Source organism: Cryptomeria japonica, chromosome 3 (genome assembly GCF_030272615.1).
Source record: "Cryptomeria japonica chromosome 3, Sugi_1.0, whole genome shotgun sequence".
In the NCBI taxonomy this organism is placed as follows: Eukaryota; Viridiplantae; Streptophyta; class Pinopsida; order Cupressales; family Cupressaceae; genus Cryptomeria; species Cryptomeria japonica.
The window spans coordinates 86,117,597-86,189,685 of NC_081407.1; the positions used below are offsets into that span (position 1 = coordinate 86,117,597).

General features: G+C 34.4%; 3 protein-coding genes across 3 annotated transcripts; all 3 read right to left on the reverse strand.

The window, feature by feature from the left end:
- Window positions 1–16,743: 16,743 nt before the first annotated feature.
- On the reverse strand, window positions 16,744–17,211 carry LOC131071004 (calmodulin-like protein 7). Its single transcript, XM_058006709.2, has one exon. It carries the CDS (start codon window positions 17,209–17,211, stop codon window positions 16,744–16,746), a length of 468 nt encoding a protein of 155 aa, XP_057862692.1.
- A 22,279-nt stretch (window positions 17,212–39,490) lies between these two features.
- Window positions 39,491–39,932, reverse strand: LOC131071005 (calmodulin-like protein 2). Its single transcript, XM_058006710.1, has 2 exons — window positions 39,844–39,932; window positions 39,491–39,731 (listed from the first exon to the last, which is right to left on the reverse strand). The coding sequence occupies exons 1-2, from the start codon at window positions 39,930–39,932 to the stop codon at window positions 39,491–39,493; spliced, it is 330 nt and encodes a 109-aa protein (XP_057862693.1).
- Window positions 39,933–42,928: 2,996 nt separating this feature from the next.
- On the reverse strand, window positions 42,929–43,501 carry LOC131071006 (calmodulin-like protein 2). The gene has a single exon (XM_058006711.2). The coding sequence runs from the start codon at window positions 43,499–43,501 to the stop codon at window positions 42,929–42,931; it is 573 nt and encodes a 190-aa protein (XP_057862694.2).
- Window positions 43,502–72,089: the final 28,588 nt, after the last annotated feature.

Consider the following 72,089-nt stretch of genomic DNA (forward strand, 5'->3'; position numbering starts at 1 on the left):
CACCTAAGTTTGATAAGTATAGAGGAAAAGGGGATCCTAAGGCACACATAAGACAATTTTTCACAGCTTGCATTGAGGTAGCTTCAGAAGAGACATATTTGATAAGATTATTCCCACAAAGCCTAGGTGATCAAGCTATGGAATGGTTCTCCCAACTTCCACCTGGTATTAAGTCATGGAGTGACTTAGCAGAGGCATTTATCCAATATTTCTCATACAACATAGAGACAGACATATCAGTCACTACTTTGTGCAACACCAAGCAAAGGGATGGAGAATCTTTTTCATCATTTTTACAAAGATGGAGAAATCTAGCCAGCAAATGCTCTTGTGAAATTCCACAAAAACAAATGGTAGAGATGTTCACCCAGAATGTCAACAAAGACATTGGTTATGATCTAGGGAAAGCTTGTTTGTCCACCTTCAAGGACGTCATTGAAAAAGGCTTAGTGACAGAAAAGGTCCTAATTGAACAAGGAGTCATTAAAATATTCAAGGAAAACAAAGATGACTTTAAAGGAAAAGACAAGCCAAGATTTTGGAATAAAAACAAGAACACAGTCAATGATGGTGTTGTTGATGCCAACACGGTACGACCCAAAATCATTTTTTCTGGATCAAGCTCTACAAACAATCAAGTGAATACTCAAACAACTTCAAAGTCATGAAGGAAGTACACTCCATTGGGAGAACCACTTGAATTAGTTTTCAAAAAGCTAGTGGCAAACAAGATAATCACAATTCCAAATTTTCCTCCATATGAGCCAAAGGTCAAACCAGATTGGTGGAATGATGATGAGTATTGTGAATTTCATAAGAGCAAAGGACATAAAATAGGAAATTGCCATCGACTGAAGGACACCATACATGATCTCATTGATAGAGGTGACATTGAGATTGAAGGGCATTCATCCAATCAAGAACATGAGATGTTTAAGGAACCATTCCCAAAACATGACAAGGGAAAAGTTGTAGCCACATATGACCAGACCAACTATACCAGAGCATTTTATAACTATTATTCAACTATCAATCACATCTCGATGGACAATTATGTCTCTACCATTATCATCAAGGAAAAAACACCTAAAAATTTTACCCAAAGACCCAAGATTGTCCTAAAAGGCATTGGATCTTCTTCCGAACCTACCTTTGAATGTCATGTTACAACCCATCGAGGTAAATTCACTTTGCAAGGTGCTCCAGCTAAAAACACAGCTTCCTCATCAACCAAGCCTGAGTATAACCTTGTAGAACAGTTCGGGAAGACACTTGCGCTCATCTCCATCCTTGAGCTGTTACGCATATCCCCCACACATAAAGCCATTCTTGATAAAATCTTGAGAGACACTGTTGTCCCTACTAATCTGAATGTGGACTAGTTTCAAGCCATGGTGGGATGCCTTTCCATTCCACACTCCCTTACATTCACAGAAGTCGATGACGCCTTCGTAAGTCAGCCACATAATGCACCTTTACACATTGAAGCCTTCATACACAAACATCGAATAAAATGAGTCCTGATAGATGGAGGAGCCGATCTAAACATTTGTACATTGAGAACTATTAAACAATTGGGATATTTTGATAAAGCTGTGAATTCTACAAACAAAATCACCATCAAGGCATATGATGATGAAGAACATTCATCCAAAGGTATGGTCACCTTGCCTCTCAAAGTTGGGCCAGTTACAAAAGATGTGGTTTGTCAAGTCCTAGACATGGATCTCACATACAATATATTGCTAGGACGTCCATGGATTCATGAGATGAGTGGAGTACCATCTACATATCATTGATGTATCAATTTTCCACACAATGGAGTTGAAGTGACTGTCAAAGCTGACCCAAATCCATTCATATATTGCAACAATCTATGACCTAGATTAGAAATAACAATTCCAGCCAATCGAGAAGTTGTTCCATCTTCAGCGTATGTGGATCCAAAATCCTTGAGACCTTCTACATCAAAGCAAACAGAGATCAAAGAAAAATTCAAGTTTAAAGACTTAGGATGTGGTGAGTATATCTTTCATGTTGATCAACTCCCACTATCTCCTAAGGTATTCAGTCACCAAGAACAATCTATAAAAAGTTTGCAAGGAATTGGGTGTGAACCACCTAGTGTTGTGGCTACTAAGTCTGAATGAAAATCTCCTCTAGTGGTGCAAGCATCTCTTGATATCAATAGTCCTAAGAGTGGTTCCAACGAAGAATCTATTGAGTGTATCGCCAACCCTCTTGAAGACTCACATAGCCTTACCATTTCATCCACTCATTCCATTTCCACTCCACTTCTAGACTTGGATCAACAAGAATTACAAAAGCCCTCACTTATTGGGGATGAAAAGTCAAGCTATGAATAGAAAAATCCAAAAGTAAAAAATAAAGAGAAGTCCTTTAGTCCAAATTAAAATCAAAAGCTATTGGATTCTGCCAAAATCAAGGTCAAGGATAAAAATCCTATGAAAGAAAAAGAACAAGAGTTGATCTCCCCTAATATCAAAATAACTGGGGGCAAAAGTTCTAAAATTTCAAGTCAAAAAGCATACTTGTTGATCCTAAGTCTCCATCATGCTATCCTACTTTCACTTCTTTTCGCAAGCATAAGCCTTCATAACTCATCCACTTGTTCCGCACATCCTTTCCCTTCTGGCGATACATCATGGACCTTTAATGGAACTTCCTCGAAGGAATTTATCATCAAGGATGCCCAAACTTCTTTAGGTGACATGCATATAGGCCTATGTAGTTCACACACTAGTAATTCTATCTCAATTCCTTTATCAAGGAAGACAGTCACTCGAGCAACATATCATTCAGTCAAGGAACAATGCAGCTACAATCATAAAGTCAAGCCTCGCACATTTGAGGTAGGTGACTTGGTTCTCAAAGAAAATCCTAAAAATCAGCAAGACAGAGAGAAGAAGGGCAAGTTCGAACCAAAATAGCTTGGTCCTTACATCATCATAGCAGCATATGGATCTGGTGCATATCAGCTCTCAACCACAGAGGGTGAACCCTTGGATGATCCTATCAACAACATGCACCTTTGCACGTTTTACACATAGCTCTTCAGAGTATCCCAATTCAAAAATATAAAAGAAGTTCAAAAAAATTAAAAATACAAAAAAATAATCATAAAACATAAAAATTGTTACTTGGTGAAAACCTGGCAAACAGGCGCCTTGTGACAACAAAAATAAATAAATAAATAATTTTTTTTTTTTTTTTTTTTGAAAAACAAAAAACATTTCATCCAACGGTGAAAACCACTTCGGTGGCGCCCTGGGAAAGTACCATGGTGAAAAATGGGTCACTGACGCCATGTGTAGAGACATTGCTCCTCCCTCCTTCAGGATTCCATTTCATCCTTCACTTTGCACACACTCACAACCTATCCATCCATAATAAACTTACCCATTCCCATCATGGCTTGTTATTGATCTACCCAAGATTGGTTAGCCATTCATAATAAACCTCCCTTTCCCCCTCTTTCCATTCATAATAAGTCAGCTCCTATCTGTGGCTAAGCCAAATCCTACGTCTAGTAATGGGTGTGGAACTAAGAACATCACATGTTTCGAGGAGTATAGTTTCTTCCAGCTTTCTTCATTCTATACGTGCACAATCCACAATAAAGCAACATCTGCATCGCCAATCCACAATAAAGTTCCATCTTCTCCGGAATACAGTATCAGTTTCATGGATTCAATCAGTTTCAGATGAGACACAGCAACAACAATGGACCTTCAACAAATCAAATCTTTCAACAGACTCAGACAACATTATGGTTCAGTGCTATCTATCCTTTTTGTGAAAGTAAACATTGTGACCACAATCAAATAAACTTATACAAGTGACAAGAGACACTAAACTTAAGGACTATGGTGGATGTTGGTGTCGAGTCTTAGTTTTCTTTTGATTTTATCTTTTGGTGACATGTCTTTTAGCTTTTCCGAGATGTCTTTGACTAGAGATTCTATCTCTAGGATGTCTTTGACTAGAAAGGCGAGGATGGGGTATCGTCACCTATTTTCTTTTGCTATCTACGGATTGTCTCTTAGTAATGCTATGACTTGTCCAAGGATATGAGGACACTAAGAGTCTATTATGAACTGGGGCATTCCTTTTTTGTGACTGTCTTATCTCCATACAAACAGGTACAATGACTTTTTGGGTCGAACATATGCCTCGATTGTCATAACCTACTTGCCTTAATAAAGCTCAATAATGATAACGCACAAGAAGCTCTTTCACTTTCATATCTTCTATCTTCCATCCCCCTTTCTGGATTGACTTCCATCATCCTTCTCGAGTCCGTGTATCCCATTATCACATGACTGAGTATAATGACACACCAAAAACATTTACATTTCATGTAGTTGCACCTGCATTATCACATGTTAGCATTTCGTACATACATATAGATATCACAATTGCATCATATCCTACACACAACACAGGTTAGCACATTTTACATTTTCATCATGTAAATAGTTATTTGCATTTCATACATTCACATATGCATAACATATTAAAAACATAAAAGAACAAAAAAAAAATATGGCATTTCATCATGTACATATTTGCATCCATATCATAGCCATCACTTAGAAACATACATTATGAAGCATCTCATCACATAGGTACGCATGCATATAACTACCGCAAAGATGAATCATCTTATATATATCTCAAAATCATAAGTGTCATGATACAATGATGTCAAAATCATATGGCTATAATCACCCGAAGGTGTCTATATCATCATACAAAATGGTACAAAACTGATACATAAGAACCCACTAATCACTCCTATCAATACTACTAGTAGTGCTAATCATGTCCATCTCATGGTGTCCCAAGCGACATGTCCTGCCCTCATCTCTAGTCCTGGATCCTGAAACACTCATCTCAGTGCATCCCTATCTTCATCTCGATCATAACGAACTAACTCCCCATCGATCGGTATCCTCAAAATCTTGTATACATCCTCTAAGGTGATTGTCATCTCACCCATCGGCAAATGAAAAGTGCATGTCTCAGAATGCCATCTCTCAGCAAGTCCAGTCAGCAAACCCATGCTCACCCGAAACTTAGGCACATACAGAATATATCTCAGACCCATAACCTCAATGGTAGCTCGGTCCTCAAATGTCAGCTCCGGTTGTAAACTCTGAGTCTACAAGAATCTCTCTTGTGACTCCAGCATAGGTAAGTACTCCTGCAGTCAAGCAAATCAATTGTGTCAGTCAAAGTGGCATTCCCTGTTCATCACAAAATGCTGCTTATTATCCTAGTGCTTATATATCTATCATATGGCGCTCTGTCAAAGTGACACTCACTGTTCATTACAAAATGTTGCTTCTATTCTAGTGACACTCACTGTTCATCACAAAGTGTTGCTATTTTATCCTAGTGGTACTCCCTGTTCATCACAAAGTACTACATTTTTACACTCACTGTTCATCACAAAGTGTTGCTCGCATTGGTACTCATTGTTCATCACAAAGTGCCTCGATCTATCCTAGTCTTCCCTAGAGGACCTGCTTCAGTGTATCCTCTTAGCAGCTTATCCAATCGACAGCATATGTTCATCACAAAACTGTTGATTTAACCTAGAAGACACAAATGCACATTCATGACACAAATGCGCTTACATACTTCGCAGACGCGCCTAGCCAACATAGACGCACCTGGCACCAACGCAGACGCGCCTACATGTTTTTGACATTTTTTGACATTACCCTAAAGCGCATTTATTTCCCTACCTAGCATGCATTTATGACAACAATTAATGTGACAAAGTACAAAGAGGTTTTGTGGTACTTACCGGCTCCCCTGCATCTACTAGCCTCTGAAATCGACGAACGCAATCGAATCTATGCACCAATGCCATCGCTGCTTACTGTTGCTGCTCTATTCTCTCTCTACACTCTGATCTCTTGGATGTGTGTATGACAATGAGGATGTTGTCTTATAGACTACCCTAGCCCTAGCCCTAGCCCTAGCCCTCATTTCCCGAGTCAGTCTTCTTTATCTCGTGACTTTGTCACTCCATCTGGTCTGTCCTTTCTCGCCTTTCTTTCTTATCGAGAGATTGTATGCAATCTTTCTAGACATTTTCATCCAATCTCTCGAGGGGGCATATCATTCCCATCTTGGGGCAACTTTGTATCAGTTCATATTATCTTCTTTGAAACAACGCAACAAGCTACATTGTCTCAAAGAGGGGCAAAATGTAGACACCTAAAATTGTCCAATCTAATTAAATAAATATATTTATTTAATTATTTGAGCCTAATTATTCTATTAATTAAATAAATCTTTATTTATTTAATTAATTCATTTATCCTCTTCTAGCCTTATTTCTCATTTAAATAAATACATTTATTTATTGAAATTATCCTTTTCCTAAATTAAATAAATATCTTATTTATTTAATTGATCCTTATTCTTCTATTAATTAAATAAATCTTTATTTATTTAATTAATTCATTAACCTTTTCCACCCATGACACATGTCATTCATCTCTTAATTCCTACACTACCTACCCCTTCATTATTTTATTATTTTCTCTACCTACCCTTTAATCATAGCCGACCTCTTTTTACACCTCTCAATCTTATCCCTCCATTTCATATAGTGTCTTCTATATAAGGAGATGCTTCCTTCATTATCAAACCCTAATCAATCTATGCATCCTAATCAATCAATATACACACATCCTATGCATTCTATTGAAGCAACCTAGCATTCGATCTTTCATATGCAATCCTACTTGCAACCACATTTCCGTTCTTTGTTGAGCTCTTGTGCACACATAAATTTGAGAGCAAATATATCAAGCAAGATCAATGGAGATAAGAAGAATGGAGATCCAAACCCTATTGGACATGTGATAGTATAGTCTTTGTGATTTCATTTGATTTGCATTGTCTTAGGTAATCTTCATATGTTATGGTGGATCTTTGTTGTTGTTAGGCTAGGGTTTTGTGGTTGAATTCATTTAGTCTTTCAATATTGTTGTATCCATTTTCACCATATACGGGACTCACCAACCCTCTAAGACCTTTAGCTCTCCTTATGATTTTATCTTTTTCCCTAATGGGTTTTTAGGAATAAATTGATTGAGAAATATATTAGGGATTTACTATGTTGAATAATATTCCTCTCCACAACACTCCTTGGGGGGACATGGTCCCTATTGCTTTCTTAAACTTAGAAAAAATGAAGTGATTTGATTGTACAAATGGTATCAAAAGGCCCATTCCAAACCATGTTAGACTAAATTTAGAAATCTTATATTAGTCAGATTTAGTCCTAATTCATATGAATATTTAATTTGAGCCTTAAATAAATTATGACGACTTGGTTAGATATTTGTGACTATCAAACTAAATTTAAAAACAAGCTAACCAATTAGAAAGATAGATAGAATATTTCTTTGGTAGTTATTTCATAAGTGGTCTCAAGGAGAAAATTTCTTTAGAAATAAAAAAATTGAAGGCAAGTTGTATATGATTGCCACCACATATTTGAAAAAGTTTGTAGAAGATAAGATCATGTCGCTAAACAACTATTCCCCAATTTTACCCCCTTCAAGCCAATTAGGCTGAAGCATCTTATTACTGCCTACATCATTTGCTCCACTCCTATCAAATATCTCATTTAATTCTAGTTTTGAGCTCAATGTGAAAAGGGTATGTGTTACATTTATAACAATGAATAAATACCCTATCATCATTATGTCAAATAGAAATTTTAGTGTTTGATGTAGAATCTCCCCTAAAGGTTAATTATGCTTTAGCAAATATCTTCATTTTTCATATAATGAAGGCCAAAGCTCTTTGTAAGAAACATGCTCTCACAATTCTCATTGATTCTACTAGCATTTTTAATTCTACTAACCTGAAATTAGCTAACCAAGTAGATTATTTTTATGTAATATAGATTTAAGGTAATGATAGATAATGGTAGAACCTTACCTTGTAAGGAAAAATGTTGAAATTTTCATATTCCCATGGGTGAATACAACCTCAAATGAGATGTTTTTCTTTACCTTAGAAAATTATGATTATGTTGGGAGAATCATAGTTTCACACTCTTGTTCCTATTTTATGGATTTATTTTTTAAACTTTAGATACAATTCATAATTGATGGTTAATAAAACGCCTTTGTAGGCCTCGCCCTTGAATATTTTAGTCTCTTTAACTTCCATTGCACAAAAAATTTAAAGAAAAAGGGATCTCATTTTTATTATCTTTAATGCCTCAATCTACCCCAATAATCTCTAAGATATTTTACTTCACCAGTCAAAGTTCTTCCTAGAACTAAATAGCTTGACTCTAAGACACATGGAGTATCATGTCATGATCAGATTTTTCTTAGGAGCATACCTTCAAACATCCTCCCTTACAAGTGCCCATTTCTCCAAAATAAGTAAAGATAAATAAATTAGTTTATGAATTATTACACCATAATCTCATTCAATTAAGAACTATCCCTTACTCTTCCCTAGCCCTTTTGGTGCACAAACAATATGGTGATTCTTGGCACCTCTACATTGATTTCCATGAGCCAAATAGAATCTTTGGCAAGTCGAAGGTTGGATTCCTATCTTTTGGATCAGTAATAAAAAGAGATAAATGAGTGGGGAGGGAGGAACAATATCGAATGGAGGTTTTTGGAAACATCCAGTGCTAAGGCAATGGGTTTCCTATGGTTCAACATCTAGTGTTGTTAGTTTCCGCAGAACATGGAGTATTGAGTAAGGTGAAGTGATAGATGGTAACTATCCCTCTCACTAGAGAGTAGGTTTTTCTAGGGTCCCTAAATATAGGGAGTATAGACAAAGTGTATTAGTTCTGGTGAAGCATTAGCCTGATATTTATCCTTGTTACTCTAGCATGCTAATTTATTTGGTTGGGAACAAGAAGTGGCTTCATATGAAGCAATGACATAAAGGATAGATTTGTCATTATATGGTTAATGCTATCTTGGATGAAATATATGATTTGTGTCTCTTCTCCAAGTTGTATTTAAGACATTTCTATCTTTACATCTTATATCAAATAAGAGTACACTTCTAAAATAACCTTCTACACTTGTGATAATCATTATTAAATTATTTTCATATCATTTGTCCATACCAATACACAATCCACCTTTTAGAGCTTGATAAACAAGATCTTCAATTTATTTAAAATTTTATCCTAGTCAAGTATTTGATGATATTTGTGTTTATATTCAAATAGGGTAGAACACCTCTCACACTTGGACCATGCTATTCAAATTATTTCTACAAATCACTTATGTACAAAATGCTCAAAATACTCCCATATAGAGAGATTGAATATCTAGAGTTTTTTTTTTGTTAAGGTGGAAGTTAATATGGACATATCTAAAATTGTGTTAGTTGACAGATTTGTCTTCCCAAAATAATTATAATAAAATCTCAATATAGGTCCAGCATGAAAGACAAACGAGAAACTAACAGTTGGATAGATTATTAATTAAATAAGCAATATTCCTCTAAATTTTAGAGGTACAACTCACTCATATGATCTAAGTCTAATTTTTTGAGGTATGCTTTTAACCACAAAGTCAAAAATGGAAAGGGACGGCTCTCTCCCACATTTCTAGGAGAGTAGAACTTGGGATGAGTCTAACAACTAGCAATATGAACAACACACAGTTTTCCCATAGTATAATTAATTTCACAGAAAAAGAATCTAAATGCAATGTAAATAAACTTAATACCGAGCATGCAAAATTCAAAGTCTCTACACCACCCATTTTACCCATGTCAAACAGCTGAGAACCAAGTGAAATTGTAGTACTTCAAAGCTTGCTTCCAGCATAAAAGAATATAAACTCAATTTTTGATATATGTATTAATTCATTCAAAAGATATTCAAATAATGGTTCAAAGTCCATCCATACTACAAAACATAGCTAGTCATCCAAAATATTACAGCACCTTTTCTTCTCTTCCTCCCCCTATTCTAATCTATCTTCTACTTATTTATAGCTAAAGGCCCTTTTCCATTTTCAAGAAATGGTTCTTTAAAGTAATCGTCTTTAAAATGACCATTTCGAATAAGTTTTTGAGAAAAACAAACAAAATTACCAGATAAACCTCATCACAAAATTTTAATCATTAAAGGCTGCCAATTTCATGCTTCCTCTTTATTGCGCACCGAGTTCTGACATGCAATCTGACTATCAATTCTTTCTACTATTGTCTCCTCTTCAATCAACACCTAGAGGACCTCTGTGAATTTTTCTTCATCCCGTATGAGTGCCGAAGAAAGGTCACTCAGATCAAGGAGAATATCATCTTGCAGGTGTTCAATATCTAGCTAGATCATAGGACCTTTAGCTTTGAGAACCATCCTTAGTGTTTCTTGAAAAAATAATTATCAGGAATCTTCTCTGCAGTGAGTTCTTCTTGTAGACATTGTTCATGGTTCTGAACTTGCTCCGTGATTTTTCCTAACAAAACGATAGTTTTTCTATATTTGTCAAAATCAGTGTGTTGTTTCCATACAAAAGACCACAATTCTCGGATGATATTTCCTTGTTCACTTTCTGATCAATTTAAGTATAGATTCTTCTCACCTTTATGGACCAAGACCATTCTGATAGAGGGAGCTCAAGATAGCATACGTTACTTTAACCAGTTTCAAAGGTGGTTTATTAAATTTGGTCTACAAGAGAGATAATATCAAGTGTTACCACACATGTTTCCACCTTTACATGTCCTTAACTTATTAACCTATCATTAATGATGGCACTTTGTGTATCTCCTGATTTTTTTCTTGGAGGGTGTGTGTTGCATGGTGGCAAAATGGACTAGAGTTGGTAGTGGTAGAGGCAACTACCTTTATTAGGTAGATAAACTTAATCAATTTTCGTTGGCAATTAATTATTACTCACCCTTGTCAGTACTCATTTAACCACCTCAGCAGGCCTACTATATCAACATTTAGGTCATGTTCTTATGAAACATGCTAGCTTCTAAGTTAGGTATGTGGCATCCCCTTGAAGACTTCATGATCACTGAATCCAATGACAAAACAAAACATGTCAGGGAATTAGATGGATTCATGACTTTCAAACTGGTTTAGAAATCAACTAGAAATCTGACCTCCTATGAGTCCTTGCAGAGAGTTATCAACCTTTTGTGAGTTTCCGCAATTATGTTGGTTGGTTGGGAGCTTACTAAACCTTAGAACCTCGCAATAAGGTTTTGAAAATGTAAGAGACTAGAGACTAAGTTTGAAAATGCATAAAAGTCGTGACCAAGGATTCAGATTATTAAAGTGAATGAAGAGAGACCCTAAAGGAAAAAACTCAAGACATGAAATGACTTGTGACATGGTGGCAAAATTTAAATTTCATCGATAACAAATTATTTCCTTACATAATTGGCTTAAACAAAAAACCCTCAAGAGTATCTGTGGCTTATTGGGCCTCAAACCTTACTACCATTTATTTGTATAGGATTGTGGAAACATTATTGCCCTCTTGATTACCATGTTAAAAAAATTCCTTTTATTGGTTTGCAACTTCTAAGGTAGTGTTTGATCTAATTAAAAGCAATATATGTGCATCACTCCCATTATTGCTATGTTGAATTTCTCCAAAACATTTAAATTATTGAAAGTTATCCTTCTAACTCTAGAATAGGTGGTGTTATCATGTAAGAATTATACATTTACTTTATTTCACCAACAAGACTCTATTTGGACAAAAAATATTTCTCATTCCACATATGAGAAAGAGGTTTTCAACATCCTCCTTGTAATCAACAAGTGGTTTCCTTACGATTTTATATAATAATTCTACATTAAAACTAAACACTACAGTCTTAAGTATTTCTTCCAACCAGCATGAATTCTCTTTAGAGAAACAAAATTGGGTCACCAGATTATTGAGATATTCAACTATGAGATCATATAAAAACAAGACATGAAAATGAGGTGGTTGATGCAAATGTCATTTGAGAACCTTATTTCTCTAACTACTCCATTAGTGCTCATGTTACATGGCTTGATAATTTACATAAAGAATATCAACAAGATAGATTCCTACAAAAAATAATACACTAATCTTCCACCAATTTTTCTTGTAGAAGCTTTGTTATCTATGAAATGGACCTATTTATGAAATAAAGGATGGATACTCTTAGCTTCCCTATCAAATCTATGCTTGAATTTATTTTTTATTTTTATACAACACCATCGACAAATCAATATCTTTTTAAAAATATATGAATGACTTCACCATAATTTTTTGAAGGTATGAAAACAAGAAATTGATAGTTTGAACATATAGAATGTCTAACTTGTTAATACAATAATAGTGAAATAACTTTTTCACCCTAGGATAGTTCAACCATTTTCCATTCCTATTTGTGTGTGGACCAACATTTCAATAAAAGTTATTGAATGATTAATAAACTATATAGAGAATCATTCATTCTAAGGGTGGTATACCACCTCTCCAAATATAGATATTTATATGCATTATTCCACCATATATTACCTTCATTGTTTCCCAAACATTAATTGATCAAATCATTCATATCTATGGTATTCCTTCTTCCATTGTTATTGATTGTGATTGTATTTTGGTTAACCACTTTTTATAAAATCTCTATCTATGTTATGTTACCTAATTATTCAAAGTGAGCTCTACATAACATCCTCAAATAGATGGCCACACTAAATCTTTTATTGTTAATAAGTTCTTGAAGACATGTTTAAATTAATTTTCTTTAGATCAAAAAAATCATTGGAACAAATGGTTATCAATTATAGAATGGCTGTATAATACCACTTATCACATAATAACTAAGACAATTAGTGTTCAGTCAACCCTACCATCTCTTAAGATATCCACTAGGAAGTTCAAAGGTACACATGTATTGGATCTTCCACCCTTAGTATTCAAGTGACTCCATTCGTTTTTTCATTAAGGATAATATGCACATCATGAAAAACCTCATAATGTAATGTAGGATTATTAACACCACTCTAAATGTTATTTTACCATTTGTGACACAATATTCCTTCACCTCCAACCCTATGAGAAATTATCCTTGAAGCTAAAAAATTCTCACAAGTTAGCCCTAGATTATTTGGCCTTATAAAATCTTACATAAAATCAATGTAGGTTCCTACAAGTTGAAGCTTCCTCCCTCCTCTAATATCCATCTATTATTCCATGTTTCTTGTTTGAAGAAGCATTGTAGGAAACACATTTATGCTTGATCAACATTACCTAATCAGTATTTATTTGGGATTTATCATTCTAGCCTCATAGTCTATCATTGCAAATATTCGCAACAACTCTACAATTGCACCATCATCAAAGTCCTCATTTAACAACATGGTATGCAACTAGAAGGTGCCACATTGGATCACTTCTTGCAAATACAAAAATAATTTGTTTGCCTTAATCTTGAAAGACAAGGTGTTTTATGGGGCATAATGATTTATGTGATTTATAAGTTGTCCCTTTTGCTAGGTTAGTTTATCCCACATTCTTGGGAAACAATTGTTTTGTGTAGTGTGATTAGTATAAATAGTTCAGGTGATGAGAGTACAATAGACATTCACAAATTACATTATAATGAGAATTTCTCAGGGAGGTTGCACCCTCAAAGAGAGAGTTCCTATTTATTGTAATACAATTATAATAGTTGAATGTAATACAATTCAAGTATTTTTATTTTCTATAATATTATTTTAGATATTTTATGTTTGGTTAATTCTATGAAGGATGGAAATGAGAATCTAAATAAATAAAAATAATGCAATGGAAGATCCAAATTCAAACTCACACTCACTCAATAATCCTAAGATCAATGTATAAAATCAAATGATAAACAATAATACCATAGTCTTAAAAGACCTTAGATTGCATCATTATTTCTTTGATATTTGTTCGAATGCGTGAAATGTGGGATGCTCTTCCAAGGAGCATAGCCATGGTAGCACAATGATAAGATGAAAGTTCTTGATACTTGAAACTTGATGGATTATATTTATTTCTTGTGTACTAGATAACTTGATAATGCATGCTTGATAATTCTTGTAGATAATGGAGCTCTTTATAATGTTTGTGTTCTTGATAACATTTTCTAGGGGAAAATGAATAAGTGTCAAGGATTTTATTTATGTGATTCATTAGATATTTTATCAATGGTGGATACAAATTAGAAAGATCAATAAATGAGAAAATTATCAAGATAGGGTAGGATCTAAAATCAACACATTAATTACTGAGGTGGAAGAATTAAGAGGGATCAAATTTATAGAGACAATAAATACAATATTAAGTTCATTTATTTTTGGTGGAAAATTGAATATATTATTTAAAATTTATTTAATTTTGGAAGAATTATTAGCTAATAAAATAATATTTAAAAATTATTTAATTATAATGAAGCCAAAGATGAACTAATTAAATAATTAAAAACATGTTTAACTAATATAAAAAGCAATTGGGATAATTAAATAATTATAGATGAAAATAGAAAATGTTATATTAATTAAATAATTAAAAAATATTTAACCAATATAGCTAGAGGAATCAATAAGATCAAGATGAAAATGCATTGTCTATTTTTAGATGTCTACGTATTCATTGTAGAAGGTTCCTCACATGATCAACCCCTAGTATTAAATAGAATGAAGGAAAGTGAGACATTTACATCATTATATGCGTTAATCCTCACACATTCAAATTATTAGCTTTGATACCTATACACCTAATCTCCACCTTGAAATCCACATTTCCCTACCTTGTGTTATTTACATAGCATGCGAGAATGATCACACATGTTATGAAAAAATTAAAATTTTAAAATTCAAAAGACTAAATCTAACTCTTTCCTCAATTAATCAGTAACTAACTACACACGGGTACATGTATGAAAATGGAGGACCCAAAAAGGGTCAAAAGTGACCACTTTTAAAATTAGTAAAAACTAATATTTGATCTTGGATGAGAAATTGGAGATAACCATATTTAAAACATGAAATCTGATATCAATGATCAAATATAGCTTTGAGGTTACTGTTTTTAAAGTGAAATGGTGGAGATTAAGAGGTTCAAATAGAGGAAACCCACAAAATTCTTATATTTCTATCAGATAAACATAATAAGTGTCTGGTGTGCTCCCCTTAAAATTTTAACTTTCAAAAGTGTTTCACAAATTGCGTTGATGGAAATTTAGCTAACATGTGTAGTTTATACTTGGTATTTTTTTATTTATTTTTAGTAAATATATAATTTTTAACTAATTTTTAAAATGGACAATTATAGAAAATTAAAAATATGGGCATGCTCCTCTTTAACTTTTTTTAAAAACTAATTTTAAATCTTCCTTTTGAATGTATATAATATATAGAGTCTAGAATGTAAAAATATAATTGTTTTTGAATTTGAATTAGTGGAAAAAAAATTCTAAAAAGCTATGCATAGGTTTTTTAAGAAAAATGAGTTAGACCAATAAAAGAAATTGAAGGTCAAAAGCTTAATATATTTGAAATATAGAAAAATAATGTGGTTAGAAAAGGTAAGAGAGACCTTAATGTTATTGATGTCTTAAAATGTGCAAATTTGATAGAAAGTATTCTCGATATTTACTTATTATTTATGTTTATGTAAAACATCTATTTGGACACCTTACATGCATACCCAAGCCTCTAGCTTAGATATCCAAGCCTAAGGACAATCTTACAAAGAAAATTTAATTGAAACATGTGTGCATCATGGTGCTAATACATTAAAAAATGAAGAAATGAGTGATTTTGTGTTTTCAAGGGAATTATAATGTGACCACGTCATGACTTTGGATTTTTTAGTCATTCCATGTCATAAAGAAAGTATGTTATGTTAATTTTTTCTTCAAAATGATTTTGACCATATTTTTGTCAATTGATGCACATATTCATTTTTTTGATAATTCATCATGTCAAGTAATAGTTAAATACATTTTGTTAAAGCATTGATTCATCATCTAATCACCATTCAAATTGTTACAACATTGAGAAGTATTCATGATAACTCTTATATTTGAAACATTAAAAGGAATAATACTATCATATTAGGATCAGAATCCTTATCACTTGTATGGCTTCTCTATTTTCTATCCAAATTCGTTATGACTATAAAGTTGGTCCAATCAAAGAGGATCGACTTAGGAAAACATGTTCTTTGTGTTTTGATAGCTTTCTTAAGATATTTTAAAATATCTAAAACTTTTATGCAAAAGAAAACAACAAAAATTGAAATAAACAAATCATATTATAATTCTAGATTATAAATCAAGTCCACATTATTAAAAAATATTCATTTTTCTACATTAAATTACCAAATCTCACACTACAGAAATATTAATCTTCTTCATTATTCCACCACCCTTTACATTTAATTTCCTTGATTTGAAAACATTTAATTAATGGACCTATCAGATTCTATAATAATTGGGGTCTTCTTAGAACCTTCATTTACCTATTTAAAAAACAAAAAAAAACAAGTCCTTCAGCCCTGACTTTTCTCTAATGCAGCTTTAACGGTATTTATTAATAGTAAACCCACAAATTGGGGGAGTGAGATTAAAATAGCAATTAAATCTTTATAGAGATTAAAATAGAGATTGGCTACAGATAGTGAAACCCTTTCAGAAATATAATTCCGTAATGTACAAAGGCATGGAAATTCATGGCGAAATTTCAGAAGACATCATATTTTTGAATTCAGAGAAATCCAACACTCCATTGCAGTCTAAATCGTATCTACATATCATTTTCTTGTAGTATTGTGGAGGTTGAGTGTGTGGAATTAATCCGAGCGCGGAGAGCACCCTCTGCAATTCTTCACAAGAGATATATCCGTCTCTATTCTCATCAAAAATATTGAATGCCTCCATTAAATCTTCCGACTCATTTTCTTCTTCATCCTGTTCGCGGTTAAAGATGAAGTGATATAAATCAACAAACTCTTCAAATTGAAGAATATCACTACAAATCTCTTCACCTTTGTCTCTCAGTACAAATCTCAGATCTTCTTCTGACATTTGTAGTCCGAGCTTGTTTATAAACCCACAGATTTCATTCACAGTAACGACTCCATCTGCATTTTCGTCCACCATTTCATACACTCTTCGAATTTCACTCAGATCAGCCATTTTAAGAATGATAAACGCGCTATTAATCTCTGAGCAAAGAAACAGAAATAGTAGACAAAATGAGGTGTGATCGAAAGTATTAGAGCATACAGATTTATAAGAGGGAAAAAAGAAGGTTGGAGGAAAGTGCAAGGAAGAAGAAAGGATTCTCATTTCTCAATCTCACCGCCCTCCAACGACCACATTAAATTTGTTGAATGAAAATGCGGAACTGTAGTTTCCTTCTAAATTTCCTCTTTTGATTTTCCTTCTCTTTTCTCTTGCTTAAACTGCGGCTAACTTTGCGGTTAGCAGAGCACACGTGGAATTTGTGTGCCGAACATGTGAAACACCCCACCGCCACGTATATCGTGAGAGGACATTTGTTGACTACTTTCGTAGTGAAAGTTAAAAGGTATATATAAGTCAATGAGTTTCATCGCATAGTAAATTTTAAATTATTGCTTCGTCACTTACTTGGTAGGCCTCTTTCCAAACTATTAACTATTACAAGTCAAACTCTTTCTATTGTTTATCCAAGTTTGAAAAGTATTCAGGGATAGAATTATGAAAGTAGAAAGATGTCTCCGTTGGGAATATTTTAGAATTAAATGTTAATGATTGAATTATGAAAGTAGAAAGATGTCTATATTAGAAATATTTTAAAATTGAATCGTTTTTATATTTGAAAATTATTTTGAGATTTTCAAATATTTTTTCTTATGATCATAGGAAGGAGGAGTATCTTATAGAAACTCTTAACAAAGTTCTAACTCTAAGTATTAAGAAAAGGTTCAAAAGGTAAAGAATGTGTAATTAAGGTCGAGAGTGAATTTACAATTGATATAAGGAACAAATGGACTTCTCTTTCTTGCCTCTTAAGATGATTGAAGAACAAAAATCTTATAGTTATTTTCTTCATCTATAGGTGATGCAACAACAAAATATTTCTCATCCTCCATAGTACCAAAGCGAGGAATATTTCATCCCTACCCTGTAAGGGTGAATAAGAAAGTAAGTTTGGGCAATCATATTGCCACTTCTTCTAAAGCAGTTATCATTGTATGGATCTTGAAACAAAATGCAAATAAACCAAAGACACAAACATCTATTCTACTCCAAAAGTATAAAAGCAATGTTTAACTACAATCTACATTCTCATTCCTTGTATATATCAAGTTCATTTACCAAAAGTGGCACATGTTATCATGTTGAAATTCAATTGGTATAGATTATCATGTTGAAACTCAAGTAGCATATGTTATCATGTTGAAATTTAATTTATTAAAGGTGGTTTTAGAAGCACAGTTGAGGTTGCACCAGAAGATCAACCCGTTAATGACCGATAAAACTACGAGACTTAATGAATCCATGAGAGGAAGTTAAGATGTCATGAACCCAAGTGCCACATTGCACAACACAAGAGGACCAAGGGTGCACACCTTGCAACAATTCTCCCCCCCGCCCAATGCAACTGAGGGGTTCAAACCCATGACCCAAGCTCTAATACCACTCATTAAAAACATAGTTACTGTTGCACCAAAGGATCGACTTGTTAATTCATGATACAACCGTGAGACTTAATGAATCCATGGGAGGTATTTAAGCCATGTCGCGAACCCAAACGCCACACTAAACAACACAGGGAGACCAAGGTGCACACCTTGCAATAGGTGGTTACAAACTATAGAATTGAGATGTTCATGTGATTAAAGGTGGTTGATATTTCAAGCTTGCATGCACCCTATATGTGTGTGCATACATACATACACATGTATACAAATATATGTGTTACATATATGTATATATATAGAAATGATGTCTCTCACTTGGGGGATCTTTTATGCCATTATCTACTATTTTAAAATATTGATGATATACCTCAATGATTATTACATATGATTTTAATGCTTATTATTACTATTCTTGATCACATATTTTACTAACATGATCACTTTTTATGATGATTATAAGGTCTTCCCTAAAATAAAAAAGCTCATACCTTGAGACTCTATGCCTATTCAAGATATGCTAACAATGATTTGATGTCTTATGTTTCCATGATGATTATCCTTTTTCATAGGAAGTTTGTCATTATGATATCTCACATATATCTAGGGTATGGAGATATCCTACCTTATTTGGGGGAATCTGGGGTATATTCTTTCCTAACACATACTATTGATATGTTCATTGCAACATATATAATGAACATATCAAAAGTATGTGTTTAGGGTGTCATACATGAATTTTTAAATATATTTTTATAAAGACATTCATGATTATTCTAATAATTTACATTTTTTTTTTATCACTATTAAACTTAATTGCACTTGTTGTATATATAACTAATTTGAGGAGATAGGAAGTCATTAATATTTTTTTTAAGTCTAGTTGTAGTGACTACCACATTCAAGAAATGGCCATTTCATATGGTACAACACTACTTTTGTTTCTCTGAGATAGTATCTAGATTGGTTTTCTATCTTATGTGATTTCCTCAAATTCCATCATTTGAGTGAAATATCTCTCACTCCTATCCTTTTTTTATTAAACAACCTTCACAAATAAGAAGTATGGTTTAGTCTTCATCATATGGTCTATTGACAAAACTCTTATTGTAGACCTGAACTAATATCTATTGTATGTCCAAGCCTTGAGGTAATATCATCATCCACCTTGTCTACTATAATATTGTAGACTCTATATGCAATATGCCTATTATACAATTTCTTACTTCTTTTGCACTTCCTAAACTAGAACCAAGCATGTGTCCTTATTTCTATATTATGACCAACAGCATAAAACCTCACTATATGGTAATCCAATTATTTTATTTTAGTATAAAATCCTTATCTTATTTCTTGTACAATTCTATGGTGATAATTTTATTAGATCTAGATTGGACAACATGCTACCACAATACGTCCTCTTGCAATAACTATATGTCCATTATTGGATTTTTATTTTGGAAGGTTGGATTGGACCTTAACAAAAAATTAATATAATATGAAGGCAATTCGGGAAAAGGTAAAATTATGGCATGTGGGAGAATTGAATAAATTTAAATGCATGATGAAGATATATCTAGAATGTTAAAAGTAAAATTTGGCTACATTTAATGACTTAATGAGTCATTATTTTGGGATTCAAGTGCACATCTAGACTTGACCATTGTAGCATTGTAAATTGCAACCTTGTACAATTTAAACCACCTTTTGTGCTCCTACTTTAGCATGGCCTATCCTAGTTCTCTCCTAGGTCTGTTTTGGCCCCCTTTTACCTCAAATTTGATGTCACCTAGCTGCATGACTGAGTGGACCCTATCTTGAGATTGTGCTCTCTTGCTTACCTTATTGTTTGCACTTTTGGGGGATGACAAGGGCACTTGGGGAACCCCTATCTAGACTAGGGTTCCCTGGCCACTATGGTCCTCCTCAAACAATCCCTAATTCAAATGGGCTGGTGTAATTTTCCTCTCCTATGGATTTTGGTTCTTGTGCCTCAATTTAACAGTTGGAGGTCAGCCTAATTGGTAAATTACCTTGGGAACCCTATGTAAGATCATTCTTCCTATTCATTTTCACCTAAGCATCCTAAGAAATCTAACACTCTAAGACATCTATTCATCTATCAAGAATTCATCATCAAGCATTCAAGGCAGCATTTCATCACACCATATTCTTCAAGCATCATGGAGAAACTCACACCAAATTTCATGAAAGTATATGTTCATGTTTGATTTTTCTATGTGTTGTCATGTTATCACATCAATACTTGTGATCACATCTAAAGGGCATTGCATCATCATCCTCTATCAATCATTGCAGATATGAGGTATATCATTTTGCATTTACTTTAGAATTTTCGTTTCATATTTTAATTCAATTTAAAGTTAATTCCTAAATTAGGGTTGGACCTAGGTAAACCCCCATCAACAAATAAATTTATGTCATTTTGTGTCCAGGAAATTGAAAAAATTAGCAATCTTTCAGATGGATAAAGTAATGAGTTATTATTAGTTGTATATCAATTAAAGGTTTATGTATGCTTCAATATTATATTTTCTAGCACTTACATAACAACTAGAGTTTTTTTCAGCACTGCGACTAAGAGAGTTTAGAAATAACATGTTGTAAGATAGTCCTATATTATCAATCTTTTCATCTTTCTGTTACAATTTTTTGGGATTGTATATACAATAATTGGTATTGAATTTGGTTTTTTGGTAACATTTTGCCTATGTGTTTTAATTATCACAAGATGGCCTCCATGAGTTATCATTATGTGGACAAATATTTTTCTTCTTTTTCACAAGAAAAGGTAAGCACATTTAAGTATTTTCTAAGGGGGTGAATAGTGAATGTAAACCACTAGTTTGATATTTTTACCATCTTCCCATTTCTTCAATATTAAGGCTTTTGGTGAGTGTAACACCTTGTATAATTCAACTCTATCTTTTTTCTTAATTTTTATCATTGTGAGACTAACCCATTTATATCTCAACCATGTATTTATTTTAAGGTTGCAAATTTGCAACAAGCCTTTCCTTAAAATTTGTGCAGGTGTTTCAAACTTCCAACCTCACTTACAAGTAGATGTTGAAACTATGGGGGCATTAAAATTGTTGCTTTGCATTTTAAGCTAGGAATTTATTTTCTTTGTGTTGCCCTATTTTAAACATTACAAGGGACTGCTAATACAAAAAATTGTCTTAATGACACCTTGTCCTTAGATGCCATTATTTTTTCAAGGAAATCTAAAAAACAATGTTGAAACAAAATTTCTTCTTAAAGTTGTATGCATTTTTATACATTAGATGAATTCTAATTGTCACATTCATGGGATATTGTGCTAAGGTATTCTCTAGTGTATGATTGTCTTTTTCATGGGAGTATATTTGTGTAATATCCCCTTCCTGATTTTTCCTAAAATCACAATTGCAACAAATTAGGGTTAGGGATACATCTTACCAAATAAATCTTTCCTTACAATACAATCCTAAATTTTGATCCCACAATCATGACATGAAAGGCATATGTTATCTAATATATACATAAAGTTAATTATTAGGTTTATTAAAGATGCATTGTATTCATGGAGTATAAACACATTGAGAAAGACAGACATGATGGATCCACCCAAAGCCATTTATAAAGTTAATTATTAGGGTTAGTCAAGTTGCATTATATTCATGGAGTATAAACATATTGGGGAAAAGAGACATGATAGATCCATCCAAAGCCATTTCTACACCAAGCCTAAGAGCAGATGTCTACCATAGCCCTCTTGCTTGATGTCTTGCACCTGCTTTCCCTAACCACTTCTCATCTTCCTACAATTAGTTGCCATATTGTGGATTTGGGCGAATTCTGTAAGGGATTACATGACTCTATAAGTGACCTCTTTTTCTAAGGTAGTAATGTCCTTCTAGGATGGCCTACTTATGAGCCTGGTTTCCACCCTTCTCTTACACCTCAAGCCCTTCCTCTCACAAGGTTTCTTTCATATAGTATGCATATCTAAATACACTAATATAAAGGCATGCACTTAAGCATAAATCTCACATATAAAGATGCCTACATATACACCTAAAGAATTGATAAATATTATTTGAGTATTAATTATACCAAGATTTTGAATGTATAGTTATATGGCAATCCCTCAAATGTTATCAATTGATAGATTTATCTGATATCCACTACTGGTGTTTGATGCTATCTTGGAAGCATGATCTTTCATTTGGGAATTGAAATTCTTATTGCTTTTGATCTTGTCAATTTGATTCTTATATTTCTATACAAGTATTTGTGAATGATTCATGATGAATGATGGTGTTTGATATTGATATTTTCTTAAGTCATATCTCGTTGATTGTTGATCATGTTAGAATTTCAAGATGTGATTTATGATCACTGATGATGTTTGATGATTGATGATTCTACCATGTTATGATTTGATTCTTTGACTTATGTATGTCTCAAGACGAAGAAAAGGGCTATGTATTTAACTTGATCACACCCCTTCCAAAAAAAAATTTAGCTATTGACTGTCCTTGATAGACCAATGTTGTTTTATCTTATCGAAATTATTGTTTGTGTAGTCGTCCTTCATCACTAATTAATAAAAATTTACGAGTATGAAACTAGTATTTTTGCCTTCTCTAAACTGACCCCCAAGCACTCTTCACTCATTGGTTTCTTCCTTTTACTTGGACATGATAGTATCATGCATCAAATTATAATACCATAGGTACACATATCAAACATATATGAATAATCATACAGACATCTACTCCACATTGTATACCACAATTACTATTATTTTTTCTATATAGATTGGATTTCAGTCTTGTTCAAAGTAAAAGTTAGATATACTCATTCTCATATGCTCTTCTTAGATTAACTCCTCTTTGTTTCCTGGAGTAACCCGATCTAGTCTTATTATGTATGATTTTTAGTTTGGTTGTGGGTCTATCTTCCCATCCTTCCTATTATTTGAATTGATATTCTTCGAACTATATGGGTTGGAGGCCTTGCCTTCACTTAACTTGATAAAAAAAAATGTTATATCTTATTAATAATATATTTAAAGCTCCCTGCATTGTTTCTCACCTCAGATATTTTTATAATACATTTTAGTTTCCATTTACTTAGTATATTTTTACCTATTTATAGTCATTCCAATGAGCACAAAAGGATAGTGCAAGCATCCTATGCTTTGATAGCCTGTCTCAAATCATCCCCTAAAATTTAGGATCTTTTCCCTGAAAGGTCACTAGCATTATTTACAAGGCGATGACATACCTAACATAGTGGCATCATGTCCAAACTAGAAAAAAATTCCTAATTTTTTTTTTCCTAATCCTTGCTACATTTTTGTTATGGATATTTATAATAAAACACAACATATAGTTATATAGAAGCACATTTTCCCAATAAACCCATAATGATGCGATATCATTTCAAAACTAGAAAAACTTAGCATTATTATCTCATTTGACATATAGGTGATCCATAAGAAATCCATAAGAGTTAAGGATTAAATATTATGGAGCCTCCATTTGAGTATTGAATCCATGGAATCCATGTTTTTTCTCCACTCCTTTCTTTCTCCATTTTATTCCCTTTATTTCCATTTTTTTGAAGGCATTAAAAATCATTTTCTATTACCATATCCATCATAGTTTTCATAGACCATTTATTTCAATTACCTCTAAATATGAAGCCCTTTACCCTCTTTCACATCATTTTGTAGCAACTTTAATTTTCTTATTGATGTTGGACCATCAACAATTTTGGATAATTTTGGTTTTCTTTTCTTGTTTAGGTTAGGGTGTTCAATTGAATGTTTGAAGTTATGTTTTTTTTCTCTTAACCTATTCTCTTCCTTAGTCAACATGGAACAAATCAGTCAACATGTTATGGTCAAAGACATGTTGTAGTCGGGAAATCCTTGTTTCCAATTAATTCAATCGTTACAATTAAAAATCAATCTTTCTTTCCTTGGCAATAGTGGGTAGTTAGAGAAGTTTGGTGAAAGAATTTGGGGGAAACTTGTTTAGGTTGGAAGAACCATTTTGGCTGAAGGAGAGGATGACATTTTATGTGAAAGATGATAGGAAATAAATCTTATTTTCTTTAGGAATATCGAATAGCATTGGATTTAAAAGGGATCAAGCCTAATAGAAGAGTAGGGGATTACAGAACTAGGAATGACAGAGAAAAATAAATATTTAGTTTGAAGTAGACTCAATCTTTTAGAGGTTGGGTCAAATGATTGACATACAAATATTGAGTTGAATATGAAGGTATGTTTCTTTCTTTTTTCTTCTAATCATTTCATGTTGCTAAATAAAACAAGTGATGGGAGTTTTATTGTTAGAAAAGGACCTCCTAACACTCACAATGTACTAATAATTATATTGTCTTTGGGTTCTTGTTACTTTATCCTTTCTATGTTGTTCTTTTATAGCCTTGTTATTTGTTTGGGGTAGTGTTGTCATTATCTTGCTATCAGGGAAACAAGATTGGGTATTATGGTGTGCACAGAATGCCACCAAGAAGAATGAGAAGAGGAGGTTAAAGGATTCACGAGGAAGGAGTTCTTGAAATGTTGCATAACCTATCACCAATACTAGATTCTATGGATCAGGCACGATGGAGAGGTGTCATAATAGATGATGTTGGTAATGTAGAGGAAGAAGAGTGAAATTAGGTGGATGTTGATTCTCTAGCCAAAATAGAAGGAATTGAGAAGAGATTGGTAAAAGCGGCATTGGGTGTTTGAGTCAAACCAAAGATAAAGGATCATAAATATGCTAAAAGTCTCAATGGAAAGGAACTTATTAACTAGATCAATTATCTTGACAAATAATGTAAGTATGAAGGAGTTGCAAGTGAAATAAGACTCAACTTTGCATGTACAAGGTTGAAAGGCCAAACAATTTTCTGGTGGGTTTATGTTTAATTTAAAAGACGAAAAAATAGAATAAGGAAAAAATAACTTCTTGGGATAAAATGCTTGCTAAATTGAAGTTTAAGTTTCTTCCAGAAAATTATCAAACTAATTTGTTCAAAAGATTGCAAAATATAAAGAAATAGGATATGTTGGTGGAAGAATATACAGAGGAGTACTATAAATTGGAGATTTGATTTGGCCATAGTGAAGAACACATGGAAAAGGTATCAAGATACCTTAATGGATTTAAATACAATCTAGAAGATGAGTTAAGTTTGGTATCTCCAATATATATTTAGCATGTGTGCACGAAGATGGTGTGCAAAAAAGTGGACACACCCTAAAAAAAAAAAAAAACACAAATCGTGCATAGGATATTTCAAATTTAAAAAACCTCGTATGTGTTTAGGATCGTTTTGTCGATCCTAACTAAAGCTAAACTGCGTATGGGGTTTAAAGTATACTAACTGCATACGCAGTTTAGAAACAAAAACCCTGTACGTGGTTTATAAACTAAAACCCAGTACACGGTTGTAGTTTGTAAACCACATGCGTTTGTCTGTCAATAAAATTTAAATTAATAATCTGGACTTGTATGTAATTCATTTAGCAATCCATTAGGTTTTTCAATGGGATATATAAATAAAACATAACATTTAAGTATAAGTGATACTTAAAGTTATATTTTATGTATATATTGTCAGGATGTTTGAGAGTCATTCCAGATCACTAAGAGTTATAATGCAGATTCTAGTTTTTTAAGTATTCTTATAAATTTCAGTAATGAGCATTCTCATATCAGCATTATCTCTCTCATCTATTTCCTACATTTCCCCTCTCTCTTCCTTAACCCTTACCTTTTTGTCTCTTAGGCCTCTCCCTCTCTACTTTATTCTCTCTCAAGTATCTCTCCCTCTCTTTCCATCTCCCTCACCCTCTTTCTCTCTTTCGTCTATCCCTCTCTTTCTCCCCCTCTCTCAAATATCTCTGTCTCTCACTCTCTCCCCTGTCTTTGGTGTCTCTCTCTCATTCTCTCCCTCTCTCCCCCTCCCTTTCTCCTCCTCTATCAAGTATTTATTTCCCTCTAACTCTCTTTCTCTCTTCCCCTCTTGCTCCATTTCTCTCTCTCTCTCTCTCTCTCTCCTCTCTCTCTCTCTCTCCTCTCTCTCTCTCTCTCTCTCTCTCTCTCTCTCTCTCTCTCTCTCTCTCTCTCTCTCTCTCTCTCTCTCTCTCTCTCTCTCTCTCTCTCCCATTATTTATATCTTAAGTCTCTCTCCCACTCTGCCTCTATCTCTCTATCTCATTATCCTCCTCTTTCAAGTGTATCTATTTCCCACTCTCTCCCTACCTCCCCCCTCCCTTTCTCTTTTTCACTTAAGTCTCTATCTCTCTCCCTCCACCCATTCTTTATCTTTGAATTTTGTCCCTCTCATCCTCTCTCTCTATCCAACTCTCCCCTTCTCTCAGGAGTATCTCTCTTTATCTCTCATTCTCTCCCTCTCTCATCCCCCTCCCTCTCTCCCTTTCTCATTACCTCTCTTTCTCTTTCTCCCTCTCTTCGCACCTCTCTCTCTCTAGCATCTTGTACTCTCCTTCCATCCCTTCCTACCTATCACTTAGACTCTCTCACCTTCCCTCCCTCCACCTCTTAGGTCTCTCTTTCTCTCTCAATCCCTACATCCACCTCTTAGATCTATCTATATCTCCCCCACTCCCTATCTCTCTCTCTCCCCCTCTCTTAGGTGTATCTATCATATTCTCTCTCTGATTCCCCTTCTTAGTGTTGGTCTCTCTCTCTCTCTCTCTCTCTCTCTCTCTCTCTCTCTCTCTCTCTCTCTCTCTCTCTCTCTCTCTCTCTCTCTCTCTCTCTCTCTCTCTCTCTCTCTCACACACACACACACACACACATTTATCTGTTGTCTCGCCCTCTCAGTCTCTATCTCTCTATTTCACTCTCCACCTCTCTTAGGTGTATCTCTCTCACATTCCCTCCATCCCTCTCTAGGGTCATATGGTATTCTTAAGGGTTGTATGGTGTCCTTGGGATCCATGCATGTGTCCTTAAGGGTCCTATGGTGTCCTAAGGGGTCATAGGACACTATATGACCTGTTAGGACATCATATGACCCATAACGACACATAAGGGGTCATATGGAGTCCTAAAGGGTCATAGGACATCATATGACCCCTTAGCACACCATAGGACCCATAATGACACCAAATGATGTCCTAAGCGGTCATAGAACACCATATGACCTCTTAGGACACCATACAACACATAACGACACCATATGGAATCGTAAGGGGTCATATGGTGTCCTAAGGGGTTCTAGGAGACCATATGACCCCTTAGGACACCATATGACCCCTAACGACACCATATGGTGTCCTAAGGGGTCATGTGGTGTCCTAGGGGTCATAAGACACTATACAACACATAAAAACAACATATGTGTCCTAAAGGGTCATATGGTACATCCTAAGGGGACATAGGACACCATATGACCCTTAGGACACAATATGACCCCTAACGACACCTAAGGGGTCATAGAACACCATATCATCCCTTAGCACATATAACTACAACAATAGTGTCCTAAGGGGTAATATAATGCCATACGACCCTTTAGGACACCATATGGTGTTGTTATGGGTTGTATGGTGTCCTAAGGGGTCATATGGCATCATATGACCCCTTAGGACACCATATGGTGCCGTTATGGGTCGTATGGTATCTTAAAGGGTCATATGATTTCCTAAGGGGTCATCGGACACCATATGACCTCTTAGGAAATAATATGACCCCTACTTACACCTAAGGGGTCATACAGTGTCTTAAGGGGTCATAGGACACTATGTAACCCCCTTAGGACATCATACGACCCATAATGACACCATATGACACCATATGACCCCTTAGGACACCATATGACCCATAAAGACACCTAAGTGAACATAGGGAGTCCTAAGGAGTCATAAGACACCATATGACCCCTTAGCACACCATACAACCCATAATGACACGGTATGGAGTCCTAAGGGGTCATATGGTGTTCTAAGGGGTCATAGAACACCATATGACCCATAAAGATGCCTAGGGGGACATATGGAGTCCTAAGGGGTCATAGGACACCATATGACCCCTTAGCACACCATACGACCATAACAACACCAAATGGTGTCCTAAGGGGTCATAGAACACCATATGTCCTCTTAGGACACCATACGACCCATAACGACACCATATGGAGTTTTAAGGGGTCATATGGTGTCCTAAGGGGTCGTAGGAGACCATATGAGCCTAACGATACATAAGGGGTCATATGGTGTCTGAAGGGGTCATAAGAAACCATATGAACCCTTAAGACACCATACGACCCATAACGACACCATTTGATATCCTAAGGGGTCATATGGTCTCCTAAGGGGTCATAAAACACCACATGACCCCTTTGGATACCATACGACTCATAAGGACACTATATAACGATACGAAATGGTGTCCTAAGGGGTCATAGATCACCATATGACCTCTTAGGACACCATACAACCCATAACGACACCATATGGAGTCCTAAGGGGTCATATGGTGTCCTAAGGGGTCGTAGGACACCATATGACCCTTTAGGACACCATACAACTCCTAACGACACCACATTGTCTCCTAAGGGGTCATATGGTGTCCTAAGGGGTCATAGGACACCATATGAACCCTTAGGACATAATATGACCCCTAACAACACCTAAGGGGTTATATAGTGTCCTAAGGGATCATAGGACACCATATGACCCCTTAAGACACAATATGACCAATAATGACATCATATGGTGTCCAAGGGGTCATATGGGGTCTTAAGAGGTTATAGGACACAATATGACCCCTTAGGACACCATATGGTCTATATCTCTTTCCCTCTAACTCTTTTTACCTCTCTCCCTCCCAAACCCCTTCTTGCCCTCACCCTCTATCTCTATCTCTCTCTCACTCCCCTCTCTTAGGCGTCTCTCTCTCTCTCATTATCTCACTCTCTCTCTTTATCTCTCTCTCTCCATCTCTCCCTACCCCTCCCTTTCCCTTTCTCTATCTCTCTCTCCCTCTCTCTTAGGTGTCTCTCTCCCATTATTTCCCTCTCTCCCTCCCTACCTGTCCCTCTCTCTCCCCTCTCTCCCTCTCTCCCTCCCCTTCCTCTCTCACTCTCTCTATCACTCTCTCTATCTCTCTCACTCTTACTCCTCTCTCCCTCTCTCTTAGGTCTCTCTCTCTCTCTCTCTCTCTCTCTCTCTCTCTCTCTCTCTCTCAAGTGTCTCGTTCTCCCTCTCTCTCCCTCACTCCCTCCCATTCTTTCCCTCTCTACCCTTCTCTCCCTCTACCAGGTCTCTCTCTCCCCCCTCTTTCTTAGGTGTCTTTCTTTCCTATTCTCTTCATCTTTCCCTTTCTCCCTCCCCCATCCTCTCTCAAGTGTCTCTCTCTCATATTCTTTCCCTCTCTCCCTCTCTCCCTTTCTCTTTATCTCTCAAGTCTCTCTCTTTCCCTATAACACTCTTTATTTCTCTCATACTCCCTTTCTTGTTCTCTATCAAGTATCTCATCCTCTCTTTCCCTCTCTCCCTCTCAATCCTAACCTAAGAGAGAGATAGAGACTAAGTGAGAGGGGGAAGGGATGGAAAATGAGCATGAGACTAGAGAAATATCCCAAGTGAGAGAGAGGGGTGTAGGAACGGAAGGGTTGAGAGAGAGAGAGAGGTTGATGGAAAGAGAAGAAGATACTGGAGATAGAGAGAGCCCATGTGAGAGGAAGGGAGGGGTTGAGAGAGAGTTGAAGTGAGAGAGATGGAGGAAGGGAGAGGTTGATTGAAGGAGAGGGGGAGAGGGGGAGAGGGGGAGAGAGAGATATAAAGTGAGAGAGAGGGAGGGAGGAAGGTAGGGCTCTCTACTTTTGTCTTTCTCACGTTGGCCCTTATTCCTTCCCTATCTATTTTTCTTTATCTCACACTCTTAAAAATCCCTCTCCTTCTCTCTACCTACCACTCTTTTCAACCCTCACTACTTTTAACTCCCCTAACTCTCTACATCCTCTCTCTCTCTCTCTCTCTCTCTCTCTCTCTCTCTCTCTCTCTCTCTCTCTCTAAATATCACCTCCACTTCTATCTATCTAACCTATCTACATATCTCTATCCTTCCCTTTGCACCTCTCTCTCTATCTATGTAGGTATTTAGATAAATATTTTAAGGGGGAGTGAAAAAGGGTAGGTAGATTATGTAGATAATAAGAGCTTAGTGATTACTGAAATTTGATTATGTTTAAGAAATTATGATATCCAAAGCTTGGGGAGAGAGGAGAGAGTGAGATAGGGAGAGGTGAAGAAAGGATGAGAGAAATAAGAAAATAGATAGGTCTAGAGCTTAGGGGAGACAAATAGCGTGAGATAGAGAGATAGCGAGTGAATGATGATGCAAGCCTTCTCATTACTGACATTTGACTAAGTTTGAAAAATTATAGGATCTCCTAAAATCTAGAATCTGCATTATGACTCCCAGAGATGTGAAACCACTCTCAAACATCCCGATAATATATACATTAAATATAACTTAAAGTATAAGAGAAAAGCCACTTATACTTAAATGTTATATTTTATGTATATATCCTACTGAAAAACCTAATAGAATTCTAAATGAATTGCATACAAGTCAATATTACTAATCTAACTTTATTAATTGAACCCTGTATGCAGTTTGTCTTCTTAAAACCTCATATGCGGTTTTCTTTATTAAAACCTCGTACATGCTTCATATTCAAAATACCTCATACGTAGTTTTATTTATTAAAACCGCGTACACACTTCATATTAAAAATACACCGTACATTCGTTAGTTTATTTAGGCTTGTTAATAGCCTTGGATGACAAAGCTACAGGTTGGAAGTTTGACTTCCCTCCATTTCCCTCCTTTTTGATGTGTTTTATCAACTTGGTTTCTTGACTTTGTCATCATCATGTTTACACTTCATCAACTGGTTTTTTCTAAAATTTGCACTATATTTTCACCCATCTTTTGAGCTTTCTAACCATATATTTTTTGAAATTTGAACATTAATAACATATTATTTTTGAATTTCTTTTACTATTGTCTCCATAGTTCTCATAGACATATGTGTACCATTTTTTTAATAACTTTTGATCTAATTATCCAAATTCTAAAAACTTTATATATTATTGTAGCGCACTTGATTATTTACAATTTAAAAAAAATTGCATTTTTTATTATTTTGGTGTAAGTTATGCTTTAAACATGAACAAGTACCTAATTTTCAAGATAGGCTCGATTCAAACAATCAAAAAAAAAAATACTCAACAAAAAATTACAAAATAATACACAACTTCTAGTGCTCAGTCTTAGCTATATTTATACCAAAATATTTGTCAAAATACTAAATCTAACTATAACTTTTTTGATGTGCACGTCAGACACTATGTTATGTTTTTCAGAAAAAATCAGCATGTATTTTTAGTGCATGAAGGATTTGACCCCCTTAATCTTATCCAATTTTTAAACAAATTAGTATTTTGAAAACTAGATTCAGAATACTATAATATTTATTCTTTGAGTATCTTCATATCTTGAATTGATGACTCTCAAATTTCTCCTCCAAGTTCAGGTTTACCTGATTTCAGAAAGAAAAAGAAAAAAAAAATTGTCCACTTATTACCCCCTTTTTGCACACCATCTTGGTGCACTTACCCTTTAAGAAGCCTATTAGTTTTCCATTAAGGCAAAGGACAATCTTGTGAGGAATAAAAATCAACAAGGAACAAATAGAGGCATAGGCTTTAGAGGAAGAGGGATGCTAGAAGAGGACATCAACACCATTAAGATGACGGGGTTGAGAGTTATAGTTCACCATTCAATCAAGAAAGAGGATGTTATAAAAAAAAAGGAGTTAGATCATATGATAGAGGAAATTTTCAAGGAAGGGGAAGAGTTTTTTTAGGTAAATGTTTCAAATGAAACCAATATGTTGGTCATAAGAGTTGGGAGTTTCCTTAGTTTTCACAAGGAGGTCATACAAAGTCAAAAAGAAGAAATCAAATTGTATAAGAAGACCAAGAAATTATAGGATCACTTTCTCATGACAACGAGGAACCTGAGTTTGGAGAGTCATTTCTATTTGAAAGTTTTTTGTCAAAGACATCATAGGAGAGCCCTAAACTAGTGCAATGAAAAGATTTGTTCAAAAAAAAATGCAAGGAAAAAGTTAAGTGTTGCAAATTGATTATTGATACTAGTAGTACTCATAATCTCATGGTCATTGAAATGGTGGAGAAACTAGGTCTTAAAAGAATTAACATCCTTCCCCTTATAAATTTTCTTGGCTACAAAAGGGGCATTAATTATTGGTATATGAAAAAAGACTTATGGGAATTTAAAAATTGGAAGTTATAAGGATAGTTTCATGTGCGATATCATACACATGGATGTTTTTCATGTGTTGTTTGGTAGACCTTTGCATTTTGATTAGAAATCCATGCATGATGGGAGGAATAACACTTTTCTTTGGAGAATAATGGTGTCAAGCATACTTTGATTATTTTTCAAGAACAAGAAGAGTGTAGTAGCAGTAGCAACAATAGCAAGGTAATCATGGTGAGTAGAAAAGAATTTTACATGCCATGAAGGATGAAGAAGTGGGGTTTTATTTGGTACTCAAGTCCAAAGTTATTCTTAGCTCTACAAACTTGGATGATTTTCCTATGAAGATATATGAAATCTTGAATGAGCATATGGATATTGTAGTAGAAAATTTACCTAATGAGTTTCCCACCATGAGGATTGTTATTCATCACATGCATTTGATTCCTGGAGCTATCCTTCCAAACAAGGTTGCATATAGATTGACTTCTAAGGATTTTATGATATTAGGAAACAAGCTGAAGAATTGCTTGAAAAAGGGTTGATAAGAGAGATTCTTAGTCCTTGTATTGTTCCTACAATTATAATACCTAACAAATAAGGCAAATGGAGAATATGCACAAACTCCAAATCCATCAATAAGAGTACAATCAGATATACGTTTCCTATTCCAATAATGGATAATGATAATGGATTGTTAGAGTGGGTCTATGTATTTTTCAAATATAGATCTAAAAAGTGACTATCATTAGATTGGGATCTAACCTAGAGATGCGTGGAAAACAACATTTAAGACTAATTGTCGACTTTATGAATGGATAGCTATGCCATTTGGGCTTACAAATGCACCTAGTACTTTTATGAGACTTTATGAATGAATTATTAAAAAAATTATAATGAAGTATGTTATTATGTATCTTGATGATATTTTCATTTTCAGTAGCTCTAAAGAAGAACAGGTCTTTAAAATTTGGGGATGGTTATAACAAGGTTGCATGAGGAGAAGTTACTGGTAAATCTAAAAAAGTGTGTATTTATGTAAACTTAAGTGATTTATTTAGGTTTTGTAGCATCCAAGGATGGATTAAATATGGAAAAGGCTAAATTTCAAGCCATTTTTGATTGGCCAACACGTAACAATGCATCTTAGGTAAGAATTTTGTGTGGGCTTTCTAGTTTCTACATGAATTTTTTTTTAAAATTTAATCATATATTTGCACCTATTCTTAACACAATTAATGGTTTTAAAAATAAATTTGAATGGACCAAAGAACCTAAAAAGAGTTTCCAATTTTTCAAACATAGAGTAACTAAGAAACCTATACTTGCATTTCTTGATTTCAATAAAGTATTTAAGTTGAATGTGATTCTACTAGCTTGGAAATATGGCTATTCTTAATCAAGAAGGGAAACTGATTGCTTATTTTAGTGATAAATTAAATGATGCTAAGAAGAAATATCATGACATAGTGGCAAATCTATTTGCCTCCTATGTAGGAGGTCTTAGGTTTGAAGCTCTCTCGAGCCCCTTGGCCTATGGTTTATGTGGTGAGTCATTCAACACTACGGATGATGTTGTTGATGAGGCTGTGACAGGGCATTGTACGGGGGAAGGAAATATGCAGAAGGATGACCCAAAAAAGGATCATGTTCATGCATAATAGAAGGCATGAAGATATAGGAGGGTCAATGCTATGGAAGGCTAGCAAAGGAGAGATAAGGCGATAAAATGGAAAGCTATCAAGTTGGAGGCAAAATGGAGTGATAAGGAGATCAAGTGGAGCAATAAGAAGATGGAGAAGAGGCAATATTGGAGTGATAAGGAGCAGGAGGTATAAGGAGTACAATATAGAGAGATAAGGGTAGTAGAGGGATAAGGAGTTTGACAGGTGGTTGAGGTTGTAGATGGAGAGATAAGGAGACTATGGAGTGATAAGGAGGTTGCAGCTACAGTGATAAGGAGGAATTATAAGGAGATTAGTCCAATACCAAACAAATCTGATGATGAGGCCCCTCAAAAATATGGTGTCACTAGTTAATAGCTCTATTCAAAAGTGATCCCACTCCAGCCTAATGTAAGGGGACTGGCCCTATCCAATAGTTAGACTATCAAAAACATATAGATAGATAGATAGATAGATAGATAGATAGATAGATTATGACCATGAATTTTATGCATTGGTTAAATATTTCAAGAAGTAGAGGCATTATTTTCTTCCCAAGTATTTTATTATCTATACAGATAACCATGCATTATTGTTCATAAACGGCTAGAGTTTAAACTAAATCAGAGGCATACAAAATGGGTAGACTATCAAAAAAGTTTTTTCGTGTTGCAGTATAAGTGTGGGAAAACAAACAAGGTTGTTGATGCTTTAAGTAGAGGAAGTTTATATTGTTACATGAAATTCAGCCTAATAGTGTTGGGTTTGACAGTTTAAAAGAGTTGTATATGGATGATCTAGATTTCAAAGAAGTTTATGAAGCTTGTAGTAGTTGAACCAATGGAGATAGAATCACTTAGGTTGACTTTATGCTGTAGAAAGGTTTTTTATTCAAAAGCAATCTATTGTACATACCTAGAGGGTCCATGAGAGAAAATCTCTTGAAGGAGAAGCATTGTGGCAGCCTAGCAAGACATTTCAGACAAGATAAAACACATCTACAACTAAGCACATTATTATTGCCCACAAATGTAGTCTGATGTAAGCAAACATGTGGAGAGATGTAGATTTTGTCAACATGCAAAGAAAAGAAGTCAAAATACTAATTTGTAGCAACTATTGATCATTCCATCTAGAGCATAGGATTTTCTAAGCATGGATTTTGTTATGGATTTTTCTAGGACTCAGAGGAAAAGATTATATATTTATAGTATACATAGATTCTCTAAAATGGTCCATTTCATTTCATGCAATTTATTACTAGTGATGCAACCAATATTGCTACTTTGTTTTCCAAAGAAGTAGTTATATTATATGGTATTCCATGAAGTATAGTGTCAGATAGTGATACAAAGTTTGTGGGAAGTTTTTGGAGAATGCTTTTTAAGAAATCATGTACGCATCTCAGCTTTAGTTCCTCTTATCACCCCCAAATGGATGGTCAAACTCGGGTTGTTAGTAGAAGTTTGGGTAATATATTGAGGTTTCTTGTTGGAAACACACTAGTAAGTTGGGATACAACCTTGGCACAAGATAAGTTTTCCTATAATGACTCACAAAACCAAAGTACAAGTTTTACCTCATTCTATATTGTCTATGGCATGCATCCTAGGGGTGTATTTGAACTCATTATTCTTGGTGATATGGAGAAACAGAGTGCAAATGAAGAAGACTTTGCCAAATTCATTCATGACCTTCATGAGGAGGTTAAGTTGAACATTCAAGGAAGCAAACAACAATGCAAATAGTATGTTGATAGGAAACAAAGAGAAGTTAATCTTCAAGAGGGTGATCTTGTTTTGGCTCATCTTAGGAAAAAAATGTTTCCTATAGGTGCATTTAATAAAATCAGAATGAAGAAAATAGGTCCTTGCAAGATTCTTTAGAATTTTTCTGCAAATTCGTACAAGATTGACCTTCCTCTAGGAATGGGTATTCCCCCTATCTTCAATATAGTTGATTTATATCCATACAAAGGTGTTGTAGATGAAGAAACAATAGAGTGTGAGTTGAAAATCCATGACTAGGAAGTAACCTAGTCAACTTTACTATAAATTGAATGCATTCTAGATAAGCAGTTGTTGAATAAAAGATGCAATAAAGAGTATTTCAGGTACTTAGTGAAAGGATGGAATCATCCTTTAGAGGATTCCTCTTAGATAACTACACCTAATATCTCCAAATATAAAATTTCAATTGATGATCTCATGAATCAAAGTTCACGAACTTTTATCTTCAAGGGATTCTGATGCAAGAGCATCAAAAAAATTTGGACAATATTGGTTTTCTCTTCTCGTTTAGTTTCTAGTGTTCATTAGAATGTTTGGAGTTTTGTTCAGTTTCTCTTACCATATTCTTTCTGTTAGTCGACATGGAACAAATAAATCGACATGTTATGGTCGAAGACATGTTGTGGTCAAGAAATCCTTATTTCCAGTTGGTTCAATGTTACACTTCAAAATTGATGCTTCATTCCTTGGTAGAAATCAATAGTTAGGGAAGTTGGGTGAAATAACTTGGGGGGAATTGTTAAATTTGGAAGAACTAATTTGGGTGAAGGAGAGGATGACAATCAATGTGAAATATAATAGTGAATCAGTCTTATTTTGGGGGGGGCAAGATCAAATAGCATTCGATTGGAAAGGGATCAATCCTTATAGAAGAGATTGGGAAGTTTCAATTGAGAATGACAAAGTAAAAAAAATCTTTAGTTTCAACTAGACTCAATGTTTCAAAGACTAGGATAGAGGAGATGCAAAACATACAAGGACTAGGTCATTAATCAGCCTGCAAAGATTGAGTTGAATATCGAGCTCTATATATCTTTTTTGTAATCATTTCATGTTGTTGAATAAAACAAGTGATGAGAGTTTTATTATTTGAACTATTGAAGCACCTCATTTCACTCACAATATATTGATAGTGACATTGTCCTTGGGCTTGTATCACTTTAGCCTTTCTTTGTCATTCTTCTATAGTCTTGTTAATTGTTTGGGGTAACATTACCATTACTTGTTGACTCCATTACAATCACAAGACACTTGTAGTAGATCTAACATATATGTTTTGTTTGTATAATCACCATTATTGTACATGACACTTACATAAAGCCACCTAGGTTTGTACACATATTTTCCACAAAAATACTATTTTTGGGATAAATACACTGCCCAAAACACTAATTGAGGTTGTTTCTTAAATAAAAATACCAATTTTTTACATCCCTCATACTTTAACTTAATTTTTTTATGCTTTTGGAGTGAATGTGGGGATTTTTCTATCATTATTATAGGAAAAAGAAGTTAGGAGTGACTTAGAAAGAAAAGAACACCCATTTTGCATTATTTTAGTGCCCCTATGCCAATACATTGTTTGTCTTCGATTTATTTAGTGCTCAACTTCTAAAACAAAAACTTTTGAAAGCTTTAGATTGATGATAGTAGATGCACATAGCCTTTTTAAACTTTCAAATTCAACAAATCTAGTATTCACCTATCTTGTTCTTTTCTTTTAAATACCTATTTCCTAGTTTTATGACATGTTTTCCATTTTCCATCTTAATTTACTAATTATTTATAGATAAGATCAATAGAGTATTTTTATTATTTATGTATATTGAACTCGTAAGATGATTTATCTTAGTAATTAGGATAAAGAAATAATCTAGATATCTCTTAGATTCATTAGCACTTAAGGTTTTTTCATTAGGTGAACTCAATATGACCTTACATTTTCATTTGTAATGAGGATTAATAAACCTATATTACATTCAAATAACCCTTTGTAATGTTCATCTTACAATTCTTGTGTTCCTTCAAATACTTTTTTTTATCTTCTATAAGCACCACCATCTTCTTAATCTTAGTCCACTTTTTCCCATTGACAAATAATATTTATAATATTTTAGAATGAAAATTACAAAACTACTTAATTGTTTATAATATTTTAAATGAATGAACTTGCAAATATAATTATTACAATAATTTTAATATTAAAATAAACATAACAAAACTTCTCTTTATTCATTTAACTAAATTAGATGTCTTTTGAGTAAGCCAAAAATACCTACTAATATAATTGTAAAATACCATTTAGATTATTATATACACTAAACATGTATATTATTTTTTTTTAATTCAAGTTTTAGATAATGAATATGCATTTATGTTTATAAATGATTACAATTCAAATAAACTTTATAAGATATTTGTTGAAGTATAAAAATATATTATATATATTATAAGATATTTTTTAATTTTTAAAGACTTATTTAACCTTAAAATAAGTAACATGAACACAACACAGTTCCAAAATCTTATTACTAAAATTGCACTCTATTCTAGAAAATGAAAGATATCTTAATAATGATATCTACTCTAAGAAATTGTCAATCCTAACACTAATGAGGGTTTCAAGAAGGTTGAATGTACCATCAACACACCCATCCATCTTTAGATTTACCATTACTTTTTCCATAAAGAGGAAAAATCAAGTGTGATAGCATTTCCAATTAGAAATATATGTCCAATTTTGGAGATCAATGGCATTTAGAAATGCACAAATCCCTGTAAATTTTATTATCTTGGTGGCACATTGGGATAACCTGCAGAGTCCAGACAAAAATAACACTCTTTAAAAAATATGAAGAAATATATTATTCGACGAAATATTTAGTCGACAGTAAATGATTGTTACATAGATCATTACAAAATATGAAGAAATATTATTCGACGAAAAATTACTCGATAGTATCTGATTGTTATACGGATCAGGGAGACATCATATTTTTTAATTCAGAAGAAATCCAAACTCCATTGCAATCTGAATCAAATCTACAGATCATTTCCTCGCACGTTTGCGAATCTTGTCGCTGGGCAATCAATCCCATTGTGGACAGCACATTCTGAAGCTCGTCAGATGAAATGTACGTCCCATCTTTGTTCTGATCAAAACTCCTAAATGCCTCCAACAGATCCTCCGACTCATCTTTTTCTTCATTGGCTTGATGACTGAAGATGGATTGATAATAATCACAAATTCCTCAAATCTCAGGTGCCCTAGTTGAAGAGCATGCATCTCAGATCTTTTTTCGACATTGGTATCCCGAGCTTGTTAAAGAACTAGCCATGCATTTCATCAACGCTCACCATTCCATCTGCGTTTTCGTCCACAATGTCATATATTCTCTGAATTTCATCTAAATCGGCCATTTCAGTTCTTAGAATGGCAGAAGCAGCTGGTGAATATTGCAATAAAAGGAAAAAAAATAGAAATGTAGGTGAGATGTTAAGTATAAGAGGATAAGTTATAAGATTTTTACAATTCATTTAAATCTTGTATGCAGTTTTTGGATTAGATTGTGTCCCACAATCTAATCCAAAAGTTACATACAACATAAGGATTGGCCTGAATCTCTGTCTTACGCCTGCTGCTGCAGAACCTTACCTTAGATTGATCGATGTGGGAAACTTGGATCTTCACTAAATCGCCTTAGAATAGTAGGCGAGGCGGAGTGGCATGGAACCCTTTGCAAGAAGTTCTCGAATCAATCCCGCCTGCGGGGGTGGGTGGGAGGCAAGAAATTTCGGCTGCCCCCCACTTTCTATAGTTTTCTATGGGCTCGCATTCTTCTAGCAAGTTAATTAAGAAATAATACTCTAGCTTATTCTAGCGCGATTCTAGTCCTTAACTAAGGATCTCGCTCTCGTCCCCTAACTATGGATCTCGCTCTCGTCCCCCCCACACCCCCCTTTAATAGTTGAATAGTAGGGCGGCTGAATAAACTACTCGCCCATAGCCCCCCCCCTACAATTTTATGGTAGGGGATCTGCTTATTGAACGAGAACGTATATAGTTATGATTAGACAGATTACCATGTGTGGCAAGATCTCGTATAGGAGAAAGAGATGGTTCAGTCGGCATTGGTAAGGGAAAAGAAAAGATCTTTCCAGTTATGTGGAAGAAGAAGGGTGATGCCACCTTTGCATTGAGATGAAGAAATGATGATTCCAAAACACGGATAACATAGGACAGTGATTTCTACTTTAATTTGTGAGTATGGTAACTGGGGGCAGCTGTAGTCGGCGACTAATACTCCTTATACATCTGGATGGATACCTAAAATAAATGAAAATGTCAGAAGGTGTCATGGACGTAATCATCATTTTTTATGTTCTGAACATAGATAAATTTATTAAGAAATTGTTATGTCCCTCACACTAGATTACTTTTTCAATGCTTTTGAACTGAATGTGGGGATTTTTTTATATTATAGAAAAATAAGTTAGGAGTTACCTACAAGAGAAAGGAACCCTTGAGTATTATGGTAGTGCAGTTCCTCTTTTGGATTGTTTTAGTTTCTAAATTTTTCATAAGGTCTTTTGAAAGATTTAGGTTTATAATAGAGAATTTTTTAGATGTATATAGTCTTTTTTACTTTTAAATTCAATTCTGGAGTATTCATTTATATTGTTCATTTCTTTAAAATAAGTATTTTCTAGTTTTGTGACATATTTTCAATTTTTCATCTCGTTTTACTAATAATCTATAGATAAGATCAATAACTTGTTTTTACTGTTTATGTATCTTGGACTTGTAAGATGATTTATATTGGTAATTAGTACAAAGAAATAATTTACATTTATCTTGGATTCATTAACACTCAACGGGTGCTTAAATATTTCTTTCATTAGGTGAACCCAATATGAACTTACATTTCTACTTATGATAAAGACCAAAAACCCCTTGCATTTCAATACGTTTTGTAATTTGCATCTTACAACTTCTTTGTTCCTTCAAATAATCATTTTTATATCATGAAACACCACCCTCTTAACCTTACACCACTTCACCACCAAAACCCACATCATAATTCATTAGCATAAATTTCTAGACTCTTATTTTATTTTATGTTTTTGAGTTATAACATAAATGACAAATATCTGTTTTCCAAAAAATGTGTTTTCTCCATCCTTTCAAACCATACTATGCCTTTTTTAAAATTCACTTTTACTCTATTCATTTCTTCTATCTTTTTGCAACACTTCAATAACTGTTCACAAGTCCTAGTTTGTTTAACCCTATTTGGATCATACACTTCATCTTTATTTTCATTTTGCATTAGATCTAACAAACACCTAATACACCCATCCTAACACTTAATTCCTCTTTCCCAACACCTAGTTTTAAAATTTTCACTACCTTTCTCTTTATTTCTTTTCTTCACAAAACTATTTACTAACTTTTAGCCCTACATTACCTAGTCGCATGTCTCTCCCTTTCCTTTTGACAACACATTTCGTCTATTATAATACCCTACAAAGCTTACACAATCATCCTTTTTATTTTCCCATCACTTCCTTTCTCCTTCTCAACATCTACTCTCCTTTCTCCCACGCCCTACTAAATTATTACTTAAGAATCAAGATGCTACCAATTAATTCATAAAGAGATAGGTTCTAGTCAAAGAAATAATCATAAACGTATTGTATCTTAATCTCTCATAAATAAAACCTAATCATAATCATTAGAATATGTCTAATTTTCAAAGAAATAAATATAATCGAAACTTTTCTTTTATTGTTTGAAATTAAATTAAATAAATTTTCCCTAATAAATTAAAAAAATGCTTGCTCATATAATAATGAAATACCATAAATACTATTACAAGCATTATAAGTAGTGAACATATATATTATTATTTCTTTATAATTGAATTTTTAATAATTAATACATGAAAAAAATTTAAGGGCATATGCCAAAACTCTCTCTTTAAAAATAAGTTGCCAGAACACAAAACAGTTGCACATCTTATTGCTATGACTGCGCTCACTTTAAACTGACCATTATAGATTTTCTTTCATATCTCTAATCAGGATTTCAATAAGGTAAAAAGTACCATTAACACACTCCAAATTGTCGTTACAACAAATTAACAAGAAAAAGATCTTTATTTTTTCCATAAAGAACATATAAGTAACTTACATATATAATACTTTTCAAGCAAAAATATATATCAGTTTTTAAGATCGCTGAGATTTAGAAATGCACAAATCCCTGTAGATGTTATTATAAAGACGAAACATTGGGATAACTTGCAGAGTCTAGACAAAAATAACGCTCTTTCCAAAAATATGAAGAGATATATATTATTCCACGAGATATTTACTCGACGGTAAATAATTGTTACACATACATACACAGATCCTCATGTTGATGAGGGAGTAAGCTTAGAGGACATCATATTTTTGAATTCAGAGAAATCCAGAACTCCATTGCAGTCCGAATCAAATCTGCATATCATTTTCTCGCAATATTGCGAATCTTGTCCCCGAGGAATCAATCCCATTGTGGACAACACCTTCTGAAGCTCTTTAGAAGAAATGTACCCATCTTTGTTCTGGTGAAAAACCCTGAACGCCTCCAACAGATCCTCGGACTCGTCTTTCTCTCCATCGACTTGATGATTGAAGATGGATTGATAAAAATCAACAAATTCCTCAAATGGCAGGTCCTCCTGAAGATTTTTGTTGAGAATGCATCTCAGATCTTGTTCCGACAGTGCTATTCCGAGCCTGTTAATGAAGCCGCACATTTCATCAACGCTTACCATTCCATCTGCATTTTCATCCACAATGTCATATATTCTTCGAATTTCATTCAAATCGGCCATCAATCTTCTTAGAAATGGCAGAGGCTGCTTGGGTGATTGTAATGAAAGAAAAAATAGGAACGGAGGAGAGATGTTTGTGATTGCCTGCATTAGCATCTGTGGGGACATCTAGTCGGCAACTATTAATTTTCCATTTCTAAAGAGAAAGTCGTCGTGAATCGTGGAGGGAACAGGTGTCCAATGAATCTTCTCTTCTTCTTCCTTGCGATGGCCTCGAACCTTCTTTTCTCCTTCTAATAAATTAGTCAGTAGATTGTATATATTATTCACATTTTACGAAATTCTATTGCACTGCCAAAGACTACCGATTTTCAGGCGTGGTTGATATATGTATACATTATAACTACACTTATTATTTCTTAAAATGGCAGGGAAAAAATGCAGGGAGCTGTTACTGTCGATCCATAGTTAGCCTGAAATGCAAATGCAAAACAATGTATGATTGTTTTTTGTTTTTTTTTGTTGTAAAGCATATAATTGGTAACATATGCGGTAAATACTACTAGCAATTGCACTATGGATATATCGAAGAATCTTCTCACGAGTTTAAAGTTGTGTGAGCAAAGCATAATATTTGAAATAAAGAACAATACAATGTCAATGGGGTTTGTTCAAAATTGTTGAGAAAGTTATTTGAAATAAAGAACAATACAATGTCAATTGGGGTTTGTTCAAAATTGTTGAGAAAGTTATTTGAAATAATTCTTCAAAATGATGTTTTCTCATGATATGTAATAATTCTAAGATATGAATTGTCTTTAATATAGAAAGAAAAAAAAAATCTACAATCTAAAAAGTAGAACATTGTGAATGGATATAGTGGCTCAATTTGTTTATATTGAACAAAGTTGATGAAATTGATGTTCACTTAGATAAATTGAAATTTTGTTGATTGGTAGAGCTAAAGATTGCCTTCTCAATTTGTGTTGGGAATTATATCTCCTACCACCTCAAATCAAATTACCTCAATCTATTTCCTCTCTACCATTTTTTTCAGTTGTCCTCTATAGATGTTGTTGCATGGAGAATCCATTCAAAACTATTGTCAATGTCCTAACAATTAAAAAAAAACAATGAATTTTTTTCTCATGGTGGATGTGGGATCTTGTTTGCAAAGGGCATCTTCTCCTTTTCTTCAGCCTCACATCCCAATGTGGAGTCTCACACATTACAAGCGACAACAAATAAAATAAAATGCCCTCCACATTGCCCATAACTATCAATCTAACATTGAAGTTATAGTTTTTCATATGTTTGACATTCCTTGGCAAGTGTATTACCTAGATATGTATTAGAAAAATTATCTACGTGTGTATTAGAAAAAAAACTATGTATCAAGCTATGCATAGTCTACACATGTATCATATCAGAATAACTCTTAGGAAAGCAATGGCCATGAAAGTAGATAATCACCAACACTAGTACAAATATGCTTGCCTAAACAATGAAACTGGAGTAGTAGAATCACCTTTGAACATAATGGAATGAGCACAAGTTTAACTACAAACTTAACACCTGAAATGATTGCTCCCTTACCCATAGCATCGTTCTTATAATACTCATGGTTGACAAGTAATGTAAATTATGTACAAAAAATGTCACTGAGATTAGTTGATGGCCCATGGTAGTATAAGCAGTTTTGTACTTGCAAATAAATGAGTAGATCCCCTTAACCCAAAATAAATCTTCTTACACTTGGAGATTGGCAACACATCAATGTCATGACATGGAACTATAACTTTTTACTAAGCTAAACACCAAAAATTGCCTAAATTCACCTTTCACAAACTTTCAATAAACCAATGATGTGTAAAAGTGGATTGCTAAGTGTTATTAATGTTAGATATCCTTTCTAAATAAACTATTTTGAAAATATTCATACCATTGCAAGTTTCTACTCATGCCTCTAATGAATATGCAAGCTTTCACACCATATGGATGCAAATGCAACACGATTGTTCCCACATATTATTGCTACATAAGCCTACTATAGAAAACACTCTCTTTTTCTTTAGTTTAAGTCAATGATTGGAAAATGACTTCATGGAAGAAACCTAAAAACTAGGGTATTAATGAAGGGCATGCATCAAGACAAAAGATATCAAAACTATGAACACATTAACAATTGAAAAAAATAATATAGATGAAAGAAATTGATGGTTATTAATTGATAGTGCTCAAGCTAGCCATTTGAATCTTTATGTAGGGAATTTTGTGTTCCATCATGAAAAACCTAATACTCCATATCTTGTGCTCTTGTTGTGAAATTGCCTTCACTGTTTCTTCTTTCCCATTTTTTTCTATTTTCCTCTTTAGATGTAGGATGCTTGATACTCTCAATGTGGAAATTTAGTACGACACAAACTAAAAGTAATTTTTTGTATTAGGTATGTTGCTTTATGGTTCAATCTAATCCTTAAGAAGCATTTGAGATGGTCATTGTTCACTTTCCTTTTTTGTTTCTAGTTTACATTTTCTAAGTGCATACTAATTTGATTGATTTTGAAATTTGAACTAAATCTAAATTCTCTATTGCATATATGTAGTTTATGTTAGATTGCTTGATTTATTTAGAACATTGACAGATAAAGTAATGCTTGGAAAACCTAATGCTAATGAAATATATATGTACACACCTGAATTTGGCTAATTAATTTAATCAAATTTAATTCCTATTCTTCTAATTAAATAATCTAATTAATTAATTTCCCTATCCCTTTCTTCTAATTAATTAATTCCTAATCAATTGATTATCCCATCCTCCTAATTAATTGATTATCCCATCCTCCTAATTAATTAATTATCCTTGATCTTCCATCCCATTTGATTAATTACCTTTAATTAATTAAATATTCCTTTTCCCAAAACCCCCATGGATTAATTAATTCAATTAATTAATCAGAATCAAATCCTATTTGACAAGATGGCTCCTAACTTTTCTCAGTAACCTATTTTCAATCCTATCCTAACCAACCCTATCTTATCCTTTCTAACCTCCCACACATGTGTGCACATCCTAACCACTTTTTCTCCTTTTGAGGAAAATATCCTATTTTGGGTGGCTTTGCCCAAAATAGACAGGTGTCCTCATGGACACATGTCATTCCTTTTCCATCTAGTTGAGCTACTTGTCCTTTTTTGGAGGACAAGTGTCTCCTCTTCACTTCCCCTTCCATTCCTCCTCTTTCCTATTTAATCTCTCCATTTTTAGACAAATCATCCACATTTTCTTTTAATCATACCGTCATAATGCCGAAATAATCCCTCTCTGATCCACTTTTTACTCAATGCATCGTCACTCTACCGAAATAATCACTCATACTCACACATCCATTTTTCATCTCTCATTATCACTTACATCTACAATCATGGAGCACAAATCGGACATTCGTTGACATCATGAGCACACATCCAATCACGAAATAATCAAATCGAAGAAAGGATATCGGTTTGCATTGCTTGTCATTTGTGTTTTTACTTTGGTTTTATCATTTCAATCTTGCAGTGTTGAGTTTAATGGCTTGTTTTAGTTAATTAGTTTATCTTTTTATCCTTTAGGTTAACACGCACATTTTTCCTCATACATTTTCTATCTTGAAGTGTTGAGTTTAATGGCTTGTTTTGGTTAATTAGTTTATCTTTTTATCCTTTAGGTTAACATGCACATTTTTCCTCATACAATGTCCAATCAAGATGTAAGTTGGTATACACTCAATTTTTGGTTTTATGAAAAGGAAAGTAATTTAGGGAACTTCAAAGGTAATATGGCATGGGAAGTAGCAAGGAATTTGTTTGTATATTGTCATGTAAACCACTAAATTTGAGTTTATCTGTACCTTGTTCCAAAGCTCTCATTTTGCATAGGATAGGAGGACAATTGGAAAGGTTTCAAAGTCTTCCATTACATCTACTAAGAGAATTTTCTTGAAAGTTTCTAAACCCTTTACAATACATCTATTTTGTGAATATCTTGCAATCATGGCATCCCATGATGCAACATCTCTTTTAAAGAATTTTGTCAAATAGTTGACTTGCCTTGTCTATACTTCCACATTTTATGTACATGTCTACTGAGGAATTTGAAAATACAAAAAAAAACTCTATCCTTTATCCTTTGATGTATGTCCACAATTTGCTTCAAATCTCTTTAGTCTAGGAAGGCAGGATGTTGACAAATTTTGTGAAGACTAGCTTCACAAATGTTAATTGCAATCGCTTGAACATTTCTAAAGCATTTTCAACAAAGGTATTTTGTGCATGTCCTGCAATCATGGTATTTCATTAATGGACTGTAGACTTATGGGAAGTGAAAATAGGGCCAATACAAGCATGTAAGAGACCTTATAATTATTTTCTCCATCCATAGGTGATACAACAACAAGATATTTCTCATCCTCCATAGGTACAAAATCAAGGAATATTTCATCCTTACCCTCTAATTGTGAATAAGAAAGTAAGATTTAGCAATCCCATTTCCACTTCTTCTAAATGCATTATCATTGTATGGATCTTTTAAAAAAATGCAAATAAACTGAAGACACAAACATCTATTTTACTCCAAAAGTATAAGAGCAATGTTTAACTAAAATACACATTTTCATTCCTTGTATATATCAAGTTCATTTATGAAAAGTGGCACATGTTAACATGTTGAAATTCAAGTGGCATATGTTATCATTTTGAAACTCAAGTAGCATATGTTATCATGTTAAATTTAATTTAATGAAGGTAGTTACAAACAATAGAATTGAGATGTTCATGTCATCAAAGGTGGTTGCTATTTCAATCTTGCATACCATATATGTGTGTGTATACATGCATATGTACATACATACATACATACATCACATGTATACTGTGAGATTTTTTCAAGATCAAGAGCTCAATGAAAAGTACAAATTAGAAACAAAATATAGGACAAGAATAAATTGTATTCTCATCAATAGATAAAAAATGGTTGTTGCATATAATGTAGATGAACCTACATATATAGGCAAGGCTATATGGATATGTGATCACACAAACATGACATGTGGCTCAATAAGAAACAAGGGTAGGTAGGAAATAGGTGTGGTAGGTAAGAGAAACAATAAAATATTCAACATGAAGTGGATCACCCACCAAAGGTGGAACTATCTCTCCACAATAAGTGGATATGATAGAGTAGTAACAAGATCAACACCATAAAAGGTGGAAATTTTCCTACATAGACTATCCCAATGTGGCACAAGCACCCAAGTGTCTCATACCCAAACTACTATGAAATACATTATCCCGAGTAAACTTAAGTACTGTGTAATAATATCCAAGATGAATAATTATTTACACTAACACCCCCCCTTAAGTGTAACTTAGGGGAATGCACTTAAGTCTACAATGCAACTAAGAAATGCAAGATGGGTCCTGGCTACGAGGCCATGATAGGTACCCATGTAAAAATAAAAAAGCATGCAAACCAATGCAATGAAATCTCTCACAAAGTGGGGAAAGAGAGAAAAACCCAATGGGAAAAAACCCTCCCCCAAAAGAGAGATGAAAACAATACAAGAGAACTCTCATAGAAGAATGTGAGGAACAAAACCCCATGTGAGGAAAAGTCCCCCCCATATGAGAGAAGAAGAGAAGCTAGGAAGCCCCTCCTCAGTGGATAATCTACACTAGCGATAGAAGCTCAAGAATGAATGAATAAACTACTCCAAGAACGTCGAACAACATTCCTCCAGTTAGGAAGAAACAAAACCAAAGGTGGATCCATGAAGTCTCCCCAATCATGAAGGGAAGATGTATCAAAAAAACTCATGATGAATGAAATCTCTCAAAATAGCTCAAGTTTCCCCATGTCAATGCTGAAAGATACACCCTCCAAAGGTGGTAAATTGCTCCACACTGCTGAAAAAGGCACTCCAAGATCTAGTGGAGATGTAGAACAATGTCCAAAGACTCACATATCTCCTCTAAACATAAAGAGACCTCCCCTAACTGTTGTACATAAGTATCCACAATCATGTCAACCTCGAAAGAATGATCATGTAGATAATGAACAAGAGGGTCAGAGTGTTCCCTTGCAAAAATTGAAGAAGGATCATCTTCATCAAAGAGGAGATGAATATCATCAATGATGTCTCCCAAATCTGCAATGTAGGATTCCACAAACAAACCTCCACTGTCTGTTAAATAATCATCCCAAGAAACTGAAGCTAGAAGACAATTAATATCCTACTGCACTGAATCACAAGAAGGCAAAATTGTTGCACTATCTACATCATCAGTTGCAATAGGTGATATGATATCAATAGGAGGAGATGAAACACAAGGCTCAAGAATGGGGTCACATGTGAGAATCGCAAAGTTCTCCTCAGAATCTGAATCATCACAAGAAGTGTGATCATCAAGTGTAGAATCATCATACATGAAATAATTATCATCAACAAAATCTGAAAAGGAGTATAATAGAGATGCATGATCAACCACCCTAGTAGTAATGATAGCTCTATTCTCCAAGTCTCTAATCAAAACTAACTCGGGTGTGAACTCCACAATTATCTTAGTTGCACCATGTGTGATTTGATAGATGGAAAGGAGATTGTTTGTCAAATGGGGTACACACAACACATCATTGAAGGAGTTATCCCCAATGGAAATAGATCATTTCCCAATCACATCCATGTATGTATGATTGCCCATCAAAATATGCGGCATGGTGCAAGGCTCAAATGAAGAGAACATAGACTGTGAAGATGCCATATGATGAGAAGCCCCTGAATCTAGAAGCCATCTCCTTGAATCATGACTTGTAGTAGCACAAAGAGATTTTCCTTTTCTTGTCCCAAAAGAGTGAGTCTTCCCACTTGTAGAAGCCATGAATGCTTTCCCTTTCCTTTTGAATGTGTGGAAGTGGAATTTGATGAATCCTCCTTGTAGACATTAGGAAAATCAATGTTATGCTTTTTGAGGATATGTGTGAGCTCATCAATCTTCTTAGAATGGCAATGACACTCCTCATGACCAAACTTTTTACAATAGGCACAAGTAGGTCTCTCCCTCTTTGGTGAATTGTCCCTCTTGGAAGAGGATCAATCTCCTTGTTGTGGAGAAGATGGTGCTTTGTCCTTAGCATTTGATTTCCATTTCTTCTTGTTTGAGTTGTCCTTTCCTTGATTTCCTTTGTTCCCTTGATTTTCTAGTAATTCTTGAGACTTAGAAGCCTTAAGAATGCCCATGCTTATCAACTTAGTTTGTTCTATAATCAACATTTTGGTGAAAGCATCAAATATAAGCATTGTGTAGCTTGAACCCATTGTCATCCTATGGGTTTAGAAACTAGAAACAAATGATGCATATTCTTGTGGAAACTTTCCCATTAAATTGAAGATCAATTGAGTATCCTTCTTATCAATGCCACAATCCTTGAGTTGTGCCTTCAACTCTTTTGCCTTAGTGACATAATCTTGTATAGTATCAAAGTTCTTTAGATCTAACATGGTGAGATCACTATCAATCTGATATCCCCTAATCTCATCAACTTGACCATACAAGTCTTGAAACTTTTGCCAAGTATCCTTGATTAGAGTACATTTCTCAATATGAAAAATGAGATCCTTTGATACATACTTTCTTAAGGTACCAATTTCCATGATATTTTTAGTGAGCCAGTCTAAGTGACAAATGGGATCTGCCTTAGGATCAGTGGGAGAAACAATAGTTCCATCAATATAGTGAGTTAGTCTTTTTTCCATAAGTTTACTCCATGCATCAATTTTCCAAGTAGCATAATTAAGAGCAGTTAAGAGAGGAAACATAGAATAACCCATAGCAGAAAAAAGGAAGGAACACAAAAGCACAAAAGAACAATAGACACCCTCCCCCCTACCCCCCAAAATTCACTCAATCAAAGTACCCCCCCAAAATGATGATTTTGGCACATTATATGTAGTGTGTGTACAATAGGCCACTTGCAAAAAATGTCAAGGTGGACTTCTGTTTTTGTTTTACAACTTCCCCAATAGTCTAAGAGCTACAATGTAAAAGACCAGCAAGATAGATCTATGCAATACAAGTGCCAAATTGGCCAAAAAAGACTATATGTTGAAAGTACAATTTCTACCCAAAATTGCTGCAAAATGATAGCATATTATGAGAGTAAACAAAAAAAAATCACTTTAAAAAAAAAGGGCAAATGAAAAGGAGTTTGTATCAGCCCAAACGGAGTCCTGGAAGTTGCAGAAATGGGGATTGAATAGGTACACTCACCCAAAACTGAGATTTCATCAAAACTATGTCCATCAAAATTAGAAAATAATTCCACCATGAGAAAGTACACAAAATTATAGCCCATTTCATAAAAAATTGCATAAAAAATATAGCAAAAATGAGCAAGATATGGCCATTTGAAGTTGAACTGGAAAAGCAAAAAGCTCAATGAGAGTGGCCTGCAAAAAAATCAAAAAATTGATGATGTCAGAAAACTGTGAGCCTAAATTTGATGGCTGTATGACCGTCACCAAAACTTCACCTCCCTGGCTATGTGGTGTCCGTACTGTACGGATGAATGATGTGGCAAAAAATTATAGGATGAATCTACTAATGTGTCCGTACGGAATGGTCTGCATGGTTGTACGGTTATCGATGTGGCTGTCAGCGTGGATGCTGAGGTGGTAGATTTGTTGGCGTGTGCAAGTGACATGTGGTGGTGGGGCCTAGCAGAAGTTGTCGAAGTGGCCTGTCAGGAGACGGAACACGGGGAGGAGAGCCACCGGAAAGGAAGTTGGCTGATGGCTGATGCCGGAGCTGCAGTGTGGCCGGCGGGAGGGAGCCGGTGCCAGCAGCGGCAGGGGCCGACGGGCTAGTAGAGCCAGTCAACTAGAAGGAGCCGGTGTCGGAGCTACAGCAGTGGTCGACAGCCGAGGGGGGGGGCGACAGGGAGTCCGATAGAGTTCACGGGGCCGACAGAGTTCACAAGACCAGCAAACTTCACGGCGAGGGGACCAAAAGCCAGCAAGGAAGGTGACACAGCAGTCAATGGGTCGCACAGACGGAAGGAACCCGCAGAGTACGGAGGTCATAGGGGGATCTGTGGACCCCCCAAAAATTTTCAAAAAAACATTTTTGCGGAAAGAGAAGATTTTTTTTTTTGCAAAAAAAACCTTTTTTAAAAAAACAAATTTGAAATCAGTACCATACCGCCCAAATTGGGCAAAATTTTTCATCCAAGCCTGAAATTTGACTTTCACCAAAATAGGCTGAATTTATACTCAAAATTCATGGAAACGGCCACCCAGATGCAATGGCGAGGACGGATCTAGTCTAGGACACCTCCAAAAGATGTTTCTCCTTATATCTACCTCTTGACATAGCAATAATGTCTCTCAAGGATGAATCAATGACGCTCTAATGGCTCTAAGACCATGTGAGAATTTGTCAAGATCAAGAGCTCAATGAAAATTACAAATTAGATACAAAATATAGGACAAGAATAAACTGTATTCTCATCAATAGATAAAAAAATGGTTGTTACATACAATGTAGATGAGCCTGCATATATAGGCAAGGCTATATGGATGTGTGAGCACACAAACATGACATGTAGCTCAATAAGAAATAAGGGTATGTAGGAAATAGGTGTGGTAGGTAAGAGAAACAATAAAATTTTCCACATGAAGTGGATCACCCACCGAAGGTGGAATTATCACTCCAAAATAAGTGGAATTTGATACAGTAGGAACAAGATCAACACCATAAAAGGTGGAAATTCTCCTACACACACTATCCCAATGTGGCACAAACACCCAAGTGTCTCATACCCAAACTACTATGAAATACATTATCCTAAGTAAACTTAAGTATAGTGTAATAATATCTAAGATGAATAATTATTTACACCAACATATACAAATATATGTATACATATATGTATATATAGAAATGATTTCTCTCACTTTGGGGGATTTTTATGTCATTAGCCACTATTTTAAAATATTGATGATATACCTCCATGATTATTACATATGATTTTAATGCTTATTATTACTATTCTTGATCACATATTTAACTAACATGATCACTTTCTATTAGGATTATAGGGTCTTCCATAAAATAACGAAGTTCACACTTTGAGACTCTATGCTTATTCATGATATGCTAACAATGATTCGATGTTTTATGTTACCATGATGATTATCCTTTTTCTTAGAAAGTTTGTCATGATGATATCTCACACATATATGGGGCATGGAGATATGTTACCTTATTTGGAGGAAACAGATAGTGTATATTCTTGCCTAACACATATAAAGAACATATCAATATATATATATATATATATATATATATATATATATATATATATATATATATATATATATATATATATATATATGTATGTGTATATGTTTGTGTATGTGTGTGTGTGTGTATACATATACATATACATATACACACACATATGTATTCACTAAGACATCCAGGATTATTTGAATAATTTACATATGTAACTAATTTGAGGAGATAGAAGGTCATTAATATTCTTAAGTCTAGTTGTAGTGACTACCACATGAGAAATGACAATTTCATATGGTACCACATTACTTTTGTTTCTCTGAAATATTATCTAGATTGGTTTTCTATCTTATTTGGTTTCCTTAAATTCCATCACTTGAGTGAAATTTCTCTCCCGCATATCCTTTTTTCATTAAACACCCTTCATAAATAAGAATTATGATTTAGTCTTCATTGAGGTAATATCATCATCGATCTTGTCTACTAGCACATTGTAGAATCTAAATGCAATATGCCTATTGTACAACTTCTTACTTGTTTTGCATTCCCTAAACTAAACCAAGCACCTATCCTCATTTCTATAGTATGACCAACACCATAAACCTCACTATATAGTAATCTAATTATTCTATTGCAATATAAAATCCTTATCTTCTTTCTTGTACCATCCTATGGTGATACTTTTATCAGATAGATTGGGAAAAATGCTATCATCATGCATCCTTTTGCAATAATGATATGCCCATTCTTAGATTTTGATTTTGGAATGCTGGGTTGGATCATAACAAAAGTTAATATAATGCGAAGGCAATTTGGGTAAAGGAAAAATTATGGCATGTGAGGGCGTTGAATAAAGTTAAATTCATGATGGAGATATATCTAGAATGTTAAAAGTACAATTTGGCTACATTGACTAACTTAATGAATCATTATCTTTGGAGTCAAGTGCACATCTAGACTTGGCCACTTATTTGAACAATCCTCCCAAATAGTTCATTCATTTGTGTGGCTACCAATGAATACATCCCCCATATGATGTCTTGCATTCTAGATGCACGCTAATTAATAACATGTATTTTTTTAGTTTTTCTTTCCATTTCCAACTAAAGAGCTCATGTGAGATTTCAATTTGGTTGTGTTTGTAGCTCTACCTTCCATGGCTCTCTATTTGTACATTGTTGTGGAATATTTTAGTTATGATTTTGTTATCTTGTTTTAAAAAATAAAATATCAAGACTTAGAACATTCCAACACTTAGAAAAAATTCTTTAATGCTATATAATTTATTATATTATTATTATTCTTTACTTATTAGTTAGGAATCCTTTTTTTTAATTATTCTTTACTTATTAGTTAGGAATCCTCTTTTTTTTGGAGGAACTTGTATTTAGCATATCTAATAACTTTGTAATGTTTTATTAGTTAATCGATATGCTTTTATTGTGGACTGTCCTATCCACAATTTGTTGCCAAACCTGTCTCACACCTCAAGCCAGCTTTAATGTACCATTAAACCATTTTCTAGTATAACTTTCAGGTGCTTCAAATATGTTTCACAATTAAAAAAACTTTAACATATGTTGACGGATAAGATATATCATTCAACTGAATGGATTCATGTGTACCTAACTCTTTCAAAGATTTCGTATTGTTGGGTGTTGATCAAGGGTAGCAAGTAAGCTTTAAATTATTATTTTTTGGGTGGCAAAAGTTAATTAAGTCTGGACAACATTTAGGAGGAGTGTAATTTTTCTTTCCCAGGTATAGTGTGCCAGCCTAATGTTTTGAACCAAAAATACGCAGGTGAATTTTATAGAAAAAAACATTATTTTTAGCACTACATTTTGGCAAGGCTAATAATCTTATTGGAAAAAATTGGGCAACTTTCAAAATTTTGTTAACTAGCGAATGCAAATTAATGGCTAATAAATGTTAAATGAAGCAAAATCAGTAGATTGAATCATAAAACTAACTTATTTACCTGTCGGCATACAACTATCTAGTAGCCCTGCAAAAAGGAAAGTGGATTCATAGTTATATAATCATATGGGTTTGAGATATTGCACAACAATTTCTTGATAATGTTTAACAAAAACTTGGTTTCATGGAATGTTTTGATTGCTAGTTATGCTCAGAATGGACACAAAATCAAACATTAATCCAATTTTGTGAAATGCAACTGATTCAATCACAATGCTGAGTTTTCTCTCTAAATGTGGCCATTTTTTCATATATGGAAATAATGGCTAACTTTAGTGGTCTGTGATAAACTGGATGAGTTTAATTTGATTCAAGTGCAAATTGCATTCTCTCTAAAACCTTTAGCTTCTGGGACTTGCTGTTTGATTATGAAGAGCGAGTAAATGAAAAGAAAAATGAAAGTGCAGAAAAACAGAAAGGAAGAAAGAATGAATAAAGGCACAACACAGGATTTTATCGTGGTTCACCCAAATTGGCTACGTCCACACTAACAGGGGAATTCTCTATTAATCTCTGTTCTCTAGTGTTACGTCACAATAATACACAGCAGCAAATATATATAATGGCTCCAATACATAAGGCTCAGGAAGCTGAACAGCCAAGAGAATTGGAGGGAAGAAGGCTATTGGTGTTTCATATTCCACAATCTCCCACTTGAAACCCAATCGCTGCTGCAGAGATTCCCCTACTTGCCCTGCTATCAGAGTTTGACAAGGCCGAGAGAAGTCCGACAGAACTCGAACTTCGCCCTTGTCACAGCCTTCGTGAGTGCATCAGCTGGATTCACCTTTGTATCAATCTTTGCAACCTGTAGCTTGCCTTCTTCAACTACATGGCGAATGAAATGTTCCTGTATATCAATGTGTTTAGAACGACGATGAGATGAATGATTATGAGCCATAAAAATGGCACTGCTACTGTCACAAAAAAGAACATAATCATTCTGTTTACATCCCAGCTCACTCAATAAGCGCTGCAACCAAATCATTTCTCTGGCCCCTTCGGATAGAGCCATATACTCGGCCTCAGCAGAAGAAAGAGCAACTGACTTTTGTAATCTAGAGGCCCAACTGATTGCTGCTCCGGCAAATTTGAAAACATATGCTGATGTAGATCGGCGTGTGTCCAGATCACCACCCAAATCAGAATCAACATAACCCTGTAGCTGAAGTTTACCTCCACCAAAACATAAAGAATAACTGGAAGTTCCTTTCAAGTACCTCATAATCCACTTAACAGCATCCCAATGAGCTTTGCCGGGATTGCTCATAAATCTGCTAACAACTCCCACTGCATGAGAGATATCTGGTCGGGTGCAAATCATGGCATACATAAGGCTACCAACTGCAGATGAATAAGGAATACATTTCATAAAGTCTTGATCTTCTTGTGTCTTAGGACACATATCGGAAGATAGACGAAAATGATCAGGTAGAGGAGTGACAACAGGCTTAAGATCCTTTATACCAAATCTGTCCAAAACTTGATTGATATATTTTTCTTGAGACAACCTGATTTCTTTGTTCTTCCTATCCCTGATTATATTCATTCCAAGTATACGTTTCGCAGCCCCAAGATCTTTCATGGCAAAATTGCGAGCTAATAGTTGTTTCAAATCACAAATAGTTTTCATGCTAGAACCTGTAACCAGCATATCATCAACATAAAGTAGTAATAAAACAAATTCACCGGAATCAAGCTTCTTGTAGTAGACACAAGGATCAGCCTCACAACGAGTGAATTGATGCTCAGCCATGAAACGATCGAACTTACGATACCACTGTCGTGGGGCTTGTTTGAGCCCATACAAACTTCGTTTCAGTTTACAGTATAAGTGTTCCTGACCCTTTTTGATGAAACCTTCGGGCTGTTCCATATAGAGTTCTTCTTCAATATCGCCATGAAGAAAAGCGATTTTAACATCCAACTGTTCAAGCTCAAGATCATTAGCTGCAACTAAACCCAACACAGCACGAATGGAAGTCATTCTCACAACTGGAGAGAAAATTTCATTGAAGTCTATCCCTTTTTTCTGATCATAACCCTTTACAACTAGCCTGGCCCGGTAACGTTTCTTACCGCCTTCTTCTTCCTTCAATCGATACACCCATCGATTTTTCAAAGCTCGTTTATGAGGAGGAAGTGACACCAAATCCCAAGTTAAATTGGTCTGCAGGGAATCCATTTCATCTCGCATTGCCTCCATCCATTTTTCACTATAGGGATCATGACAAGCTTGTTTAAAGGTAACTGGCTCTGTCTGATCAGTGAATAATAATTCTGGACATTCAGTTAGCAATAATTCATAATCTTTAAATTTTTCTGGAAGTCTCCTCTGCCTGGTGGATCTTCTTAACCCAGTAGTTGAATTTAAATTTTGAGACAAATTTCCATTTCCCTGTCCATTGTCAACATTGTTTGACAAAGAATTCTTTTCATTAGTGCAGGTATGTTTCTGGTTCAAATCCACAGAACCCTCCTGCATTATCTCTGGCAAACCACGATCTGGGAGTGTCTGTTCAAAACCGCCCCCTGTGCTTGAAGACAAATCTGTTGGCTGGGGCAAATTCGCTGGAGGAGACAGAGGACGTTGCATTTTATTACCTCCCACGCTAATATCCTTAGAGTCTGCGCTGCGTGAGACTGGAGACAGAGGATGGTGCACTGTATGACATCCCACGCTAATGTCCTCAGACCCTGCGCTGCGTGGGAGTGATGATCTGCGTGAAGACGGAGGCAGAGGACGTTTTCCTTTATTACACTCCACGCTAAGTTCCTCAGAACCTGCGCTGCGTGAGTTTGGTGACCTGCGCGATGGGGAAGATAAAACATCCTCACTGAAAGTCCTTTTTAAACCTGCGCGGGAGGAGGCAGAGTCATCTGCGTTTTTCGGTGATGTTTGAAACCCCACGCTGCCAGAGACTTGGCGTGAGGAGCATGGCAAAGATTGTGAGTTTGCAACTGGGCACCGTGTAAAATTTCCAGTCTCAGGTAAAACTTCATAATCTCCTTGTAAAGGGTGTATAACTGTTCTCAAAGATTGAGATTTTTCTTGTGAAGTGACTTCATTAAGCTGGGAATTATCAATCCCAAAGGAATCAGATTCATTCTGACTGGAGACATGTGATGAAGAAACAGGTCCAGACCCCAAGACAGAAGTTGGAGAAGTAATCGAGGTAGGAGACGATCTCAAGGGCTCCTGTGAAACATTGTTATCAAAAACAGAGAGGGGAACATATTCTGTAGTATCAATGGGCTGTGCTAGCATTGCTGGAAAACAGTGTTCATTAAACACCACATCTCGACTTCGAATTATCTTTCTTTCAAGCGGATCCCATAACCGAAAACCATATTGGTTTTCACCATAACCAACAAAGATACATTGTCTTGATTTGGAATCAAGCTTGGAACGCTTTTCCTTAGGAATGAGAGCAAATGCTTCACAACCAAAAATTCTGAGATAATGATAACTAATTTTCTTACCCAACCAAGTCTCCTCTGGAATGTCAAAGTTCAAACGAGATGAAGGCGCTCGATTAATCAAATATACTGCTGTATTACAGGCTTCAGCCCAAAATTCCTTACCCAATCCAGCATTCGAGAGCATGCAACGAGCTCTCTCAAGAATTGTACGATTGAGTCTTTCAGCTGCACCGTTCTCTTGAGGAGTAAAGGGAACAACTTTAATCCGACGAATACCATTGTCAGCACAAAAGCTATCGAACTCCGAGGAGCAAAATTCTCCTCCATTATCTGTTTGCAAACACTTAATTTTGCGGCCACTTTGATTTTCAGCGAAAGCTTTAAATAGCTTAAATTTTGAAAAAACTTCAGATTTTCTTGATAACATGTAAATCCAAACTTTCCTAGTGCAGTCATCAAGGAAAGTTACAAAATAATTAGCACCTCCAAGTGATGTTACCTCCGTGGGACCGAAGACATCGGAATGAATCAGCTCCAAGGGCACGCTCTTCTTCTCATGACCAGTCCTTAAGAAGCTAACCCGCTTCTGCTTGCCATAGAGACAATGTTGGCAAAAATCCAAGTCAATTGATCTTAGACCTGGTAGTTGTTCTCTCTTAAGCATAATGGAGAGTCCCTTTTTACTCATGTGACCGAGTCTTTTGTGCCAAAGTGCAGTCCCGCTGTCTTCAATTGTCATAGCAGCTCCCACTTGATCATGATTATTAAAAACATATAAACTGCCAACTTTATTTCCCTTTGCTACCACAAAGGCCCCTTTAGTTATCTTCCAAGAATCAGAAGTAAAAAATACATGACAGCCTTGATCATAAAGTTGACTTACAGAAATTAAGTTCCTCTTCAGTTTAGGAACATAACGAACATCCTTCAAGAGCCATTTACTTCCATCTGCCAGCTGCAACAAAATATTACCTTTCCCAATAGTTTCACATGCTTTATTGTCGCCTAAGTACACTCTTCCAAACTGCCCTTCTTCATAATTAGTGAAGGCTTCTATGCAAGAAGTGGCATGAAAAGAGGCTCCGGAATCAAGTACCCATGAGTTTGATGTAGTGTCAGTTGTAGAAAGAATTAAAATACTATCATCTTTATCATAAACTGCATTAACTTCGTTGTCCCGCACTTTTTCTTGTGCTTTCTTGTAAGACCGGCAATTCCTTTTTGTGTGACCAGTCTTACCACAAAACCAACATTCGCCATCACGACCTCTAGATTTCGATCTCTTTGCAGATTTAGATCTATTTCTGTTATTATACTTGCCTCTTTCTTGAGGCCTTCCTCTTTCTTGATGCCTTTTAGTGCTTACTACCGTCAAAGCTTCTCCGGAAGAAGGCTCTTGATTCTTTCTTCTCATATCTTCACTGAGAAGAGTACCTGCAACATCATCAGAATTCAACTTGTTTTGGGCTGCCACCGAAGTGCTGACAGCCATTACAACGCCTTCCCAGCTATTAGGTAGCGAACATAATAACAAAATTGCCTTAATTTCATCATCTAAAGTGATGCCAACTGAATTTAATTGATTCACTAAGGTGTTGAATTCATTCAAATGGTTTGACATAATTCCACCTTCCTTCATTTTCAGATTATAAAGTTTTTTCATAATATATACCTTATTAGATGCTGAAGCCATCTCATACATTGATGAAAGTTTATCCCACAAATCTTTAGAGGTTTTCTGCGATGAGACATTAAACAACACATTGCTGGACAATGAAAGAAAGATCGTGGCTCTTGCCTTTTTGTCCATTTTTTCCCATTCTGGGTCAGATAGAGTGCCTTGTCCTTTGGCCTTTCCTTCCAATGCTAATGCAAGATCCTGCTTAATCAGCAGTGACTCCATCTGCACCTTCCAAAGTCCGAAATTCTGGCCTGCGAATTTCTCAATTTTCCACTTGTCCGCTTCTTCCATAATTCTGGAAATTTACACCAAATTTCCCAACCAGCTTCACCACCGAGCTCTGATACCAATTGTTTGATTATGAAGAGCGAGTAAATGAAAAGAAAAATGAAAGTGCAGAAAAACAGAAAGGAAGAAAGAATGAATAAAGGCACAACACAGGATTTTATCGTGGTTCACCCAAATTGGCTACGTCCACACTAACAGGGGAATTCTCTATTAATCTCTGTTCTCTAGTGTTACGTCACAATAATACACAGCAGCAAATATATATAATGGCTCCAATACATAAGGCTCAGGAAGCTGAACAGCCAAGAGAATTGGAGGGAAGAAGGCTATTGGTGTTTCATATTCCACACTTGCATCACTTTGCTTTGTCCATTGGGTATGCCAATACCCACCATATTCGGTGTGTTATTTTACCCAGTTTAAATATTATATCATTGCTCAATAGTAACCATTTTTTATAGTTTTCCTATTTCTCTAATCCTTTTCATGTCTTTTTAATTTATTTGTATATTTTTCTTAAATCATAATTTTTTTTTTGTCATTCATTCTAAAAATATACTTCAATCTTTAAATAAGGTTTGTAATTTTTAAGTCATATCTTTTATCATATAAATTTAGATGAGTTCTTTTAGCTTCCCTTTCTCATATTAGTAGTTGAATTTTTTTTGTAAAAAAATATTCTCAGATTAATTTGCATGAGTTCGTAGACATTATTGTTCTTTCACAAACTTGAAAATTAGGGCAAAATTATTTTTATTTTGAGACATATGTCTGTATTAGGTTATAGTTTTTTTTAATTTAATTTTTGTAATTGTTATAATTAAGTGATAAATAAGTTAGATTTTTTTTTCAAATTTTGAAATATATATCTTTTTAATATTCATGTTTTTTAATATATTTTATATTTTATTTTGTTTTATTTAGTTTCAGGGTAAATAGTTAGTTATTTTAATTTATATTTAAAGCATATTCAAAAACTATTTATTGAAGTTATTTTATTGTGTTATAATAATACAATAAATCTTTTCCCAACTTTTTTCACCACTCTATATTATATCTTTGTATTTATTTATTTTTATTATGATGAACTTCTATAAAAAAAAAATTATTTTTATTTAAATTTGTGTTTACCATCAAAAACATAATTGATCAAACAAAATAATTCTTTTAAAATTTACTTAATATCTTTTTAATACCATTACACTCCAGTTTTATTATAATTGTAGAATGCTTATTAACATAATAAAAATAAAATATTTGGTTTTCTCCTCTTAGACTTATACTTAAATTCAAATCATTACAAATCTTAGATTAAAAATCTAAGTTTGCAAATATGCACACCGACATAATTCCACAATTTTTTTCCCAAGGTTAATATTTGGTGTTTCCTCCTCCCTAATGAAATAATTAATTCGATGTATAACTATAAATTTATGTATCTATTTGTTCATTTCAAATAAATTTGGGTGTGTTTATCAAATAATATTACATCCCTTTATGTACATTTTTTTTTGCATAGTATGTGTCTATGTGTCCTCTTTCTAAATTACCTTTTTCTTATGTATATGGGGGCATGTGCTGAGTTGTTGATGAGATTTCATGCTTCTTACAAATTCCACTTATCTTGTATTTTTGAAATCTTAGTATAATAATTCACTTTATATATATATATATATATATATATATATATATATATATATATATATATATATATATATATATATATATATATATATAAATATAATTAGAATACATTAAACATTAAATTTTTATCTTTAATCTCTTATTGGTTATCCCTTGAACCTCCTGTAAGTGCAAGTGCTTGTATATTTAGTATATAAATATGAAAGAGAAAAAATTATATGAAAGTTTCTTTGGTCTAAAAGCACAAACTTGTGTTACCAGAAATGTAATGGTTTAGGACTATTTCATGTTTCAACGGGCAAAACCCATTTCACAACATGAAACGGTCATTTCTAGCCTATGCAGGTCGTTTTGATCTATTACTGAAGTGTCGAAGTCAAAGGATAAAAATATTTACTTCACTTTTCCTACCTACCTCACTTTTTGTTTTGTAGGCATTCAAATAAGTTGGAAATAATATGTTTTAACTTGTAGATCACCTTCCCTTAAGTATTAGTTTGTAATGATTAATTCCTTGTGCATGTTTTTCTAATAACAATTTTGTTACTAAAAATCTTTTAACTTGATGTTAATTTATTCTAAATTTTATTCTCGAGTACTTTATTATTTTATTTTTAATATACAATTATTTAATTGTGTTTTGATAAAATTAGAAATATAGTGTATATAAGAAAATTATTATAAAAAAATAAATCTATTATTGAATAAATTATTATATAAATCATTTTATAAATAAAAATTAATATTTACTTATTTATATAGGATAAAAAATTATATAAAATTTATATGTATATGAAATCTGTTTCTTAAATACAACCTTCAAATATCCCATTTTGTTTCTAGTTTCTAGTAACATAGACACAAACAAGTACACTTCTTCCACTTTGTTATCTTGTGTCAAATGTGAGTGAAAAATGATAAAAGGATTATGATATATTTTTGTTGAAAGTCATTGAACATTACAAAAACCATCAAATCTTCAAACCACTTTAAACACATAGATGTTAGACTTGGTGGATATTGCTAAGATTGCCTAAGTACAATTTCAATGATTCAACCATCAAATCCAAGCATCACCATGGCCAAATGTGTTCAGGCCATTCTAATGGCAAGCTTATTTTTGGTAATCCCATCCATCTTGGATTTGTGTGTTAGAGTTAAAGTGACCAAGGTTATATTTTCCTAGTGGGTAGTAATAGTTCTAATTAGACAAGCTCTTTTACTAGTACACATTGTCTAGTTTGAAAAAATAGGTCCAAAATATAGCTATAAACTGAAATAACAATCGTGAACAAAGAAAAATAGGATACATACAACCACAACATAATATAGATTTTATTTACTCAATCCAACAGCATACAACCAAAATATATTGTGTGTATGTTACATTGCATTGCTCTGCACAACTTCATATTTATAGCTGAGCTTGTAAGCTTCTATAATTCTAGAGAATTCTAAAACTAGAAAGTTCTTTTTCATAGACAACTTCTAGCTATTTCTTATTTCTAGAAAAAATTGTTTCTCTAGAACATTCTAAACAATTTTATACCTTAACATCCCCCCTTAATATTGGCTAGAATATTATAAAGAAGATAAAGGAGATACAAAGAAGAGGCAAACATTATAATATTATCCTCCCTTAATGTTCATCTCTATCATACCAAGCATTCCTCTTTCATCTAGCTTGTTCCCATTCTTTCTTCCCTCTAGCTTTTTCATATGAGTTTGGATCATGTACCTATAATACTTTTTCCATAAGAATGCTACCATTCCTTCCTTGCTTCTTAGGGCCTTGACTATAGATGTCTTCAACACTCCTTGTTTTTTGTCAAACAGAAATATCTTCTTCTTCATCATCATTGTCAATGATACCTCTAGCTTGCTCCAACTTTCACTTCTATAGCTCCTTTTCTTTTTCGGATTGAGGTTCTCCAATTTTTTTTATTTTCTATCCTCTACAAAGCATCCTCCACAAAGCTTTTTCTCTTAAAGTATTCTTGATTGCAATCTTCCAATCTACAAAACCACTTCCATCAAAGATAGGAAAAAATTCATTTGAAGAGCTCATGTTAAGAGAAAAAATAGCTTTCAAAGAAATATGGATTCAAAAATAATTCAACCCTATGAAATAGATTCTAAATCAACTTTAACTCTGATACCATGTAAAAACTAGGCCTAAAATATAGCTATAAACTAAAATAACAACACTGAACAAGATAAAACAGGGCACACACAACCACAATATAATCTATATTTTATGTATTCAATCCAACAACATACAATCAAAATACATTGTCTATATTTCATTGCATAGCTTCATATTTACAACTGAGCTTAGAAGCTTCTAGAATTATAGAGAATTCTAAGGCTAGAAAGTTCTTTTTCCTAGACAACTTCTCGCTATTTCTTATTTCTAGAAAACTCTATTTCTCTAGATATTTCTAGACAATCTTATACCTTAACATAGTTAATTCTTCTGGGCTTTATTGTATTGATTAGGCTGCCATGAATTGATTAGGGTTAGGATTTTAATTACTAGTTAATTCTATTGGAATTTATTTGTAATCATTGGGTTGTCTTGAATTGGATGGGGATAGTGTTTCTTCTATTTTTTAATTGATTTTAGAAGTTTCTATTGGGGCTTGTTGTTCTCATTGAGTTGCTCTAAGATTAGGGTTGGCTTCTAATTTTTACACCATCTTAGCTGAAAGAATTTCTCCCATTGGAGAACAAGATTGTGGCTTTAGTTGTTTGTGGGAATGGTATGTACTCTATTTGAACATGACAAAGAAGCAACATATTAATGCTTTGCTAGTGAAGATGGCATTCATTGACATCAACAAAGATTTTTCTATATTTCCATAAATTTTGTGTTAATTTTTTTTTTTGGTACAAATTCATCAATCTTTTGATGGACAAAGTCATGAATAATTATTGGTTGTAGATCAATTAAAGGTTTGTGTATGATTTGATATATTTTTTTCTAACAAATATGTGCATTTATGTAATGACCAATAGTACTACTAAGAGAGTTTATAAATAACATGTTGTAACCGACAACATCAATCTTTTCATCTCTCAATTATAATTTTTTGGGATTCTATATACAATAACTTTTATTGAATGTTGTTTTTGTTTTTTTTTTATTTTTTTGACTTGTGTGTGTTTTATGTTATCTCAAGATGGCCTTTGTGAGTTATCATTATGTGGACAAAAAGAATTCTTCCTAAAGGCCAGTTCACATACAAGGTAAGCATATTTAGCACACAAACACATTTAAGTATTTAGTAGGGGGATGAATAGTGAATGTTATCCTTCGGCTTGGGGTTTTGTGTGTGTTTTAAGTTATCTCAAGATGACCTTCATGAGTTATCATTATATGGATAGCCATTTTCCTTCATGAATGTTGATTAAGGCAAGGTAAGCACATTTAAGTATTTTCTAGGGGAATGGAGAGTGAATGTGATCCACTGGTTAATGATTTTTACCATCTTCCCACTTCCTCTACTATGAAGCTTTTGGAGAGTATAACACCTTGGATAATTCACCTTTGTCTTACTTTCTTCTTTTTTATCATTATCAGTTTGAAGTTTCTAAATCTAAATCATGTATTTGTTTTAAGGTTATGATTTGGCAGCAAGCCTTTCTTTAAAAATTGAGTAGGGGCTTCAAACTTCCAACCTCACTTACTAGTAGATCGTAAAACTATGGGAGAAATAAAATGTTGCTTTGTATTTTAATTTAGTGATTTATTTTCTTGTGTTGCCCTATTTCAAACATTACATGTGACCAATAATACAAAAAATTATCTCCATGACACCTTGTCCTTAAATTCCATTATTTTCTTGTGGAATTCTATATTAGTAAAACTAAAATAAAACATTCTTCTTGAATTAGTATGCATTATTAGATGCTAGATGAATTCTAATTGTTACATTCATGGTGAATTATCCCAAGGGTTTCTTTGGTATTATTGGATGTTGTATGGGAGTATATCAATGTAATATCCCATTCCTAATTTTTCCTAAAATCACAATTGCAACAAATTAGGGTAAAGGTTACATCCTACTAAACAAATCTTTCCTCAATAATATGATCCCAATTTTGGATCTTGCAATCACAAAATGAAAGGAAATACTCATAAATCTATCTATCTATCTAATTAGATAGATAGATAGAGAGATAGAGAGATAGAGAGAGAGAGAGATCAAATAATGGATGGGATGAAGACAGAGGAGAAGAATTGTAACCTAAACCGATTGTAAATGAGAGTAGTTTCAATTTTAAATGGACCTCAATTCCTTACCGCATGTTCTTATGTCCATAGTTTGTGTACCCCTTAGTACCCTTTGTTAGACAGCTAGATAACTAGAGGACAACTAAGAAGGGGGGGTGAATCAGTTGTCAATAGATTACAGAACTTTAAGCATTCAAATCCTTATTACTAGAACACATAAATCCAATACCAGAATGCATAAACCAAATATCGGAATAACTGATAAAGCAATTAAGTATAAACATAAATCACAAAATAGTTACCATCCATCCATAACACATGACACCAAGATTTGTACGTGGAAAACCCGGTAAAGGGAAAAACCATGATGGGAAGCCTACCCATAGTCAGATAACACTTCTACAGTAACTATGTGATTACAAAATGAGGGGCTTGCACATGCAGGAAGGCCAACAACCTAGAGCACACTGCTCATCATAAAAGGAGCCTCACTGACTACAAAATAATTCTATAATATAATCCAGAAAGAAGAGTGAACTACAAAGATAGCATCTCCTATGCCTAAGTACAGTTTCGGTTAAGTTCAATACCGGAGGTCTTAAACCTCTCTTACCAACCCAATTCGATTACCTATGATCGACCACAACTCCTACATATGATTACAACAAATTATTTGCACACAGATAACCATAATCTCATATGCCCATGAACCCATAAACCTATGATCTACAAAGAGATCTTACATCATATTTACACCAACCCTAGACCCAAAGAATTAGGTCGGCCACCTAAAAGATAATACAATAAATTCATAGTATAAACCTGCAATCCAATGATCAACCAAGTCATCTTAGGCTGAAAACAATATAAACCAGTCATTAAATCCTGTCAGTAGCACATCAGGATCGTCTACCAACACATTACATAAACCGGTCCATAACCTAGATAACACCGAACCCAAAATAGGTCACCATAAACCAAATCCAACATCACCGATCAACAGGAATACAAATAAGATAACCAACAGCATCCTGAAATCCATCTAGAAGTTGCACCAACACCACTTATCATGTGCATCAAAAGATCTTCAACAAAGCTTTGTCGGTAAAACCCTTATCAGTGACCAAAAGGCTTACTAGAATAAATGATAGTATCTAAGTCATCAAATCCTGAACCAACTGATTGTGATACGTATCTAGATAACATGAATGATAGATCCAAATCAATTCCACAAACCAAAGCATACCGAATCAATATCATAATCCAACCACTTTACTGGAACCAACTGGAAACCAATAAATAACCAAAACAGTCGGTGTTGCTATCAATGACAAAACATCAATGCAACACATAATCAATTCCTCCAAATTGCCAACAATCTCCCCCTTTGGCATTGATGGTAACACTAGATGTGAAAAACATCCAAGTGCTAAGAAATGCCAAACAAGTCTCCCCCTATGGAAGATAACCAACAATCTCCCAATATAGCAATGAACCTCTAAACCAAACTCCTTGATATGAATTATGGATTCGGATGACAACACCTAAGTGAGAACTTGCGGTATTGTGGATTTGTTTACATCAACAAGGTAAACACAGAACTGAAGCGAGCCAAAAAGTGATCTATTCAATTCAAAAATTCAACATATATCAGTTCATGAGATTCCAAGGGTCACCAAAACCCCTTGAGAATCAAAACCCAATAGTCACATCTATTTATTTACATAATAACATCTAAAACTATGAAAATTTCAAAAAACTATATAAAATTTTGTCCTAACTTTAACTAAGCATAACTTTCTACTCTTGACTTGAAATTGCAAGCTGTTTAACTCATTTGAAAGGTCTCCAAGAGCTTAAGGCGAAGTCATAAAAGAACTTCCTATGACAATATTCTAAGCAACAAGCCAAAGTTTCAAGGGCTAAAAGTGCCCCAAAGACCTTCAAAAACACCAAATACTAACATATAGAAAAACTAGAAAAAATATTAAAATATTATTTACAATATTTCAAATTTTATTCTGATCATTACTTCCCCCTTGAAAAAAAATGGGCCCCATTGCATCAACACTTTCAATGAGATGAGGAAAACATAGTTGAATCTGTTCCCTGGTAAACCACTTTCCTTGTTGAGCAATCTGCCCTGCTCGAATCACTTTGTACAGATAGATATGTTGTTGTTTGAGTGTTTTCACCATGGTATCTATAATCTGATCACATTTGAATGGAGAAGTTGCATCTGGATTCAATTTTGTAGTGGAAATTGTCTCTACCACATCTGCAATATCTAATAGTGGAGGAAAATATAGCTTCAAGAGTTCCACATTGAAGACTGGATGAAGACACAGAAATGGGGCTAGATTAAGCTCAAAAGAATTATCACCAACTTGCTTTATGATTGTGTATGGCCCATAACACAGGGGACGAAGCTTCCTATTGGGACCTTGTAATCGTTCCTTCTAGATATGCAACCACACCTTGTCCCCAACTTGAAAATTATGAGGAGTACGATACTCATCATGTCTCTCCTTATATTTCTTATTAGTATTCTCTAAGATTTCATGAACTTGTTGTTGCAGATGATGAATTCTATCAATGAACTGGGTTGCCTTATCTTCCTCCTTACCAACACGTGGAACTAGATCGGGTTGAATAAGTGGTATGGCAACATCCATTGTTGTAAGTGGTTGATAACCAAGACAACCCTCAAATGGGTTGTGACCAGTCAAACTGTGAATTTCCCTATTGTAGCTATATTGAACATATGGAAGACTTTCATCCTGTGTGCGAGGATGTTTTGAGTGATACATGTGTAGGATGTGAATGATCATCTGATTCACTACCTCTATTTGGCCATCTGTTTGAGGATGGAAAGCAGCAAACTTTGTTAATTTTGTGTCCATCTTTTCCCATAATGTAGACTAGAACTTACTAAGAAACTCGTTGTCCCTATCTGAGCAAATAGTATTCGGCAAACCAAAATGAACCCAAATGTGTTCAAAGAAAATCTTTGTAGTGTCCTCTACAGAAATTGTTTTTTTACAAGCCACTATTACTGACATTTTTGAGAACCTATCTACCACAACATACACACAATCATGGCATCTTTTGGTGGTAGGAAGACCATACATAAAATCCATAGAAACTGAATGCCAAGATTTTTTCAGGAACAAGAAGAGGTGAATACAGTCCAAGTTTACGATTGGCAGGCTTAGCAATAGCACATGCAATACAAGCTTGAATATATGAAATGACATCATTTCTCAATTTTGGCCAATAAAAATACCTCTGAAATATAGTAGTAGTCTTACCTATTCCAAAATGACCAGTAACCTTACTATAGTGAGCTTCCCATATCATCTTTTTGCATTCTGCATTGGGCACACGGATTTGGCCAAGGTGACAAAGAATTCCATCCTACAAATAGAAGACATTCAATTGATGTCCCTTCACCAATTGATAATAAACATCTGCAAATTCAACATCATTATCATACAAGCAAGCCTAGGCTTCAGTTTGATGACCACATGTGTCCAATACCATACTTATAGCTGCAATTGGAGGCCTGCTCAAATAGTCTGCTACTTTGTTAGCACTTCCCTTCTAGTGGAGAATATTGAGATGAAATTGTTGAAGATAGGCTGACCATCGTTGATGACGATCATTCTGCAACTTCCCTTATGTTTGCAAAAATTGAAGAGGTTTGTGGTCTATGTGGATGACAGTCTCCTTACCCAAAATATAATGTTTCCACTATTTACAGGCTTGAACAATAGCATACAATTCCTTGTCGTAAGTGGCATACCGATGTACTATATTAGAAAAAGTCTAACTATTAAATGCAACTGGGTGACCATGTTGCATGAGCACTGCTCCTAGGACATATTATGATGCATTGGTTTGTATTTCAAATGACGGTTGTAGGTCAGGAAGAGATTAAAATGGTGCAGAACATAACCTTCATTTTAACTCCTCGAATGCTTCTTGTTGAGCACCTGTCCATTTAAACTTTTCTTGTGTTCCCCCCCGGAATGACTGATTTAGAGGCCAAGACAAATGGGAAAACTCCAAAATCTACGATAAAAGTTTGCCAACACGAGGAAACTTCGTAACACTATCATATTTCTAGGAGATGGCCAGTCCTTAATCACTTGTATCTTCTCTAGATCAACATGAACACCCTGACTGTCAATAACATATCCTAAGTATCTGATACTCTGCATACCAAAGAAGCACTTTTCTTTGTTTGCATAAAGCCCATGATCTTGTAACATTGAGAGAATTTTTTCTTTATGTTGTAAATGGTCCTCCCAAGTTTTTCTAAAGATGAGTATGTCATCCAGATATACCACCACGAAGGAATCAGTGAATCGTTGGGGCATTTGTTAGACCAAAAGGCATCACTATCCATTCAAATAATCCCTCTTTAGATTTGAAAGTTGTCTTCCACACATCAGCTGAGTCAATTGGTACTTGATGGTATCCCAATTTCAAATCAATTTTTGTGAAGAATCAAGTCCCTCTAAGCTGGTCCAAGAGGTCATCTATCTGAGGAAGTGGATACCTATTTTTGACTGAAATTTTGTTCAAGGCCCTATAGTCAATACAAAGTCTCCAAGTTCCATCCTTTTTCTTTTCTAGAACAATGGGACTACCATAGGGTGATGCACTTGAACGAATATGTCCCTTCTCAATCAATTCCTATATTTGCCTCTTAATTTCATTATTTTCTAATATTGATCTACAGTAGACTGGTTCATTAGGCAATGGATTTCCTAGTATCAAATCAATAGTGTCTCTCACTTGGCACCGCGCAAGTACCCCAGTTGGTAGCTTAAACAGATTCTCATATTTTGTCAAAATTTGATCCATTGATCTTTTATGTAGGGTTGTGGTGTTTGTGATGGCATCGGAATTATCTTACATTGCTCAGCACTAATCAAAGAGGTAGTGTATGCAAGGCTTACCTCTGGTATTTGGTATTTCTACTCATCTAATCTAATTGTCATGTTCCAAGGTCTGGACTCATAAACACCATGGTGCTGGTACATATATGGTTGTCCCAACAAAACATCTAAAGGAGCCACATCACAGATTACCTCATCTTTGAAAAGCTTTATAGAGTATGAAAGGTGACACTGCTGGTGCACTTAGATATCTCTCCCTTG

What these genes read in the sequence shown, in the direction of transcription:
- LOC131071006 (XM_058006711.2), bottom strand. Translation starts at nt 43,501, where the DNA reads ATGTCCCCACAGATGCTAATGCAGGCAATCACAAACATCTCTCCTCCG.
- LOC131071005 (XM_058006710.1), bottom strand. Translation starts at nt 39,932, where the DNA reads ATGGCCGATTTAGATGAAATTCAGAGAATATATGACATTGTGGACGAA. An exon ending in GTTGATGAAATGCATGGCTA is followed by an intron (nt 39,732 to 39,843) that starts GTTCTTTAACAA and finishes ATCCATCTTCAG; the next exon opens with TCATCAAGCCAATGAAGAAA.
- LOC131071004 (XM_058006709.2), bottom strand. Translation starts at nt 17,211, where the DNA reads ATGGCTGATCTGAGTGAAATTCGAAGAGTGTATGAAATGGTGGACGAA.